The sequence below is a fragment of the Bufo bufo genome, chromosome 7 (genome assembly GCF_905171765.1).
Source record: "Bufo bufo chromosome 7, aBufBuf1.1, whole genome shotgun sequence".
Taxonomy (NCBI): Eukaryota; Metazoa; Chordata; class Amphibia; order Anura; family Bufonidae; genus Bufo; species Bufo bufo.
The window spans coordinates 214,530,772-214,602,860 of NC_053395.1; positions in this window are offsets into that span (position 1 = coordinate 214,530,772).

Sequence of the window (72,089 nt, forward strand, 5' to 3'; positions counted from 1 at the left end):
GCAGGATAATAGAAATCTTTTGGGGTTGGAATGTCACCTACAGAGTAAAATAGTGGACATAAAGTTCTGTGCTTATGCGGACGATGTGACGGTTCTGGTGTCGTCTAGTGAGGACTGTGTGCCCTACAACAGGAGATAGCAGCTTTCTCTCCAGTGTCGAATTCTGCTGTGAATATGGATAAGAGCGAGGCGTTGTGGCTGGGGGTGACCGTGGGGTCTTCTCAGTGCTCTTCAGAACAGTGCAGGACAAGATAAAGATTTTGGGGGTTCAGTTTTGAACTGTAGATGATGGGAAGGTGAACTGGGAGGAGAAGCTGGCGGTGTGTGAGCAGAAGGTGCAGTGCTGGAGGCACTGGGAGCTGACTTATCAGGAGAAGATCCGCCTGCTGAAAAGCTTCCTGTTCCCGCTATTCCTCTATGTCAGTGTGGTGTTCCCAGTGCCTGATAATTTACTTACCAGACTGACCAATATCTTCTTCCACTTCTTGTGGGGTAATAGGGTGAATATAGTCAGGAGGAACATTGTCTATCTCCGCCAGAAGGAGGGCGGCCTGTCCATGCCCTGCCCAGAGCTCTTCTTTAACCTAATGTTTCTGATGAAGAATTTCTCATTTTGTAAGAGTTCGGAGTTGAAGCTGTGGAGTCATCTGTTTAAGAACCAGATCCAGCAGTTTGTCTCTGTGTGGTCGGTAGGTGACCCCATTAAGAGGATCTCGGGGCGCATTAAGAATAACGTTTCCTGGTACGCGGTACAAGTAATTAGCAAGATCATTAAAGCGAACCTGTCACCATGATTTTGCGCATAGAGCTGGGGACATGGGCTGCTAGATGGCCGCTAGCACATCTGCAGTACCCAGGTCCCATAGCTCTCCGCGCTTTTATTGTGTTAAAAAACAGTTTTGAGTGATATGCAAATTACCTGATATGACTCCTGTAGCCGGAGATGAGTCAAGCGTCAAGGAGCCCAGCACCGCCCCGCGTCCTCCGAATCTCCTCCTTGCCGGCTGACGTCACAGAGCTGGAGCGCCGAAATCTCGCGATGCGCGAGCTAGCGCATGCGTAGTTCGTTCCCTGTGCTGATGCCAGCACAGGGAATGAACATGATGCCGACACTGCGCATGCGCTAGCTCGCGCATCGCGAGATTTCGGCGCTCCAGCTCTGTGACGTCAGCCGGCAAGGAGGAGAATCGGAGGACGCGGAGTGGTGCTGGGCTCCTTGACGCTTGACTCATCTCCGGCTACAGGACTCATATCAGGTAATTTGCATATCACTCAAAACTGTTTTTTAACACAATAAAAGCGCGGAGAGCTATGGGACCTGGGTACTGCAGATGTGCTAGTGGCCATCTAGCAGTCCATGTCCCCAGCTCTATGCGCAAAATCATGGTGACAGGTTCGCTTTAAATGGAAAATCTTATATGGTGAGGTAAAGCAGCTCAGTAGAAAAGAGATGTATAAGAACCTGCTGATATCTCAGTTCAGTGCCCATATTCAGCTGAGGAACGCCCCGAAGCTGGATGTAAAACAAGCAGTGAAAATCCTGGAGGACCCCAAAGTCCCCGCTCACATGAAGGATGTGTCATGGCTGGTATTTCATGGTAAAATGTATGTCAGGGACAATCTAAAGTGTAGAAATGTACTAGACAGATCCTACCCTAGAGAGCAATGCCGTAAGGTACTGGAGACCATGGAGCATCTTCTGCTGGACTGTCCGTTCAGTGTCCAAGTATAGGAGACCGTGTCACTGTCCCTTTAGTTACCACATCTAGTGGGACAGCCGTATAATCAGATCTCAGACAATACAGCAGAAGTTCCTTGTATGTAGCGAATGTGGTGACCATGTACCATCTGTGGTGTGCATGGTGCTGCCTGGTCATCAACAGAGAGCTCCTGACCTGTGATAAAATCTTATATAATATCCTGGAAAGTCTGAAGATGATATTTAAGAAAGACATGAAAAATAACCGCAATAACGTCTACTGGAGGAACATCCATGTGCTAGCATTTGTATAATGCGTTGTGATGTTTATTATCAAAGTGATGTCACTTTATATTATTTATTCTTTTCTATGATTTTATTGTAAATGTATTGTAATATTGTGTTGCCTGTTTTAAATAAAAAGATCATTATAGTAGTTATATTCTTGTAACAATAACATTTGTAAAGCGCTTTTCTCCCATAGGACTCAAAGCGCATAGATATGTCTCAGATCAATACAGGGTTGCAGGCTGGAGTCTGGACTGTGTTACAGAGGAAATAGTCAGGTGTTCATAAATGCCAGACTAAACAGGTGGCTTTTCAGTTTGGACTTAAATGCTTCCAGGGATGGAGATGTTCTAATTGGGTCTGGCAGAGAGTTCCAAAGTGTTAGGGGCGGCATGACAGAAGGCTCTGTCTCCAAAGGTTTTGAGGTGGACTCTGGGGGTGATCAAGTTATTAGATCCTTTTGATCTAAGATTGTGGGGGGTGTGATGCAGTTGCAACAAGTCCTTCAGGTATCCAGGGCCTTGATTGTGCAAGGATTTGAATGTCAATAAGCCAATCTTAAACAGAATTCTCCATTTTATCGGTAGCCAGTGTAGTGAGCGAAGGGTTGGTGTTATGTGGCAATGGCGGGGTTGCTTGTTAACAGCCTTGCAGCGGCATTCTGTACTAATTGCAGGCGATGCAGGTCTTTGTTTGGAAGGTCTGTATAGAGAACATTGCAGTAGTCCAACCATGATGTGATGAAGGCATGAATAAGGTTTGGGAGATCTGCTGGAGGTATGAGGTGTTTAATTTTTGTAATGTTCCTTAGGTGAAAGAAGGAAAGTTTCACAACAGCTGAGATTTGATTCCTGAAGCTTAATTCCCCATCAATCAAGACGCCCAAACTGCGCACAAAGCCTGATTTGTTCAGGTCTGAGCTCCCTATCCTTAGTGGTGCTGGCTGAGACTGGAGCTGCTTTGCTGTCGAGCGATGACCTCCGATAACAAGAACCTCAGTTTTGTGAGCATTTAGTTCTAGCCAGTTATTATTCATCCACTCCTCAAGCTCAGCTAAGCACCCATTTATTTGTGGGGTAGGGTCTGTGACGCCAGATTTGAAAGATAAATATAGCTGGGTGTCATCTGCATAGCAGTGATAGGTCAGACCATGTTTTTGTACGATTTTTCCAAGTGGCAGCATGTATATGGTGAACAGTAAAGGGGATAGTATCGCACCCTGTGGTACACCGTATTTTAGTGGTTGAAGAGAAAGGGCCCCAAGGATACCCTTTGAGTTCTGCCAGCCAGGATGGTTACACATGGAGCGGAAGTGGGGGACTAGAATATCTTGAAAAATTTTGTAATAGGTGATGGAGAAGCCGTCGGGTCCAGGGCTCTTCCCCGAGGGGATAGAGACAAGTACCTTCAGAGCTTCAGAGTCCGTGATTGGGGCTACCAGTTGAGCGGCTTGAGCCGGGGTGACATTAGGGAGTTGGAGGGAGGAGAGAAATTTTAATGTGGCTTCCAAGAGGGTGTTAGTGGACTGACCTGAGGGAGGCTATAAAGCTCAGTATAGAAGGCGCTGAAAGCCTTCGCTATATTGGGGGTAGACTTAAGATGGGCACCTCTAGCATCCTTAATAGCAGGGATAAAGGAATCCAAGTATTGTTTTTTGACTAGTGCCGCCATAAGTTTATTTCCTTTGTCACCATGTGTGTAGGATTTAAATTTAGAGCGAAGGAGAAGTTTGGCCGAGGTCACGTTAAGCAGATTCTTAAGTTTCGCTCTCACATCAATAAGTTCAGCTGCGCAACTAAGCGTTTGCGATTGTTTGTGAACAAGTTCAAGTGATGCAATATCGGACAAGAGGGTGGCAATAGCTTGGGAGCGTTGTTTTTTAATGTGAGAACCTAGGGCGATAAGCTCTCCACTGATTACCGCTTTATAAGTTTCCCAAACGATAGAGGGTGACGGTGGGGCATGTCCGGCATTGTTCCGCTGGAAGAACTCAGTCAGGGAGGAAGCTAGCTTCTGAGAGTTGGTCTGATAATAGTATTGTTGAGGCGCCAATTCCATTCTCTTTTCGGAAGGGTAGTTAAGGAAATGTGTAAGAAAATCGGGGCGTTGTCCGACAAAGTAATATTACCTATCTTAGCGTGCAGGAGCAGCTGAGCATGGTCTGAGGAAAGGAAAAAGTGATCCAATCTATGGTAGGAGGACTTGGCATGGGAACAGAATGTATAGTCCCTACCTGATGGGTTTAGAGTGCGCCACGTGTCGAAGACACCTAACTTTCTCAAGGCAAGTTTCAGGCGCCTCAAACGTTTATGCGTGATGGCTGATTTCCCAGAGGAGGAGTCAAGACTAGGATCTAGGGACACATTGAAATCGCCTCCTAAAATGACGATACCATCTTTAAAAGAGGATAAGGACGATAGGGTCTGAGTGAGCCATAGGACCTGGCCTCTGTTAGGTGCGTACACATTAGCTAGTGTAACCGGTGTGTCTGCAATGGTGCCCTTCACAAACAAGTACCGACCCTCAGGGTCTGAGGAAGAAGCAGAAACTACAAAGGGGAGTTGCTTATGAACGGCTATGCTGACACCCCTGCTAGCAGAGCTATGTGTACTGTGAAACCATTGTGAGAATTTTTTAGGTGGGAGGTTAGGTATCTTACCCGACCGGAAGTGGGTCTCTTGGAAGAATGCGATGGAAACTTTGTCTTTCTGCAATAGAGATAGCACCTGGGATCTCTTGCATGGCTCATTCAGACCTCTAACGTTGAAGGAAGATATTATGACGGAAGCCATCTTGAGACAGTAGAGAGGGTTTGTGCTAACAGTCGCCCTGTAGACCAGTCGAGTGTGGAAGAGGGAGGGGAAGACACACAAGAGGGAAGGAAAACAAAGAAATAAAGAGTTAAATGTAGCAACCAAAACAATTTAGTAGATGGTGGCTCTACAGAGCGCCAGATGTTGAGGTGATCCTTTCTCATAACGGCGGTCGGCCGGGATCCATCAGGCGGGGGGTCTCATAGAGCCCTTGAGGGCCATAAGGAGGCCATCCGGGGACAAGGGTGGTAAACCAGAATAAACGCTGGATAAACCCCAGCTTCTGAGGGGGGTGAGGTGGGGGAAAAACGAACCACAGAACTGTAACAGTAACAAGGTCCCAAGGAGAGCGCAAAACATAGAGTCTCGCTCGCGTTGTGTTGAGGGACATAAACGGGATATCATCAGTGGCCACAGGCGAGGTGACCATGAGGTGAAGTGCTCTTGGAGAGGGCCTCAAGGCTTAGAGGAAATCCTGACAGTACCGTACGCTCTCAACGGTGTGGAGGAAGTCCAGACTTAGCAGAAGGCTGACGGTTCTGACCGGGTCTGTCCCCTCTACCCAAGGAGACGAGGTTCCACTGATCCACATTTGGAGGCGAGGGTATAGGATCCCCCTGGTCGGCAGGCATCCAGGACGGGATATCCATGGGTGAAATTCCTGGGTGTTCCCAGGCAGCATGCAAGTCCTGAGGAGTGCGTATGGTAATCTGTCTCCCATTTTTCATGATAGCCAGGCCAAATGGGTAGAGCCATCTGAACTGGGTGGCTGAGGCTTTAAGGGCTTCTACTAGTAGGCGGAGAATTCTGCGTTTCGCCAACGTGGAGGGTGCAAGGTCTTGAAAAAATAGAATCGGCGTACCTTCAAATTCAAGGCGATCTGCCTCTCTACCTGCTTTCAGCAGAGCAGCAGTGTCCACGTAGCTAAGAAGGCCGCAGACTACATCCCTCGGCGGGTCAGACCCTTTAGGCCTAGGTCTTAGAGCTCGTTGGATGCGTTCGATTATTATTTTCGCAGCTCTATCAGGACCCAGGAGATTCGCGAAAATTTCATTCACGATTTTTTCAAGCGCTTCCTATGCGAATGTTTCAGGCAATCCTCAGATCCGAATATTCCGTCTGCGACTGCGATCTTCTTGATCTTCGATGCGAAGAAGAGCATCATTGAGCAAGTCGTTATGCGATCTGAGTGCCGCACAGGTTTTCTCCTCGTGGCGAATAATCGCGTCTTGCGAATGTTCCAGTGCCGCCACTCGATTACCTATTCTACGGAGATCCTCCTTGATGTCAGTCAGGTCTTGCTTCAGGGAAGCCAGAGCGGAGTCCAGGACTTCTCGCAGAGCCAATTTCGAAAACCGCATACCTCGTTTGCGAGCCTTATAATCGGAGGTGTCAGACGCACTTCCCGCTTCCGAATATTCTTCTGCTTCAGAATGCTGAGGTGCCGTCAGAGCCATCTTGGGAGTCTCGGCAGCATGGCTCTTGAGCGGCTTCCTCAAGAATTGCTCCATGTCAGGCTGTTTGGGGTAGGTTCTGCAGGGTCCTTGGTGAGGTCTTTCCCCACTTTGCCCATTTGTGCAGATGAAAGGGTGCTTTAGATGGGGTTAATCGCCAGTTAGGTGGAGGAGCTCAGTGACAGGCAGCCATTCAGGCCAAGCTCCGCCCCCATAGTAGTTATATTCTTGTACATAGGAGCAGTATTATAGTAGTTATATTCTTGTACATAGGAAGCAGTATTAAAGTAGTTATATTCTTGTACATAGAAGCAGTATTAAAGTAGTTATATTCTTGTACATAGGAGCAGTATTATAGTAGTTATATTCTTGTACATAGGAGGCAGTATTATAGTAGTTCTATTCTTGTCCATAGGAGAGGATAGACGTGTGCTGTTGAGCTCCCTGCAGGGAGGGGGCATGGCTTCTGACCCAGGTGGAGGGGAGGGGAGCTGGGCTGATGATCCTGGGAAAGCCCAGAGCTTGGAGTGTGGCCTGCAGCATGGAGATCTTGGAAGCGATGATCTGGAAGTGGTGGCTGGTGAGTCAACTGAAACTTGTAGTGCTTCTGGATTTAGTACAACTGTGACAAAGACAAGTTTATTTAAACTGGAAAGGCGCATTTCTAAGTTAAGAGATGAGATAAAGACAGAGGCTGATCCCAAGAAAAAGCTGATGAAGTATGAATGCCTGGATGACTGCACACGTGAACTGGATATATTAAAAGATAAACTAGATAAAGGTAAAAACACAATACCTAAAGTGGAAAGCTGGGCAATGGAGAAAAAGAGGGGGGCCAGAGCCCAGAATGTGAAGATGAAAGAAATCATAGAAATAAAAAAGAAAGATTACAGCAATGTGCATAATATGGTGAAGCAAGGACACCCTCAGAGATGTGTGGGTGCAGCGCCTGGAGGGTCACTGCTTTCAGGGTCACTATGTATGGGGTCTGAGCAGTCAGTCTCTGAAAATGCTGGGAATACTATGGAGCAAAGTGAGCCATCCAATAAGGAGTTAATTGCAGTGGACTCAGCTTGTAACTCTGGTGAAGTGAATGAGAGCAGCAATCCTGTGTGTGAGCAGGAGACTGCTTCATGTATGGACATTGTGGATGGGACCCCGCTAAGTGCTGTGGAGGAGACCCCGCTCAGTGCTGTGGAGGAGACCCCGCTCAGTGCTGTGGGGGAGACCCTGCTCAGTGCTGTGGGGGAGACCCTGCTCAGTGCTGTGGGGGAGACCCTGCTCAGTGCTGTGGAGGAGACCCTGCTCAGTGCTGTGGAGGAGACCCCGCTAGGTGCTGTGGAGGAGACCCCGCTCAGTGCTGTGATTGAGACCCCACTCAGTGCTGTGGATGAGACCCCGCTCGATCAGCTTTCAGAGGAGACGACTACACAGACTGGAGCAGACATGGAGGTCAGTATACAGGACCCTCAGTCGTCCACAGTGTCAGGTGCACAGCAGTCTGGAGCAGACACAGGTGGATCTGCAGGACAATCTGGAGTCAGTAAGACTGTAGAGGAGAGGCCCAGCACTGATCCTCCTGCTGACCGTCCACAATTCAGGAGACTGTTCTCCAATGTTACAAGGCCGGCTAACCCTCCACCTCAGAGAAGGAACGCTGTACGGATTAAGTATACGGGTCCAGAAGATAGCCTCCCCTCCAGACTGTACATAGGGAAAGTTCTTCTGAAGGACTTTATGAAATTTAAGGCCTCTGAGGTGTACGCCCTGATCCATATCCCCTCCAGCAGGATCTATGACATCAGCTTTAAGCTTCAGTATGATCTGGACTTATTCTGGAACATATACAATGACACGAAGGAGCAGTCAATCTGGGAGCATCTACAGGTGATCCAGCTGTCCAAGCCTCAGGTAGTGAAGGCCACCATCTTGTTCCAGTCTGAGGTGGTGGCGCTGGCAGATCTGGAGCATTGGCTGAGCAGACAGTGTCTGGTGAAGAGTCATCCGGAAAAAATCTATGATGAGGAAGACATCTGGAATGGCGGATACACCGTGATGGTACAACTAGCGCAGAACAATAGTGTGACCAGACATCTGCCGCACTCCTTCTACCTGGGCTCAGAGAGAGGGATATGCTACTACCCCGGTCAGCCGCGACTGTGTCACAGATGTGGGGGCAGGCATCTCGCCATCAACTGCTCCCGTATAAAGTGCTCATTTTGTGGACAGTTTGGTCATTCAAAGGACGACTGTACAGGTCCGGTCATCTGTAACCTGTGTTTAGGATCTGGTCATACGTTCCGGGAATGTCCGCATGCAGATCATAATAAAGGCAGTGTTGAGATCTTCTCAGAGGCCATGGAGGAAGGTCAGGAGGATGTCACTGCAAGAGCAGATACAGAAACTGGTAATCGTCCTGCTGAAGTAATGCAAAGTACTAGTGACCCTGCTGTAGAGAGTGTTGACCCTGCTGATGCACTACAAGTACCGGCAGAGTTGGAGACTGAAATCCAAACTACTCCATTACAAGTACCAACATCTGCTGAACCACAAGTACCAGCTATTGAAAAGACTTTGAAATCCAGAAATCCTGCTGTGGAAGCTAAAGTACCATCTGTAGCACTACAAGTACCAGCCACTGAAGAGAATTCTCATCTGCAGAGTAAAGTGACCAGTAAACCAGTTGCCAAACCACCTAAAGAACTGCCCTCTACGTCTACAAAGCCTGATGGTCCAGCTGCAGGGCTCAGGAAGCTCAGGAGGTCCTCTGTGGATGAAGACGGGTTTCAGACTGTAAAAAGAAAGAACAGCGCTACAGCAAAGAAAACCCCGGATCCGCCAGTGCTGGCCATAACCTCCGGGCAGTATGGTGCGCTAGGGGAAGAAGAGTCAGAAGAAAAGATTGAAATGGACTATGTTTCTTCACATAACCCTGATGATGACCCTCTGGAAGATGAACCTGACCCTTCAGTGTCCACCAAAAGATGGGGTTCTAAAGGTCACAGTATTGGGAAGAGGAAAAAGAATAAGAAAACCTAAGTGTCCTGGATGAGGCTGAGAATCAGCTCTATAAATGTGAATAGTGTGAAGACTAAAAACAGGCGGCAGGCGATCTACCAGCGTCTGTCTCAGGAGAGATCTGATATCTTCTTCTTACAGGAGACTTATTTGAAGAGCAATGCTCAGGTGTTTGCAGCCAAGAGAGACTGGAGACATGGAGCATCTTTCTGGTCCTTCGGGCTGGAGAGAAATGACGGTGTGGCGATTCTCTTCAATAAGATAGAAGTTGAGGTGGAGAGAGTCCTGGAGATCTGTTCGGGCCGCTGCCTGATGCTGGATTTTATACTGCACACTGTGTACTATAGAGTCATTAATGTCTATGCTCCTCAGACTAGAAAGGAGAGGAGGGAATTATTCCAGCAGATGAAGCCATATTGTTTTACATCCAGGGTGTTTATAATGTGTGGGGATTTTAATAGTGTCTCCTGTAATGTGGACCGTTCCAGTAGTCATAAGCAACTGAGATATGATGAGAACTTCCTTAACAATATTGTCCAGCAGGCTCATTTAGTGGATCCTTATGGTTTGCGTGGCTCCAATAGAGCCTACACTTACCATAAGGCCGGTAACGCCAGTAGAATAGACCGGGTGTATATAAAACGAGAAGTGAGGAGCTCTGACTACAGGACGAGTCCCATAGAGTTCTCTGACCATTGTATGGTGAGTGTCACGTTGGATCTGGCCGGGGCCGTGGTCTGTGGTAGGGGCTACTGGAAGGTGAACAGCTCGGTGCTGCAAGATCCAGGGTTCAGAGAGGCCTTTACCACCTTCTATAATGACCGGAGGACCACCCAGTGTATGTGTGATGACGCAGCGGAGTGGTGGGAGTGTATGAAGGGTGATATCAAGCAGTTTCTGATACGTGCTGCGAGGAGGCATAGTAATGTGGAGTATATGAGGTATTCTGCACTGAGGCTGAAGTTAAGCAGGTTATATGGTAAGATCAATAGTGGTGAGAAGATAGATGGTAAGTACGTCAGCCAGATAAAGCAGGAGATGCGAGAGCTGCAGTATGACCGCCTCAAGTCTCTCAAAGCAGAGGGGCAGTTCGATAATTGGGGGGTTCACAACCCAGACCCCTATATTGCCTGTAAGAACAGGGTTAATAAGAAGCTTATGACCAGCCTGTTAGATGAGGAGGGGACAGAGCAGTCAGATCAAAGTAAACTCCACAAGATTATTGGAGATTATTACAAAAATCTGTTTAATGACCGTCAGATAAGTGGTGACAGTATCAGAACTTACCTGAAAGGTGTCAAACTCCCTAAACTAGATCATGCACAAGCAGATGGCTTGGCCGAGCCCATAACTGAGGAGGAGGTGAAGAGGAGCATTGACTCCTTAAAAACCAAGAAGAGCCCGGGCCTGGATGGTCTGACCAGTGAATTCTATAAGGAGTTCAGAGATATATTAGCCCCAGACCTGGCGCAGGTCTATAATGATTGTCTCTCTGCCAGGGAACTTCTACAGTCACAGTATAAATCTGTTCTGGTTCTCCTGGCAAAGAAAGGAAATCTAAAAGACTTAAAAAATTGGCGTCCATTGTCTTTATTAAACACTGATTATAAAGTCTTGGCCAAGATCTTGTATCACAGGCTGAGTACGGTGGCAGATGACCTGATCATCTCCAACCAGACGTGTGGTGTGAAAGGCCGGACTATAGAGGACTCATTGCTGCTGGTGAGGGAAGCGGTGACCTACATCAGGCAGCACAGTGGAGGAGCATATGTGGTGGGGTTAGACCAGAGCAAGGCCTTTGACAGAGTCCATCATGACTACCTGTACCAGGTGTTGTTGGAGTACGGCCTTCCTGCACGCTTTGTACAATGGCTGCAGGTTCTCTATAAGGAGGCGGTAAGCCAGCCTCTGATTAATGGTCACTTGGCAGAGCCCTTTAGGATCATGTCTGGTGTAAGGCAGGGCTGCCCTCTAAGCCCATTATTGTACGTCTTCAGTCTGGATCCTTTTTTAAGAAAGTTGCAGGATAATAGAAATCTTTTGGGGTTGGAATGTCACCTACAGAGTAAAAGAGTGAACATAAAGTTCTGTGCTTATGCGGACGATGTGACGGTTCTGGTCTCGTCTAGTGAGGACTGTGTGGCCCTACAACAGGAGATAGCAGCTTTCTCTCTAGTGTCGAATTCTGCTGTGAATATGGATAAGAGCGAGGCGTTGTGGCTGGGGGGTGACCGTGGGGTCTTCTCAGTGCCCTTTAGAACAGTGCAGGGCAAGATAAAGATTTTGGGGGTTCATTTTGGAACTGTAGATGATGGGAAGGTGAACTGGGAGGAGAAGCTGGCGGTGTGTGAGCAGAAGGTGCAGTGCTGGAGGCACTGGAAGCTGATTTATCAGGAGAAGATCCGCCTGCTGAAAAGCTTCCTGCTCCCGCTATTCCTCTATGTCAGTGTGGTGTTCCCAGTGCCCGATAAGTTACTTACCAGACTGACCAATATCTTCTTCCACTTCTTGTGGGGTAATAGGGTGAATATAGTCAGGAGGAACATTGTCTATCTCCCCCAGAAGGAGGGCGGCCTGTCCATGCCCTGCCCAGAGCTGTTCTTTAACCTAATGTTTCTGATGAAGAATTTCTCATTTTGTAAGAGTTTAGAGGTGAAGCCGTGGAGTCGTCTGTTTAAGAACCAGATCCAGCAGTTTGTGTCTGTGTGGTCGGTAGGTGACCCCATTAAGAGGATCTCGGGGCGCATTAAGAATAACGTTTCTTGGTATGCGGTACAAGCAATTAGCAAGATCATTAAATGGAAAATCTTATATGGTGAGGTAAGGCAGTTCAGTAGGAAAGAGATGTATAAGAACCTGCTGATATCTCAGTTTAGTGCCCATATCCAGCTGAGGAACGCCCCGAACCTGGATGTAAAACAGGCTGTGAAAGTCCTGGAGGACCCCAGAGTCCCCGCTCACATGAAGGATGTGTCATGGCTGGCATTTCATGGAAAAATGTATGTCAGGGAAAATCTAAAGTGTAGAAATGTGCCAGACAGATCCTGCCCTAGAGAGCAATGCCATCAGGTACTGGAGACCATGGAGCATCTTCTGCTGGACTGTCCGTTCAGTGTCCAGGTATGGGAGGCCGTGTCACTGTCCCTTCAGTTACCACATCTAGTGGGACAGCTGTATAAACAGCTCTTGTATGGAGACTTCCCCCCAGATCTCAGACAATACAGCAGAAGTTCCCTGTATGTAGTGAATGTGGTGACCATGTACCATCTGTGGTGTGCGCGGTGCTGCCTGGTCATCAACAGAGAGCTCCTGACCTGTGATAAAATCTTATATAATATCCTGGAAAGTCTGAAGACGATATATAAGAAAGACATGAAAAATAACCGCAATAACGTCTACTGGAGGAACATCCATGTGTCAGCAATTGTATAATGTGTTGTGATGTCACTTTATATTTATTCTTTTCTATGATTTTATTGTATGTGTATTGTAATATTTTGTTGCCTGTTTTAAAATAAAAAGATCATTATAGTAGTTATATTCTTGTACATAGGAGTAGTATTATAGTAGTTATATTCTTGTACATAGGAGCAGTATTATAGTTGTTATATTCTTGTATATAGGAGCAGTATTATAGTAGTTATATTCTTGTACATAGGAGCAGTATTATAGTAGTTATATTCTTGTACATAGGAGCAGTATTATAGTAGTTATATTCTTGTACATAGGAGGCAGTATTATAGTAGTTAGGAGGCAGTAGTATAGTAGTTATATTCTTGTACATAGGAGCAGTATTATAGTAGTTATATTCTTGTACATAGGAGCAGTATTATAGTAGGTATATTCTTGTACATAGGAGGCAGTATTATAGTAGTTATATTCTTGCACATAGGAGCAGTATTATAGTAGTTATATCCTTGTACATAGGAGGCAGTATTATAGTAATTATATTCCTGTACATAGGATCAGTATTATAGTAGTTATATTCTTGTACATAGGAGGCAGTATTATAGTAATTATATTCCTGTACATAGGAGCAGTATTATAGTAGTTATATTCTAGTACATAGGAGCAGTATTATAGTAGTTATATTCTTGTACATAGGAGGCAGTATTATAGTAGTTATATTCTTGTACATAGGAGGCAGTATTATAGTAATTATATTCCTGTACATAGGAGCAGTATTATAGTAGTTATATTCTTGTACATAGGAGGCAGTATTATAGTAGTTATATTCTTGTACATAGGGGCAGTATTATAGTAGTTATATTCTTGTACATAGGAGCTGTATTATAGTAGTTATATTCTTGTACATAGGAGGCAGTATTATAGTAGTTATATGTCATGGTCTTACCTGCTTGCTGCTCTCCTTCGTTTGACATGTGCTGGCGGCCATCTTGGTTTCTGGGTTTCTTGTAGCCTTCCACCCTGCGGCTCCTCCTTCCCCTGGGAGGAGCTGGATGCCTAGCTCATATATATAGGAGGTCTGTGGCTTCAGTTCCTTGCTTGGTCCTCTTGTGTTCACATGCTTCTAAGACTGCTGCTGCTTCTGGTTCCTGATCCTGGCTTCGTCTGACTACCCTGCTGGTTCCTGATCCTGGCTTCGTCTGACTACCCTGCTGGTTCCTGATCCTGGCTTCGTCTGACTACCCTGCTGGTTCCTGATCCTGGCTTCGTCTGACTACCCTTCTGGTTCCTGACCTCTGGCTTCGCAAAGACTCTGCTCGGTTTCACCATCCGTTTGGACTTTTGCTTTACAGCTTTATTTTCAATAAAGCCTTCCTATTTTCACTTATCTCTTGTTGTACGTCTGGTTCATGGTTCCGTGACATTAGGACCAAGCCATGAATTCTGACGGTACAGGGCCATCCTCGCTACCCACGCTGGTTGCCAGACTTGATCAGCAGGATCACCTGTTGGGTCGGTTCGCTGTGGCGTTGCAAACCCTGCTTGAACGCACGGCTCATTTCGCTCCCGTTGCCGATGGGTCGGTTGTCGCTCCTGGGCTCGCTCCTACTGCCGCTCCGGTTGTTGCGCCAGAGTCTACCCCGACACCTGTTGTTGCGCCTGCGGTGTTTCGGGGTATGACCGGTTCTGCCCCTCTTCCACAGCGCTTTGGGGGAGAGCCAACTCAGTGCCGAGGTTTCCTTAACCAGGTGGGCATTTATTTCGAGTTGCTGCCACATGCCTTTCCCACTGAGAGATCAAAGGTGGGCTTCTTGATCTCGCTGCTCTCGGACAAGGCCTTGGCCTGGGCCAGTCCTTTATGGGAGAACAACAATCCGGTGGTTGCCGAGTTTTCCGGTTTTGTTGCTTCTCTTCGGAAGGTATTCGATGTGCCGGCTCGTGCTGCCTCTGCTGCGAAGCTCCTTATGTCCATCAGACAGGGTTCACGATCCATAGCTGAATACGCCATTGAGTTTCGTACCCTGGCAGCAGAGGTGGGCTGGAATAATGAGGCTCTGGTCGCTGCTTTCTCTCATGGTCTCTCGGATGCCTTGAAGGATGAGGTTGCAGCTAAGGACCTACCAGTTGAGCTCGAGTCTCTTATTTCTTTCCTGATTTTGATTGACACCAGACTCAGGGAGAGACCTTCCTTTAAGGAGAACCTGCGGAGGTCTTCTAACAGATTGGTGCCTACGTTTGCTGTCCCACCCGTGCCATCCTCTCCTCCCACGCCTCCTGGGGATGACTTGTCTGGGGGTGAACCCATGCAGCTGGGGTTTGCTCGCCTGTCCGAGGGGGAGAGGGCACTCCAGAGACGCGAGGGACGATGCATGTACTGTGGTCTCGGTGGGCATTTTCGGTTGGCATGTCCGAACCGTCCGGGAAACGCTCGTACCCTGAGATCCTGTCGGGGGCAGATCTTGGGTGGAGTCTCCTCGTCCCCGGTTTCCCGTGTTGACAAACCACTGATCACTGTTGTCCTCTCCTGGGTCGGGGGCTCGGTGACGACCCAGGCGTTGGTGGACTCTGGTGCTGGTGGTTTGTTCATTGATAGTGTGTTCGCTGCCGACAATTCCATTCCTCTGCAGGCTCGAGGTTCCCCACTGGCTCTTGAGGCGATAGACGGCAGACCCCTTCTGCCGCCACACGTGACTCATGAGACCCTTCCAGTGGGGATAGCCATTGGTGAAGTTCACAGAGAGTCGGTCTGCCTCCAGGTTATTTCGTCTCCACACTACTCGGTGGTCTTGGGGTACCCCTGGCTCCAGAAGCATAATCCGACTTTCGATTGGAGATCGGTCGAGATCCTCTCGTGGTCACCGCAGTGTGGGGCTAGTTGCATCCATGGGTCTGTCAAGTTGCTGTGTACTTCCTCGGACTCTCTGTTGCCTCCTGAATACGAGGAGTATCGGGATGTATTCGATAAGGTGCGCGCGGTTGCCCTACCTCCGCACCGCCCATACGATTGTGCCATAGAGTTACAATCTGGTGCCGTTCCTCCTCGTGGCAAAGTCTATCCACTGTCGGTAGCGGAGAATGAGGCCATGGAGGAGTACATGAGGGAGGCGCTTTCACGCGGACACATTCGCAAATCTTCGTCCCCGGCAGGGGCTGGATTTTTCTTTGTGAAAAAGAAGGGCGGTGAGTTGAGGCCTTGCATCGATTACAGGGGTCTCAATCGCATCACGATCAAGAACGCTTACCCGATACCCTTGATTTCCGAGCTGTTCGATCGCCTTAAAGGGGCCACGGTCTTTACCAAACTCGACCTGAGGGCGGCATATAACCTGGTAAGGATCAAGGCGGGCGATGAGTGGAAGACCGCGTTTAACACCAGGACCGGTCATTACGAATCCTTGGTGATGCCCTTTGGGTTGTGCAATGCGCCCGCAGTCTTTCAGGAATTCATCAACGATGTTTTCCGTGACCTGTTGCAGCAGTGTGTGGTAGTCTATTTGGATGACATCTTGGTATATTCTGAATCCATGGAGGCCCACATTCTGGATGTCAGACGAGTGTTGCAACGGTTACGAGAGAACAAGCTGTTCGGTAAGCTTGAGAAATGCGAATTTCACCGATCCCAGGTAACCTTCTTAGGTTACATCATTTCCGCTGAGGGGTTCTCCATGGATCCTGAGAAAGTTTCGGCTGTCTTACAGTGGCCCCAACCCAGTGGTCTTCGTTCCCTGCAGCGCTTTTTGGGCTTCGCCAATTATTATCGGAAGTTCATCAGGGACTTTTCCATGCTGGCCAAGCCTCTCACGGATCTGACCAGGAAGGGCAGTAATTCCCAGGTCTGGCCGCTCGAGGCCATCCGAGCTTTTGAGGCCCTAAAGTCCGCCTTTGTGTCGGCTCCGATTCTGTCGCATCCCAACCCTGGGTTGCCCTTTGTCCTCGAGGTGGACGCGTCTGAGACGGGAGTAGGCGCCCTTCTGTCTCAGCGTAGAACACCAGAGGGTCCTCTGCTTCCTTGTGGGTTTTACTCCCGGAAACTGTCTTCCGCGGAGTGCAACTATCAGATTGGTGACAGGGAGTTATTGGCCATCGTGCAGGCCCTTAAAGAATGGAGGCACTTGCTCGAGGGTTCGGTGGTTCCGGTTCTCATCCTGACGGACCACAAGAATCTCACCTACCTTTCTGAGGCCAAGAGATTGACACCACGTCAGGCCAGATGGGCTCTGTTCTTGTCACGTTTTAATTACGTGGTCTCCTACCTACCCGGTTCCAAGAACATCAGGGCGGATGCCTTATCACGGCAGTACTCCGAGCTGTCCAGGGAGGAGTCGATTCCGACTTCGGTCATACCTCCGAATCAGATCCTGGCCGCCATTCGCACCAGCCTGACCTCTCCCCTGGGTGAGCAGATTTTGGCGGCTCAATCTGGTGCTCCCTCTGGGAGACCCAACGGCAGATGTTTTGTGCCTGAGGAGTTGCGCACTCGGTTGTTGCGAACCTACCATAACTCCAAGACCGCGGGGCATCCTGGAAAGAATCAGCTGTCCTGGGCAGTTTCACGTCTGTTCTGGTGGCCTTCCCTACGTTCCGACATCGCCGCATATGTAGCGGCATGCTCCGTTTGTGCCCAGAGTAAGTCCCCTCGGCACCTTCCGTTGGGCCTTCTGCAACCCATAGCCACCGGGGAGCGCCCATGGTCACACCTGGGGATGGATTTCATTGTGGACCTCCCTGCATCCCGAGGCCATACGGTCATTCTCATGATTGTGGATCGGTTTTCCAAAATGTGCCACTGTGTTCCTCTCAAGAAGTTACCCTCTGCACAAGAGTTGGCCACAATTTTTGCCAGGGAGGTCTTCCGGTTGCACGGTTTGCCTAAGGAGATTGTGTCGGATCGGGGGAGTCAGTTTGTGTCCAGGTTCTGGCGCGCCTTTTGCTCCCAGTTGGGGATTCATCTCTCCTTCTCCTCGGCCTACCACCCTCAGTCCAATGGGGCCGCAGAACGATCCAATCAGGCCTTGGAGCAATTCCTTCGTTGCTATGTCTCCGATCACCAAGACAATTGGGTTGACCTCCTGCCTTGGGCTGAGTTTGCCAGGAACACGGCGGTGAACTCTTCCTCTGGGACGTCTCCCTTCATGGCCAATTATGGGTTCCAACCTGCCGTGTTACCGGAGGTATTCTCTCCCCAGGATATTCCGGCTGTGGAGGATCACCTTTCCGTCCTACGTGCTTCTTGGGTACAGATCCAGAAGTCCCTTGAGGTCTCTGCGCAGCGCCAGAGACTCCAGGCTGATCGCAGACGAGCGCCTGCTCCTTCCTACCAGGTCGGAGACCGTGTATGGTTGTCCACCCGCAACCTCAACCTTCGAGTGCCCACTCCCAAGCTGGCGCCTCGCTTTGTTGGTCCCTTCCGAGTGCTTCGCAGGGTAAACCCGGTAGCCTATGCCCTTGCGCTTCCTCCTGGCATGCGGATCTCCAACGTGTTTCATGTCTCCCTGTTGAAGCCACTGGTGTGTAATCGTTTCACTTCCTCGGTTCCTCGGCCTCGTCCGGTCCAAGTGGGCAATCGCGAGGAATATGAGGTGAGCAATATCCTGGACTCACGCCTGGTCCACGGTCGGTTGCAGTTTTTGGTCCATTGGCGTGGTTATGGTCCAGAGGAGCGTTCCTGGGTTCCCTCCGCAGATGTCCATGCTCCTGCCTTGCTCCGAGCCTTCCACGCACGCTTCCCTCAGAAACCGTTTTGTGCTCCGCGGAGGAGGGGCCCTTGAGGGGGAGGTACTGTCATGGTCTTACCTGCTTGCTGCTCTCCTTCGTTTGACATGTGCTGGCGGCCATCTTGGTTTCTGGGTTTCTTGTAGCCTTCCACCCTGCGGCTCCTCCTTCCCCTGGGAGGAGCTGGATGCCTAGCTCATATATATAGGAGGTCTGTGGCTTCAGTTCCTTGCTTGGTCCTCTTGTGTTCACATGCTTCTAAGACTGCTGCTGCTTCTGGTTCCTGATCCTGGCTTCGTCTGACTACCCTGCTGGTTCCTGATCCTAGCTTCGTCTGACTACCCTGCTGGTTCCTGATCCTGGCTTCGTCTGACTACCCTGCTGGTTCCTGATCCTGGCTTCGTCTGACTACCCTTCTGGTTCCTGACCTCTGGCTTCGCAAAGACTCTGCTCGGTTTCACCATCCGTTTGGACTTTTGCTTTACAGCTTTATTTTCAATGAAGCCTTCCTATTTTCACTTATCTCTTGTTGTACGTCTGGTTCATGGTTCCGTGACATTATATTCTAGTACATAGGAGCAGTATTATAGTAGTTATATTCTTGTACCTAGGAGGCAGTATTATAGTAGTTATATTCTTGTACATAGGAGGCAGTATTATAGTAGTTATATTCTTGTACATAGGAGGCAGTATTATAGTAGTTATATTCTTGTATGTGGGAACAGTATTATAATTGTAGATATAATCTTGTTTATAGTAACAGTATGATATAAGCTATGTTATTGTACATATAAGGCTGTATTATAGTAGCTAATGTAATAATATATCAGGATATTAATTTAATTGTATTGATTTAGTGGCTTTTGTTATGGTTATAAAATAGGACGCAGGTTGCAGGAAAAGTCATCAGAATGGCATTGCCCTTGTGAGGTTTTGAATATAATCAACATAAATGTATTTTTTTCATTTTTTAATAATTGAGTCCTGACATTAACGGTTGCTGTCGGGCATATTGTCGCATAGACGATTCATTCTTTCCCCTTTTAAATGACCTTCGTGTTCCATAAGAGCAATGTAATCAACACCAAAGACCAAATATAGTGTAAATCCACTGAAGCATACAAACGGCTGTGTAGCAGTAATGCTAGCCTTTAGCCCCTTCCCTCCGGCAAACATCTTTTAAATTTCATAGTCGCCATGCCGTGGCGAAAAATTTTAAACTGTCCAAAGGAAATGTCACCATGTTTTATCCTCTGTTCTGTGGACTGAATAGTAAAACCCATTACCATAAAATCTTTTATCATATATTTGACTTGTCTAGAAGCCAAGGAATCTTTAAAAAAAAATGAATCACCGGTTTTGCTCATGGGAGGTACATAGACCGCCGCCGTTGTAATAAATGTGCAGTGCCTGAGGATGGCTGTCAGCTTACAGCTGTTTCGGAGCAATATCAAACAGACCAGTGTAATGAAATTCTGACACCTGTATAGCCAAAAACTTGCCAATGGAATGAGTTTAAAAATGTATTTTTGGTAGGTAAAATTGTGACCCATCCCCACACGTCACCTGGTGATTTATGTCAGCTAGCTCTATACTAATTCAGCTTTTTTTGCGTTGACGCCTTGAAATAGAGGCTGGTTTTATAGAATACATGGCCCTTGGCAACAAACAAACCATCATCAGAGCCCACATATTACCACTATATAGTGCTCAAATATATATGCAGTATCCCAATTTTTTTTCCTTAAAGAGCCTACATAATACCGCCATGTAGTCACCACATAACACTAAAAGCAGTTCCCATATAGGTATTATATGTGTCCCTATAAGCATTTTGAGTTCCTTGAGTAGTAAAACAGGGATATAAATAAATAAATGATGTGCTACATTACATTGTTTTTCCCAGAAAACTTTGTATCCATCTGCTCAGCTCCTCCTGCTCTATAATCTGCTGCCTAGAGATAAGACTGCTAGTTCAGGGACAGGATTTCATTTAAAGGGGTTATCCTATGGTTGATAGTGTTGATCGCAAATATTCTAATCACAAATTTTTATCGCGAATATTGGCACTTTGAGAATTCACGAATATCTAGAATATAGGGTTATATCTTTGTAATCGTGAATATTCAAGATTCTTTTTCATCTGAACCCATTATCCCTCCCTGCTTCTTGCTTGTGGGCCAATGAGAAGGCTGCAATGTCTTTGACTTTAGGAGTAGTGTTGATCGCTGATTTTTCGCTGATTTTTTGCTGATTTTTCGCTGATTTTTATTGAGAAAATAATGACGAGATCACGAATTCGCAAATTTTCGAATTCGCGAATATATGACGAATATATATGGCCAAATATTCTCAAAATATCGCGAATTCAAATATTGCCCCTGCCGCTCAGTACTGATCGTTGATGTAAAAAATGAAAATCAGACCTCCATATAGTACATGACAATGTCTTTGTAAAGCCTCATTCAGACGTCAGTGTTCTCCACGGACAGCACACGTCCCCATTCATTTTAATGTGTGTATTCACATATCCGTGTTTTAGCACGGTCCGTGGGTCCATTTTTTATTAGCACGGATGCATGCTCTATTTTGTCTGTGTTCACGGATCCATCACGTTTATTATAGTCTTTGGGTCCGTGAAAGCCACGGATGCCACACTGATGCTATCCGTGTTTCATCGGTGTTTCACAGATCATTAGGAAGAGATTCTTTAACAATTATTTTTCAGATGGTCAATGAAACAAGAATGACACACGGACAGAAAAAAACGGACACACAGACCCAACATGGATCCATCACTGACCACCTTTTCACGGATTTAAGCATGGACACGGATGTGTGAATGAGGCTTAAGAAAGCTAGAACTAGCCCTGTACCTCACATGGATCCAGAAATCTCCCCATTCATTGCTCTAATTGTTCTGGTAGATTTACTTCAGGCTGGTAGATCATGGGGTGTGTCCTTTCTGTTGTAGCACTGTTACAGCTTCTAACAAAAGATATGGCTGGTGGCAGTTGAAGATTTAAATGGAGCGCGTGCGACCACCTCAGTGACGTGGACAAGAAACAAACAGCAGGTGGTGCTATGGAGATACATTTTATTGATTAACTCAGTGACTATGCTAAATTTTTACTTGCTTGCAATTATAAAAGTATTGAGATCCAGGAGCTGTTTTGAAAAATGTTGAATATTTTTCGTTGAGTAAATCCTTTAATTGTGAACTTGCAATTTTTGTAAAGATGTTAACGTTTTGGCTTCAGTCCCGATTTTGGATTCATGAGTCGAGCTTCCCCCATATAATATTCTGTTCGCCTGAAGACGGCCACCTCCGATATGTACCATGTACCCAAGCGTAAACCCGGCGATGCAGGTGCTTACGACATAAAATATTTCATTTCAAGCTCTTTTATGTAACGTTCACTTTTATTCCTTCTAATAAAATATTCCTTGCCGGGCCGCGGCTGAGCGCAGACGTTCCAACACCGACACATATTATTTACAATATTGGAAAGATCTATAAATTAACACAAAAGGCTCTGATAAAGAGAGATCTAAATGAAGCGCAGAAGTGATGTTGGCGCCTCCTGCCTCCGCATATATCTATATATGTATGGCAGCGGCTTCGAAAATGCCAGTGTTCTTTGCCTTTGTAAATGACAATCAATTATCCTACTTAGATCCTCTTGTTCCCTTTCAATAGCGACAAATATGGCAGAAGGTAATCACCGCACTTTTTTTTCTCCTATGTCACAGATAATGCTATATTTTTTCCTAAATAATCTCAATGCCTGTTGTTACCCGGAGAAATAATTGTGGTATAATAGGCAAATTATATCATCTTTCATTCTTTTCATCGCTTGGCGGCACAATTGGTCGGATTGTACAGGGCAGCACTTATACACTCATATTTCATTTGGCTCACACACAATTCAGAAGTCAGACACTTTCAGAGTTTTTCTTCTTTGGACCCTTTTGTATTTAAATCTTGGCTCCGGGAGCACATCCTCTATTAATACTTAAAAGGAGGGAAATCGTGAAACGTTTAATGCGGGGAAATCAGCTGTTTGATCATAATTGCAGCCGGCTTTGTCATTACGGGGCTGGCTTCTTTGTAAAATGTGTATTAGTGAGGACCTAAAATAATGGAAGGTTCTCTCGCTCATCATCTGATCTCTTCCCTTTATAAAATTCTTAAAATAAAACGGTCTTTGGCACAGATGTATCTTGAAGTGCAAACTTTTTACTGATCCTTTGTGGTAAGTAATATAGTCAGCTACCAGTAGCTGGTGGTCAGTGGTATAGTCAGTTACTAGTAGCTGGTGGTCAGTAGTATAGTCAGTTACCAGTAGTTGGTGGTCAGTAGTATAGTCAGTTACTAGTAGCTGGTGGTCAGTAGTATAGTCAGTTACTAGTAGCTGGTGGTCAGTAGTATAGTCAGTTACTAGTAGTTGGTGGTCAGTAGTTTAGTCAGTTACCAGTAGTTGGTGGTCAGTAGTATAGTCAGTTACCAGTAGTTGGTGGTCAGTTGTATAGTCAGTTACTGTCACGCCGGTGACAGGTTTGAGAAGGTCTGAAAGAATATCTGCACATTAGTGATCTGACAGCCTCAGGAATTTAAAATGGCAGACTTGGTTCAGTGCAGGAATTGTTGTGCATTTATTTCATGTTCCACTCTTTGGAGATTCGGATGCTGTCAGATCTGTAGACAGTTCTCCTTACTGCAGCAGGAAATTGCATTTTTGAAATCTGAAATATTTAAATTATCTGTTAAACAAACTCCAGCTAGGACTGCTGTAATGCCACTGCCACAGAGGACCCCCAGAAATGGCAGATGGGTTAATGTAGGTTCTGGAAGACTTAGAGTGGTGGATAGAAGACATGTCCCACAGTCGGTGGTTCTCCATAATTCATTTGCAGCACTCTCAGAATGTAAGGACAACATGGATATGGACTCAAGCACAGAGGGTGAGAAACCATCGACTCCTATGTCTAATGTATGCAACAAAAAAGATAAAGTGAAGTCTCAAAGGAAGCAGCTGTTGCTGGGTTATTCAATCATAAGAAGTGTGGAGCTTAAAGAAAATGGTTTTGTGAGATGTCTCCCTGGGGCTACTGCTAGAAGAGATAGAAGACGTATTATTAATATTGTTAAGCAAGCAAAGCAGGAAGGGGACGTGGATGTTCTTGTCCATCTAGGGACAAATGACCTGGCTTGCAATGAAGTGTCAGAGGTGAAAAAATCTTTTATCACACTTGGTAATGACGTACAGGATTTTGCATCCACCATTTCATTTTCTGAAGTTCTGCCTGTGCATAATGTTCAGAATGATAGGCAGAGGCGCATAAAGGAGTTCAACATATGGCTTGGTAAATGGTGTCAAGAGCAAGGATTTGGCTTTGTTTCTCATGATAGCTCTACTTGGAATAGAAAGGAACTGTACAAAAAAGATGGTTTGCATCTTTCTCTCAAAGGAACAAATGTACTTAGTGAACAACTCCAAGAATTTGCGGAAGAGTATTTAAACTAGGAAGGGGGGCAAAAGAGTGAAAATAAAAGAGTCCAATTGCCCCCCGAAACAATGCCAGAACAGGTCAGAAGCACAGAGGTTAAGAAATGATAAGCTCAGAGTCCTGTCTACAAATGCTCGCAGTTTAGGTAAAAAAATCAATGAACTTGGGTCAATAATGGCATCTGAGAATGTAGATTTAGTGGCTGTTACGGAGACATGGTTTAATGAAAGAAATGACTGGGACATAACCATACCAGGGTACTCTTTATACAGAAGAGACAGAGAAGGCAAGAAAGGAGGAGGAGTGGCCCTGTATGTGAAAGATAGCATTAAATCTAACCTAATACAAGTTGGTGAGGCCAACATAGAGTCAGTTTGGGTTACGTTGCAGTTTGCTAACCATGCAGTAACTCGTGTAGGTGTGATATATAGACCACCTGGTCAAGTTAAAGAACTAGATGATCTACTAGTTGAAGAAATAGCTAAAATGACAATGAAAGGAGAAGTTATCATTATGGGAGATTTCAATCTTCCAGATATAAACTGGAAAACCAAAATAGCAAGTTCTACCAGGAGTACAGATATTCTAAATTCCCTACTGGGGTTATCTCTACAACAAGTGGTTGAGGAGCCAACCCGGAGGGAGGCCATTTTGGATTTGGTATTCACAAATGGGGATTCGGTATATGATGTCATTGTAGGCGAAACCTTGGGATCTAGTGATCACCAGTCAGTGTGGTTTAATATAAGAACTGTGAAAGAGTCCCACCACACAAAAACAAAAGTTTTAGATTTTAGAAAAACAGACTTTTCAAAAATGAAATTAGTCATAAATGAGTCCTTATCAGACTGGAACGGATTACATGGAGTCCAGGAGAAATGGGACTACTTAAAAGGTGCATTATTGAAGGCAACAGAAAATTGCATTAGACTTGTCAGTAAAAGCAAAAAAAAGGAGGAGACCAATGTGGTACTCAGCAGAAGTGGCCCAAATCATTAAAAATAAAAAGCTAGCATTTTGTAATTATAAAAAAACCCAGAGCAATGAATGTAAGGAAATCTACAAGATTAGGCAGAGAGAGGCCAAGCAAGTTATAAAAACTTCTAAAGCGCAGGCAGAAGAAAAACTAGCTCAGTCTATGAAAAAAGGGGATAAGACATTCTTCAGATATATAAATGAAAAAAGGAAATTAAAACAAGGAATAACTAAATTAAAAACAAAGGACGGAAGGTATGTAGAAGAGAATAAAGGGCTAGCCGACTGCCTTAATGAATACTTCTGTTCAGTTTTTACAAAAGAAAAAGGAGAAGGACCTCCACTAGAAAGGATGACTAATAAATCATTTGATGCATGTATCTTTACAGAGGAAGATGTTCTAAGTTTGCTGTCTAAGGTGAAGACAAATAAGTCACAGGGGCCTGATGAGATACACCCAAAATTATTAAAAGAGCTTAGTGGTGAGCTGGCAAAACCGCTAACAGATTTATTTAACCAATCATTAGTAACAGGAGTCGTCCCGGAAGATTGGAAATTGGCAAATGTTGTGCCCATTCACAAGAAAGGTAGTAGGGAGGAATCGAGCAACTATAGACCAGTGAGTCTGACATCAATAGTAGGCAAATTAATGGAAACCCTATTAAAGGATAGGATTGTGGAACATCTAAAATCCCATGGATTGCAAGATGAAAAACAACATGGGTTTACTTCAGGGAGATCATGTCAAACAAATCATATAGATTTTTTTGACTGGGTGACTAAAATAATAGACGGTGGAGGTGCAGTAGACATCGCATATCTAGATTTTAGTAAGGCTTTTGACACTGTCCCACATAGAAGACTTATCAATAAACTGCAGTCATTGAGCATGGACTCCCATATTGTTGAGTGGATTAGGCAGTGGCTGAGTGACAGACAACAGAGGGTTTTAGTCAATGGAGAACATTCAAAACAAGGTCATGTTACCAGTGGGGTTCCACAGGGATCTGTACTGGGACCAATTTTGTTTAATATCTTCATAAGTGATATTGCAAAATGCCTCGATGGGAAGGTGTGTCTTTTTGCTGATGACACAAAGATATGTAACAGGGTTGATGTTCCTGGAGGGAAACGCCAAATGGAAAAGGATTTAGGAAAACTAGAAGAATGGTCAGAACTCTGGCAACTGAAATTTAATGTGGATAAGTGCAAGATAATGCACCTGGGGTGTAAAAACCCAAGGGCAGAATATAGAATATTTGACACAGTCCTGACCTCAGTATCTGAGGAAAGGGATTTAGGAGTAATTATTTCAGAAGACTTAAAGGTGGGAAGACAATGTAATAGGGCAGCACGAAATGCCAGCAGAATGCTTGGATGTATAGGGAGAGGTATAAGCAGTAGAAAGAGTGAAGTGCTTATGCCGCTGTACAGAACACTGGTGAGACCTCACTTGGAGTATTGTGCGCAGTACTGGAGGCCATATCTCCAGAAGGATATAGATACTCTAGAGAGAGTTCAGAGAAGAGCTACTAAACTAGTACATGGATTGCAGGATAAAACTTACCAGGAAAGGTTAAAGGACCTTAATATGTATAGCTTGGAAGAAAGAAGAGACAGAGGGGAGATGAGAGAAACTTTTAAATACATAAAGGGAATCAACTCGGTAAAGGAGGAGAGCATATTTAAAAGAAGAAAAACTACCACAAGAGGACACAGTTTTAAATTAGAGGGGCAAAGGTTTAAAAGTAATATAAGGAAGTATTACTTTACTGAGAGAGTAGTGGATGCATGGAATAGCCTTCCTGCAGAGGTGGTAGCTGCAAATACAGTGAAGGGGTTTAAGCGTGCATGGGATAGGCATATGGCTATCCTTCATATAATATAGGGCCAGGGGCTATCCATAGTATTCAGATATATTGGGCAGACTAGATGGGCCAAATGGTTCTTATCTGCCGACACATTCTATGCTTCTATGTTTCTATGTTTCAGTTTCACTTTGTCTGTGTGTTGCTGGTATGTCCACACCCCCTGTTCAGGTGAGGATCATGTGACCTTCACCTCCCCCTATTTAGTCTGACTTTATCCATCACTCCTTGCTCTGGATGGCTTAATTTGGTTTTTGGAAGAGCTGGAGTGTGGTTCGTGGTGAAGTCCTGTTCGTCCATCATCCATCAGCCTCAGAAGTTAAGTGTTCAGCTTGTTGTGTTTTGTATTCTCCCCCACCTTTGTTGTTTACTAGGCCTCAGCGTGACGCTGGTTCCTTCACCAGGGAAGGAGTGGGTTGTCTCTGCCCTGTCATTACTATTAGGGCATCTGAGGGCCACCAGGGTTTTCTAGGTTCCTGTGTATGGGCATCTCTACCATCGAGAGGTGCCCATTCGGATAGGAGTTAGGGCCAGGAGCAGGGTTTTATAGGTGGTGACCCTTTTCCTTCCCTAGCGGTGAGGCCTAGTGTCTTTTTCCGTCCTTCTTGTTGTCTTTTGGTGTTCTCCCCTACAACATCCGTGACAGTTACCAGTAGTTGGTGGCCAGTAGTATAGTCAGTTACCAGTAGCTGGTGGTCAGTGGTATAGTCAGTTACCAGTAGTTGGTGGTCAGTAGTATAGTCAGCTACCAGTACCAGGTGGTCAATGATACAGTCAACTACTAGTACCTAGAGGTCAATGGTAAAGTCATCGACAGTACGTGTACCTGGTGATCAGTGGCACAGTCGGCTACCAATAACTGGTGGCCAGTGGTATAGTTAGTTAACAGTATCTTGTGATCAGGGGTATAGTCTACTAGTACCTGGATATCAGTGGTATAGTTAGTTACTAGTGTCTGATTGTTAATGGTATAGCCAGCTACCAGTTCCTGGTTGCCATTCCTATAGTTAGTTACCAGAACTTTGTGGTCAGTGGTATAGTCAGCTACCAGTAGCTAGTGGTCAGTGGTATAGTCAGTTACCAGTAGCTGGTGGTCAATGGTATAGTCAGCAAATAGTATATAGTGGTGCTTAGACTGTATGTATAAATGGTAAAGTAGTTATAATTTTTATTAGATTCAGGATAGGTCATCAATATCTGAGTGATGGGGGTCTGACTCCCAGGACCCTCCACAGATCAGCTAACTTAAAGGGAACCTGTCACTGGGATTTTGTGTATAGAGCTGTGGACATGGGTTGCTAGATGGCCGCTAGCACATCCGCAATACCCAGCCATCTATCAACCCATGTCCTCAGCTCTATACACAAAATCCCGGTGACAGGTTCCCTTTAAGGGACCACAGAGCTCAGATGCGTGCTGCAAACTCTTCATAAAATAACAAGCACAGAGCCATGCACTCTCCAGAGCCCCTGCCAACAGATCATCAGGGGGGTCCCAGGACCTGTTATAACAATAGGTCATCAATATTTAACACCTGAAAACCCCTATAATTAGCCAGCTCCTAAGCTCCCCCTAGTGGTGGCTGCAGAGAGAAAGGATGGCCATCCAGGGGATTTGGATCTCTGTATCAGAAAACCAAAGATATATAAAGAAATGAATCAAATTCATTAAAAGAGCTGTATCGATTGAAACAATGGTATTTTAGGTGGAGTGTTTACTTCAGTGCCATAAAGCACACAGTCTCCAATGCTGATTCAGCAGCCACCGGCAGATGAGCTGGAAGATGATAGGTTCACCTGGATGTTTTATTTGTGTCCATTAGTATGCACGGCGGGGGTTTGCTGAGTTCTATCTACGTCTGTACAATATTCATGATAGCAATTTTGTATCACTGCAGTTTCAAGGTTATGGAGTGATTGAGAGCCCCGTTGTCTACTTCAAGGCGTAACGTATAAAAAGGAGATGTCATCTATTATGAGGCCACCTAATGTCTATCATAAACTGCAGATTTAAAAGTGGACACGTCCCAGAGACACGCTCGTCCTATCTGCCATCAGAACGATGCTAAACCTTGCACAAGCTGTAACAATATGACTCATCAGATTTGGTGCAAACACTGCAAAGGAATTACTGCAAGCCACATATTTACTGATTAAGGATCAGCATTGTTGCAATATACTGTACAGTGTATGTGTAGATCTGTGCTTTCCATCCTATGTATATGCTATGAAAAAAGCAAGGGTGGTGCGCTCACCTGAGGCCAATCAAGGATGCTCGGACAACGCCGGGAACCTGGGCGTGAAAGGTACGTATCCAAGTAAAGAAGAAAGGAGGTCCAGCTTCCCAATAACGTGGAATCTTTTAATGAATCAGTGCGATAAAAACCATAAACAATCCAGGTCTACGCCGTTTCGGATCTTACAGTATAGATCCTTATTCAGGACAAGGTTGTCATGAGTAAGGATCTATACTGTAAGATCCGAAACGCGTAGACCTGGATTGTTTATGGTTTTTATCGCACTGATTCATTAAAAGATTCCACGTTATTCGGAAGCTGGACCTCCTTTCTTCTTTATTTGGATATGTATGTTTTGCTGCATTGATACATTTGTGCAATTTGTATCAAATGTCACACAGCAGACCAGTGACATAGCAAAGAGATGAAATACATTTCTCATCATGTTTAGTTTTCTACTTCTAAACTCTTGTGCAAACTGGTCCAGCTGGAAAATGTCTCCCTTCGGGCGTCCAGTCTTATCCAGTCCATACAGGTCAAATTACTGTTTTCACGCACCAATCGGACCCGTCCCCTCTCCTGACAGGTCAGTTTTAGTAACTACTTGCATTCCCCATGTAATAATTCTGCAGCATCTGCTCTTATGTCCCTACGATGTGTTATTATTCTATTATTGCTTTTGGAAGTTATGAATGAATTACTAGCAGTTTGCAGTGAAGGTCCACAAGGGTGTTACCAGTTGGGGGGGGGGGGTGTCCCTGCACAGTCTGACATGCACAGCACAGATTGGATGGTGTCAGACTGTGCACGGACAACCCCTTGACTGGTAAGACCTAGTAGAACTTTTGCTGGCAATTCATTCATACCCTTCTAGTAGAAATAATAGGGGAAGGGCACAACATAGAGTTATAAGAATAGATGCTCCAGGAATTTGGGGATGCAAGTATTTACTAAAACAGACATCTCAGGAGAGGAGAGAGCCGCCGCTTCTTAACTTGGGAAAGACTTCCAATTCACAACAAAATGATCTCATAAGAAATCTCAGGCACTTTTCTGTGGCTATGGGGCCACAGAATATAGCTGAGCACTGGCTCGGCTATTTTCATCGGCCCCATAGAAATGAATGGGAGCAGTGGGCGCGCAATCGTGGTGCACTCCCATTTACTTGTATGGGGAGTGCGCTTGGCGGTGGCCGGACCCTGGGGAAGCCGGGGTCCTCCAGCCACCGTTCTCCCCGCTCCGTTAACGGTGTAGGTGCGGGTCTCAGAGGTGGGACCCACACCTATCAGACAATGGGGGCATATCCTAGCCCTATGCCCCCATTGTCTGTGATGGGAATACCCCTTTTAAGTTGCATGCCATATCATTAAATGGTATTCTGTATCACAAAACAAAGTCTGTGTGACACAAGTGTATTCCAAGTCACAAAGTATCGTTTTCTATGACATAATGGTATTTCATGTCACAAAATGTCATACCGTATTCTTTAACCAAATGGCAAAAATTGCAAGATATAAACCTGTGCGTTACTTCCCTATTACCATTAATACTCCACCTTTTCCCAACATTAATCTTCACCTCCCAGTCATTTGACATTACTCGAGTCAGCGTTGTGTAACGTGCCAGACAGCGAGAGCCATCGAACAACCAGCGTGTGACAGTGAGGCGACATACCGCTCTATGGGGGTCTTTACGTGACATGCACATTAGTAATCCGCAATATGTTACCTACTTTATATGGGGTCTGCTCAAATGTGTCGCCTTGAGATGCTGTATGCACCAATCCTATATGATTTATCAGAAATGATCACTGATCATAAACAATAAAAAATCAATTCTAAAAAGTAATAATTTAATATTGATCCTCTGTCCTTATGTGTAGGATCCTTATCCAACCACCTCAACCCTAATCAATCAGCTCATTCCATTTATGTATCAAATAATGCATTTTCTGACACATCATACTATTTTTTTTTTATTACTATATAACATTGACCCAAAATACCACTGTGTGGTATGGAATAACATTGTCACAAAAATACAATTTTGTTATATAAAACATGATTTTGTGACAGTGAATGCAATTTTATCATACATACACTGTATACTCATCTACAGTCAGGTCCATAAATATTGGGACATGGACACAATTCTAAAATTTTTGGCTCTATACACCACCACAATGGATTTGAAATGAAACAAACAAGATGTGCCTTACCTGCAGACTGTCAGCTGTAATTTGAGGGAATTTACATCCAGATCAGGTGAACGGTGCAGGAATTACAACAGTTTGCATATGTGCCTCCCACTTGTTAAGGGACCAAAAGTAATGGGACAATTGGCTTCTCAGCTGTTCCATGGCTGGGTGTGTGTTATTCCCTCATTATCCCAATTACAATGAGCAGATAAAAGGTCCAGAGTTCATTTCCAGTTTGCTATCTGCATTTGGAATCTGTTGCTGTCAACTCTCAAGATGAGATCCAAAGAGCTGTCACTATCAGTGAAACAAGCCATCATTAGGCTGAAAAAACACAACAAACCCATCAGAGAGATAGCAAAAACATTAGGCCTGGCCAAAACAACAGTTTGGAACATTCTTAAAAAGAAGGAACGCATCAGTGAGCTCAACAACACCGAAAGACCCGGAAGACCACGGAAAACAACTGTGGTGGATGACCAAAGAATTCTTTCCCTGGTGAAGAAAACACCCTTCACGACAGTTGGCCAGATCAAGAACACTCTCCAGGAGGTAGGTGTATGTGTGTCAAAGTCAACAATCAAGAGAAGACTTCACCAGAGTGAATACAGAGGGTTCACCACAAGATGTAAACCATTGGTGAGCCTCAAAAACAGGAAGGCCAGATTAGAGTTTGCCAAACAACATCTAAAAAGCCTTCACAGTTCTGGAACAACATCCTATGGACAGATGAGACCAAGATCAACTTGTACCAGAGTGATGGGAAGAGAAGAGTATTGAGAAGGAAAGGAACTGCTCATGATCCTAAGCATACCACCTCATCAGTGAAGCATGGCGGCGGTAGTGTCATGGCGTGGGCATGTATGGCTGCCAATGGAACTGGTTCTCTTGTATTTCTTGATGATGTGACTGCTGACAAAAGCAGCAGGATGAATTCTGAAGTGTTTCGGGCAATATTATCTGCTCATATTCGGCTAAATGCTTCAGAACTCATTGGATGGCGCTTCACAGTGCAGATAGACAATGACCCAAAGCATACTGCAAAAGCAACCAAAGAGTTTTGTAAGGGAAAGAAGTGGAATGTTCTGCAATGGCCAAGTCAATCACCTGACCTGAATCCGATTGAGCATGCATTTCACTTGCTGAAGACAAAACTGAAGGGAAAATGCCCCAAGAACAAGCAGGAACTGAAGACACATGCATGCTGGGCCCACCTTAATTTTTGTTACTTTTGGTGTCAAAATGGCCTCCATTAAATCCAGGTGCAGGTACCAACATGCATGCCGAGCCCACTCCATACCTTTCCTGGTGCCAGTTGGCCCCCAACGAATGCAATGAGAGTCCACCCTATACTTCTCCTAATGCCAAAAGGCTTCCTATGAGTAGGTTAAGCTTTGGGGCTCATGCACACGAACGTATTTTCTTTCCGTGTCCGTTCAGTTTTTATTTTGCAGACCGTATGTGGAACTATTGACTTCAATGGGTCCGCAAAAAAAAACGAAAGTTGCTCCGTGTGCATTCCGTTTCCGTATGTCCATATTTCCGTTCCGCAAAAAAAAAGAACATGTCCTATTATTGTCCACATTGCGGACAAGGTTAGTACTGTTCTATGAAGGGCCAGCTGTTCCGTTCCACAAAATACGGAATGCACACCGATGTCATCCATATTTTTTGCGCATCCGTTTTTTGTGGACCGCAAAATACATACGTCGTGTGCATGAGGCCCTTATACTTACACTAATTAAAATCAGCCTATGGGGTAGACAGGCTGGTCAGGAGCGCACGACTGAAGAGTCAGCCACACCTCCGGTACAAACTACAAAGAAAAAAAGGGGGTCAGTCAGCACATTCCTATGCGCAGGTGCACGTTGCTATGGCCGAAAACACAAAGAAAAAAATATTCCTTGGATTTAAGGGAGGCCATTTTTGCACCAAAAATGACAAAAATTAAAATGGGCCCAGCATGCATGTGGAACACACTCCCTGAATTGTATGGTGGCCGTCATGGCACATAACAGGTAGAATTTAGTGTTAGGTTCCCGTCTTATAGAGATCGCCTTGACGTGTGGAGGCGGTCCGAAATAATTCTGTACAGATTGTATTTGCCAAGAATCTCAAATTTATTTAATAAGCATAGCATTAGCATTAGAATACTTTTTTGTACTTTATTTGGTTTGCAGAGTGCTGTTGCATTGTATTTTTTTCTTTGTGTTTTCAGCCACAGCAGCATGCTCCTGCGCATTGGGATGTGCTGACTGACCCCCTTCTTTTCTTTACAGATTAATTCATATACAGAGTCTGAAGAAGCTTCCACTGGAAAATCGGAAATGCATCTCCGCACCAAAATCTGCATGATTAATGTGGATTTGCAGATGCGGATTTCTCAGCATTGTTCTACTGAAAAGTTCTAGAGCAAATCTCTAATGCGGGGATGTACTCTTATGTTATGTCTTTTTTTTTTCTATAAATATTTCGGTGCATATTCTGCTCCAGGATCCGGTGGAATTTGTTCCCAATCTGCTTCACTTTATTTTAAATGGCAAATGTGTAATGAACTGAAATCAATTGGTCACCTTCTGGTTTCGATGGATGACGTGGGTCCTCCTGAGAGAAAGCTGCTCACTATTCCTAAGGCCTCTTGCAAATGCGGTCCGCAATACGGCCACGGAGCACATGCGTTCGTGTGAAAGAGCCCTAATAGAGGGGATTCTTGATTAGAGGAATCCCTTAAATGACCTCAAAATGCCGGCAGCAGGGTGCTTTACAAGATCCAGAGAACCCCTTTAATATATTTCTGGAAATATGGACTCTTTCTGCATAACAAAACATCATAATGCTGATGACCAGTCTCCCCCACCCCCACATGGCCGGCTGTAATAATCCGACAAAGGACTGAACCCGTTCCTGTAATCAGACCGAGAAACAGTAACAAATCTATATTCTCCCTGGTAATTGTTATAGAAAAAGGATTATGGATTACCATTGCGGTATAGTATGTGTCAGTCCGGCCACTGGAGCAAGGAGTGGGAAATCAATATCTCCAGCTATTACACATTGCTGCGCGCCGGGGCAGGCGGATAATATGATCGGCTGGAAGAGTAATACACCGACAACTCTGAACTCTGGGAAGAGGATTTATTCTTAGCTATTTGACACGACGAGCTTCATAGGATCATACAAAGGGGCAGCGGCTGCAGTCAAATCCGGTGCCTGGTGGCGCCCTGTGCCATGTGAAAGAATGCTACACTATGGCACCTAACAGATTTTGTATTGGGTCTTTGAATTTCAAACTACAGCTGCAGAGGGTTTGTTACAGTGAAGGAATTCACGTCCTCCAATATTGTAAAGGTGAACAGATTTCTGCAACTAAAAATCAGTTCTTTTCATGTGGATCGGGTTGGTTCTACAGCAAGCATCTGTCAGCAGAATCAACCCAGTTCAACCAGCCATAATGCCCATTAGTGCTGACCCTGTTGATTAAAACTAGAGAAGAGCGAAGTATTCAAAACTTTGATTCGGCTGCTTCGCCGAATAAAAAAAAAAAATTTAGTAAGTAATTCGTCATAAAGCGAAGTAGTGGATGCAATGACAGGAAGCGGCGATTGTGCTGCCCCCCCCCCCCCCCCCCCATCATTGTACTCCTAAGATGCCACATTCATTGCTGATCGCAGTATCTGACAGCAATAACAGTGTGTAAAAAAAATGACACCATACTCCCCTCATTCATTTGCTCGCAACGGGCCAGCCGCCATCTTGACTCAAGATCTAGCACGAAATCTCGTGCAGCCCATGATGACATCATCACGTCGGGCAGCGTGGTGACGTCATACATCACCGTGCACGGGATTTTGTGTGAGATCTTCAATCAAGATTGGCACCGGCCGGCCCATCACGAGCAAGTGGATTTTTTCTGTTTTTTAGACTTTTGCAGGGAAAATCAATTTGCTACCACAAAGCACGAGGAAATTTGGCTTTGCAGTAAATCGAATTTTCATCACCAACATCACTAGATCCGAAACGCGTAGACATGGACTGTTTTTCTGGTTTTTAATGCACTGAAATAATAAAGTTGCCACGATTGTTTGGAAGCTGGACTTTTCCTCTGCTTTATTTGAAGCCCCCTTCATGGATTTCGATTCGCTTAACACCATTAAAACCATACCTTTCTTTCCCCGTCCTTTGCAATATCCAAGACAAATGGGGTTTTAAAAATATGCAAATTAGGGCTTAAGTGCACCAAGGGTGGGTCCTAGCCGCTGTGTGCACCTTGGCTCCTTGGTATAAATATACAATACAGTCTTCCCCCTACAGCCCTGTGTCTGCTGCTTCACCTGACAATTTACAGTGTGTTGTAACTGCAAAGAAAAAAAGGGGGTCAGTCAGCACATCCCAATGCGCAGGAGCACGGTGCTGTGGCTGAAAACACAAAGTAAAAAATACAATGCAACAGCTCTCTGCAAACCAAATAAAGTACAAAAAAGTATTCCTATGCTTACCTTATTAAATAAAATTAAGATTCTTGGCAAATACATTTTGTACAGAATTGTATGGTAGCCATCATGGCACATAACAGGTAGAATTTAGTGTTAGTTTCCTGTCTTACAGAGATCGCCTTGACGTGTGGCAGACGGGCCCAAATAATTTTGTACAAAATGTATTTGCCAAGCATCTCTAATTTACATAATAAATATAGCATTAGCATTAGAAAACTTTTTTGTACTTTATTTGGTTTGCAGAGAGCGGTTGCGTTGTGTTTTCAGCCACAGCAACGTGCACCTGCGCATTGGGATGTGCTGACTGACCCCCCTTTTTTTATTTGCAGTTTGTACCGGAGTAGTGGCTGACACTTCAGTCGTGCACTCCTGACCAGCTCGTCTGCCCCATAGGCTGATTTTAATTAGTGTGAGTATAAAGCTGTAGCCTGCTCTCCCTGCACTCACTGGAAGCCATTTGGCACCAGGAGAGGTGTGGAGTGGGCTCGGCATGCATGTTGGCACCTGCATTCCCTGGATTTAATGGAGGTCATTTTGGCACCGAAGATGACAAAAATTAAGGTGGGCCCAGCATGCATGTGGAACCTACACTCCCTGAACTGTATGGTAGCCGTCACGGCACATAACAGGTAGAATTTAGTGTTAGGTTCCTGTCTTACAGAGATCACCTTGACGTGTGGCAGACGGGCCCAAATAATTTTGTACAAAATGTATTTGCCAAGCATCTCTAATTTACATAATAAGCATAGCATTATCATTAGAATACTTTTTTGTACTTTATTTGGTTTGCAAACGCTGTTGCATTGTATTTTTTACATAGTGTGTTGTAGTATTTTATGCACAGAGCTCCCCCAAGTGGTGACAAGTGGAGATATTGAAAATGCTGAGGAATTGATTTGCAGAGCATGTTAGAAAGTCGCAGAATGTTTTATTATGCAGAATGCCCTCCAGTCATGGATGAATGGGGCGATGGTGAGGAAATGTTATCTATTGCAGATCAACAATAACAAACATATTTAAGAGCATAGATATAGGGGTAAAGTGGTAGCAGTTGCAAATGGGCTCTGATGCCTAAGGGGACACAGAGGCCCCTCTCCCCAATAAGAAGAGGTGTGGGGGGGGGGGGGTGTTATAGATTTTACATCCAGCTACTCCTCTGATAATAATAATATAATAGAGAATTGCTATGCATGCAATGCCCTAGTACATTAGTGTAAGGTAGGTGATGAACTAGACTACAACCACATCAGCTTTGCTAAAACTACCTAAGTATAAGAGAAAAAAAGGGTCTGTTTTTTCCCCATAAACAGCGCCACCCTTGCCCATGGCAGTGTGTGGTATTGCAGTTTTCTCTTGAAATAAGCTAAAATGCAATACCACACTCAGCCATGGAATAGGGTGGCGCTGTAGTCCCTTACAACCCCTGAGATGTAGCCTTAATTGTACGAGCGTGACCTTTCCATCTATATAAATATTCTGTCATCACATTAATATTCTGATCCACGACCCCAATGGTCCTGATGTTTTTTTCATCAGTGGACGGTTACCTGATGGAAGGCACGTGACCGCGGCTGCGCGATTAGACTTTTAATCTGCCATCATAGTTTGTGCGTAATGGAAAAGGGATAACATTTTATCAATCTTCCTTTATATTATTGCTTTCAGAAGAACTTTAACATTAATTGAATGTAGTTGCAGGAGTTATCAGAGAATAAGCTTCTTTCCTCACTAAGCTGCGGCAATCCCGGGGTAATCGTGAATCTTATCTGGAAGCTCATCCTTTCTGATGTGCTTTTAAATGCCGTGGACTCACTCCCAGAAACCTGTAGATGATTTTTACTCCCATGAAAGACGCCATATGCATAACCAAGCTGCGGACAGCTGACGCATTTCATGTCCTGCAGAAGAGTGTAAAAGCGGGCACAGAGCACCCTAGTCTTATTTGGGTCATATACATACCTGCTGAATCCAGGTCACCGTCTAATGTGTATGGGGGTCTCCAGGCTCTCCCAAGAGTTGATCTTCAACATGCCCGATCTCCTTAGTGGAGATAAGTCACCTCCACAAGTGCATGGCAGAAGATTGTACCCCTTTTATTCCCAATACATGCATGCTTGGCTGAATGTCACAGGTATATAGGGAAGGTGGAGTCAGACACATATATCTAAGGTATATGGCTATATTTAAAGGGGATGTCCACAATTTTTTTTTAAATTCCTGGAACCAAGCGGCTCCCTGCCACTTGGTTCCAGCTCTGTTCATAGCACTTCTGGTCCCTGCATGTAAACGTCATGCACTGATGGGGGTCACATGCACCTCTGCAGCCAAGGACTGGCCTCAGCGGTGATCTGTCCCCAAGCAGCACATGACCCAGCAGTACACCCTTCTTCCTGGACTCTAGAACAACACCTCAGTAGACCTGCTTATATACTCATTTAGGGTCCATTCACACGTCCGTTATAACACTCTGTTTCTGTTCTGATTTAAATCGGAACGTTTTTTCGGATCCATTAATTTCAATTGCCTCTGCAAAAATGCGGACACCAATCATAGTGCTGTCCGAATCACGGAATCCGTTCCGTTTTCTTATTTTCGAGTATGCGGATCCTAAAAAAAAATTAATCTTGTCCTACTTTCCGTCCATTTTTCGGGTCCGTTGTCCATTCAAGTCAATGGATCCGCATAAATGCGGATGACATGCACAAAACCATCTGAATGTCATCCGATTTTGCTGATCCGTTGACTGGAAAATGGATGGAAAAAAAACAACAGAATAACGGAAACACGGAACGGATTCGGAAGCACTTTAGTAAAAAAACGGAAGGTTGTACTGAAAAACGGATCCGCAAAAAAAAGGAACGTTTATCTGGAAAGGTAAAAATACTGATGTGTGAATGGACCCTTACACTGGTAGACAACTCCCAGAACAGAAATTAAAAAAAGTATACAAGGTATCAAGTAAAACCTATAAGACTGAGTTCACATCAACGTTTAGCTTTCCATTCTTCTGGTCCGTCAGAAGAAGAGAGAGAGAGATCCTATAAAAAAATAGATCCTATGCATAACTGATGCAACAGGATTAGTTTTTTCAAAGGATCCTGTTTGTTTTTCTTTCCTCTTCTGATGGATCAGAATAACGGAAAGCAAAATGGTGATGTAAACTCAGCCTAACATGTTATAATACCAACAATCAGCATAAATCGAAACATAGTCATAACAATAGCAGTCAAAGCCAGAATATTATAACCCCAATGGGCCCAGAGCGCCACATGTATTTATCTAGTGTGCCTCCCTTTATAGAAGGTATATACTGAGGCTTCTTCCCCTCCACCCCCCTCTCCTGAGATGCAGCGACAGTATATGATGTAGCTCTCACTTCAACCTGCTCTAATTCAGGCTAGATCGCGGCTCTAGCTGCACTCTAGACTGAGCTAGAGCTCTCAGAAGTGCCGACCCCTCTACATCCACATGCAATCAAAAAACAATGCTGTTTACAGATCCAGTCCTGGTTCATGTGATCACCAATGAGGTGCAGGAGCTGCTGGGTCTGAAGAGAGACTCAGATGAGCTCTGTGGTGCAGAAATGGAGGCTCTATTTCTACTAATAAGTAGGGTTAATATGACAGGCCCACTTACAGGAGGGGATGGGGGAAATTAATCTAATTTAAAGTTAAAATTTCTCTCAAATGTCTATTATGGGGGGGGGGGGGAGCAAAGAACATTACCACTGACTCAAAGCTCAGTGGTAGTTCTGCCATCACAACCAAAATTCCTTCCCATCCAGTGCAGAGCAGGAGAGTGGCCCGGACCAGCAGAAGCATTGATCCAGACTGTATAACCGCTTAGATGTTGTGGTCAATAGCGACTGTGGCATTTAAGCAGTTTAGTGGGAGTGAACTCCCTCTGTCAGGCATCGGCACCCCCATGAATGAGATTGCAGAGTGCCAATGTCTTAATATGGCAGCTGGGTGCCTAATGAAGGCCCCCGACCTGCCTGCAGTGTATGCCCATCAGGCTGTGCCTCTCTTCTGCCTGTCAGTAGAGTACTGGCAGTATAATACACTGCACTTCAGAAGATTGCCCTGTTAAAGTCCCCTTGTGGGACTTGTTAATGGTTGAAAATAAAGTTAAAATTGTATACATTTTTTTTTAAATCTCCAAGTTAAAAAATGCACCTTTTTCCATGGAAAAAATGCTTTTCAGTGGAACAATTTGCAAAAATAAAATCCCCTCCACATGTATGGTATTGCCACATCTGTAACTAACAACCCACACCGCACAATTAGGCCTCATGCACACGACCGTATTTTTTTGCGGTCCGCAAAACGGGGTTCCGTTTTTCCGTGATCCGTGACTGTTTTTTCGTCCGTGGGTCTTCCTTGATTTTTGGAGGATCCACGGACATGAAAAAAAAAGTCGTTTTGGTGTCCGCCTGGCCGTGCAGAGCCAAACGGATCCGTCCTGAATTACAATGCAAGTCAATGGGGACTGATCCGTTTGACATTGACACAATATGGTGCAATTTCAAACGAATCCGTCCCCCATTGCCTTTCAATGTAAAGTCAGGAGTTAATATACCATAGGATCTGAGTTTTCTCCAATCCAATGGTATATTTTAACTTGAAGCGTCCCCATCACCATGGGAACGCCTCTATGTTAGAATATACTGTCGGATTTGAGTTAGATCGTGAAACTCAAATCCGACAGTATATTCCAACACAGAGGCGTTCCCATGGCGATGGGGACGCTTCAGGTTAGAATATACTAAAAGAACTGTGTACATGACTGCCCCCTGCTGCCTGGTAGGTGCTGCCAGGCAGCAGGGGGCAGCCCTCCCCTGTAGTTAACACATTGGTGGCCAGTGCGGCCGCCCCCCCCTCCCCTGTAGTTAACTCATTGGTGGCCAGTGGGCCCCCCTCCCTCCCCTGTAGTTAACTCGTTGGTGGCCAGTGGGCCCCCCCCTCCCTCCCCTGTAGTTAACTCGTTGGTGGCCAGTGGGCCCCCCCTCCCTCCCCTGTAGTTAACTCGTTGGTGGCCAGTGGGCCCTCTCCCCTCCCTCCCCCTCCTAATTAAAATCTCCCCCCCATCATTGGTGGCTGCGGAAAGTACCGATTGGAGTCCCAGTTTAATCGCTGGGGCTCCGATCGGTAACCATGGCAACCAGGACGCTACTGCAGTCCCGGTTGCCATGGTTACTTATCAATTTGTAGAACCATTATACTTACCTGTGAGCTCCGATGTCTGCGTCCGGCCGGGAGCTCCTCCTACTGGTAAGTGACGCATTGCTTATTGACCTGTCACTTACCAGTAGGAGGAGCTCCCAGCCGGACGCAGACATCGCAGCTCGCAGGTAAGTATAATGGTTCTACAAATTGCTAAGTAACCATGCCAATCAGGACTGCAGTAGCGTCCTGGTTGCCATGGTTACCGATCGGAGCCCCAGCGATTAAACTGGGACTCTGATCGGTACTCTCCGCTGCCACCAATGATAGGGGGGAGATTTTAATTAGGAGGGGGAGGGAGGGGAGAAGGCCCACTGGCCACCAACGAGTTAACTACAGGGGAGGGAGGGGGGGGCCCACTGGCCACCAACGAGTTAACTACAGGGGAGGGAGGGGGGCCGGCCGCACTGGCCACCAACGAGTTAACTACAGGGGAGGGAGGGGGGCCCACTGGCCACCAACGAGTTAACTACAGGGGAGGGAGGGGGGGGCCCACTGGCCACCAACGAGTTAACTACAGGGGAGGGAGGGGGGCCGGCCGCACTGGCCACCAATGAGTTAACAACAGGGGAGGGGGGGCCGGCCACACTGGCCACCAATGTGTTAACTACAGGGGGGGCTGCCCCCTGCTGCCTGGCAGCACCTGCCAGGCAGCAGGGGGCAGTCATGTACACAGTTCTTTTAGTATATTCTAACCTGAAGCGTCCCCATCACCATGGGAACGCCTCTGTGTTAGAATATACTGTCGGTTCTGAGTTTTCACGAAGTGAAAACTCAGCTCTGAAAAAGCTTTTATGCAGACGGATCTTCGGATCCGTCTGTATAAAAGTAACCTACGGCCACTGATCACGGACACGGATGCCAATCTTGTGTGCATCCGTTTTCTTTCACGGACCCATTGACTTGAATGGGTCCGTGAAACGTTGTCCATCAAAAAAATAGGACAGGTCATATTTTTTGGACGGACAGGATACACGGATCACGGTCTCCGCTGCAAAACGGTGCATTTTCCGATTTTTCCACGGACCCGCGAAAAAAAAAACGGAAAACGGCACAACGGCCACGGATGCACACAACGGTCGTGTGCATGAGGCCTTATCATGAAAATTCTCCATAAAAAACGCTGGTTATTTGCTGCAAAAAAAAAAACCCTAATAAAGTGCAACCAAAAAGTGTTATTTAGCCCAAAAATGTACCAATGAAAACTACAAGTTGTGCCACAAATATCAAGTCCCCATGATTTTATATGCTCTCTATTGCCAGTATCCTTGATTTAATTTATGTTCATGATTCTTGCAGATAGAAGATTCATCGGATTTTTTATGTATTTGTACCATATTACCAGTAACTTTTGTACATGATATATTTATTTATATACAGTATGTGATACATTTATTGTTGCGTGTGTATTACCGGGATGGTGTCTTTTTCTATCCTTTTACATATCAATTTTTCAATAAAATATTGCAAAATTTATAATGTAAAAACTCGTTTGCAGTATTGCTGTTTTTTCCTTCCGCCACCCAGAGAAAAGAGTTAATAAAAGTTAGGGCTCATCAACACGACTGTATGTGTTTTGTCGTCTGCAAAACACAGAACCCAGCCGTGTCCGTGCTGCCATTTTCTTTTTCACTTCGATAGAATTGTCTTATCCTTCTCTGCAAAACAGACAAGAATAGAAGATATCCTATCTCTTTTTTCCCCGGATTGGATGCAGACCAAACATAAGGTCATGGGCATGAGACCTTAAAGGGACATAAACCCATTTTCAACCAGGCGCCCCCTCCAACTTGATCATCGTGGCTTGTTTGTTTATATTATTACACTGCTAGGTGGAGGTTTCCGCCTAGCAGTGTTCCCGGTGACATCATCGGCACTGATGGGCGGGCTTTATCGCTGCCCTAGCCGTTTAACAGCTAGGTCAGCGCTAAAGCCTGCTAGGCGGTCAGCGCTAAACTGCTAGGTGGAAGCCTCTGCCTATCTTTCCCCATGGAGAGCCCAGTACGTCACAGGATCCCCATAAAAAGCCTTTGCCCTGTGCGATTCAGCGCGTTTCATGCTCCGATGCTCATATCAGTTGGGCTGCCTGGGTGGAAATGGGGGTATGTCCGAATTCAGCTCTGAACCCAGACAACCCCTTTAATCAGTAACATACCGTATGTGTATTCCAAAAACGGGGCGATTAAAGACTACAACTTGTGCCGCAAAAAAACAAGCCCTCTACGACTATACATCAATGGAAAATAAAATCTCCTAGAACGTGACAATTAAAACATGAATTGTAATAAATCTACGAATTTAGATATTGTAAAAAATATATTTCAGAAGATCACATTATTATCAGGTGCTGCAGACCATGGAGGAGCTAATGTATTGTACCTGGCCCGGGACCCTCCCCCACTGGAGTCCATGTCCTGTACCCCCCCCCCGTTCCCCCCATGTACATAGCATGTGGTCATCCCCTGGAAGCAAATTAATCATGATTGTAATAATTCCCATAACATTACATTATCCCGGGTTAATTAGAAACGTTATCTGATCGGTGCGGAGGATTTGGGCAGTGGATCACTCTCACCACGGACATTGTAATCTGTGCAGCGAGTGTGTGAGAAATTCCTGCCATCCATCTTAGTCACTTGATAAAACCCCCCGGGGGGCATCACCGGCCTGCGAAGCGTGATCCTGCCAGACGTTGTACCTGCTGCTCCCTCACCGCTGCATTGCTTTATGTCTTACTCAAGCCGTGTTATTTCTAGTAATAAGTGGGCAGGGGTCTTTCGGAGAATCTGTAAGGACATCAATCAGATCTTTAATATCCAGCCTTTAACGCCGTGCCGCATTTACATCCGCAGTATTGTGCGAATTCATTTCTTGATATGCTGTCCTGTGGCAGGACATGCGTGGACATAAAGAGGTAAATGATCGAATTCTACCTGCCTGCAGCCACCACTAGGGGGAGCTGAGCAGTTTCCTGCATAGTGTTGTATTATTGAGCTCAATGGATAAGGCTAGGTTCACATCTGCCACAAAGTTTCCATTTTGCCAGTGAAGGAACAGAAAAATGTAAAAAAATAAAATAATAATCTGGCATATGACGGGCACCAGCAATACCCAGCAATCCCCATTTCTTATAATAGGTTCCTTAGGGTTTCCGTAATTTTGTCAGATAAAATACCCACAGCATGTCCCGCTCTTTGTCACAGATGCGAACCTAGCCTTCAAGGGGCATTCCCATCTGGGACATTGATAGCATGTCACTACGCTATGCCATCAATGTCAGGTGACCTCCGTGACCGGCACCTATCTCCAGGACAGGACCTCCTGAAGTACAGGAGAACACACTGCGCATGCGCAGTTTGCTCTCCATTCATCTTTATGGGAGTTCCGAAAAAACCGGCTACTTTCCCATAGCAGTGAATGGAGAACTTACCGTGCATGCTCGGCCACCTCTGCATTCACCGCTATGGGACTCCCAGAAGTAGCTGAGCCAGCGCTTAGCTCCCATAGCGGTTAACGCGGGGTGATTGCGCATGTGCAGCTGCTCTCTGTTCACTCTGGGTCCCCATTTTGGAGATAGGAGCAGGTCCTAGAGGTGGGACCAGCACCGATCTGACATTGCATTGATGGCATATTCTGGTGATCAATGTCCCAGATGGGAATACCCTTTTAAAGGGGTCTTTCAGAACTTTTATATTGATGATCTGTCCTTAGGATAGGCCATCAATATGTGATCAGCTGTGGTCTGACTCCTGGCCCCCCCATCGATCAGCTGTTTTTCAGTAGCCCTGGTGTCGGAAATATTCTAGAATTGCTTTTTGCTGTACATTAAACTGTATGGTAACCGAGGAGGACACTAATTCATCATCTCCCTTCAAATACCTGTCATGCTGACTGCAGGAAATACAGCACGAAAGCTACACAATAACCAATTCTTCCATAATACACCTTTGTTTTAGCTGCGGAATCCACAGATGTTACATTCCTTCCCTACAAGAGAACACTAGGTAACCGCTGCCCTCTGTCTATAGAAACCTGGAACTGGGAAAAAGTCAGAATTTGGCAGAACATTTTGGCTTTGCTCTTGCACTGATCCCTTACAGACAAACCCTGCGCTGCTCAGCTCTGCTGCATCTGGTAACAGTGTATTTCTATTTTCTAGCACATTGAGTTTCAGGATCTGAGTCAAGGATCAAGCCAAGATGTTCTCCAGCAGGGAGCGAGAATTAGAGGCTCAGCGAGGCGCCGGATGTCTCTCTTTCTCTCCCTTTATCTCTCTTTTGGTACTGAGCTCTCGTCTCTTTATTAAGCTGAATTCACACTTGCGGCATAACAGCGCGCACTACTGCTGCAACATCTACCGTCGGTGCAAAGGATATTTTTGTAAAGGATATTTTTGCAAGGGGGTCAATGATCGTGGCCCAGACAATTCTAAGACCTTCAAGGAGCTTTATCATTGTGTAATTAAGAGTTCTGCAACTTTCTAATATAATTTCTGTTTCTCACAATTTCACATCTGTGAGGGAGACGACCAAATATAATAAAAAATAGCGCTGTTTTCCAAAACAACGGACACCTCAGCGGAAACCAACAGTCCCCATTATAGGTCAGTGAGGTCTGTTGAGTGACATCATCTATTTATTTATCCATCTCACATCTGTCCTGTATCTATCTTTATCTGACTTCCCATCTGTCTGTCTAGTATATCTATCTATCTATCTATCTATCTATCTATTTATCTATCTATCTATCTCATATCTATCTATCTCATATCTATCTATCTATCTATCTATCTATCTATCTATCTATTTATCTATCTATCTATCTCATATCTATCTATCTATCTATCTATCTATCTATTTATCTATCTATCTATCTCATATCTATCTATCTATCTATTATCTATCTATCTATCTATCTATCTATCTATCTATCTATCTATCTATCTATCTATCTATCTATCTATCTATCTCATATCTATCTATCTATCTATCTATCTCATATCTATCTATCTATCTATCTATCTATCTAATATCTTTCTATCTATCTATCTATCTATCTATCTATCTAATATCTTTCTATCTATCTATCTATCTATCTATCTATCTATCTATCTCATATCTATCTATCTATCTATCTATCTATCTAATATCTTTCTATCTATCTAATATCTATTATCTATCTATTATCTATCTATCTATCTCATATCTATCTATCTATCTATCTATCTATCTATCTATCTATCTATCTATCTATCTATGACGGAACTCAATGCCGGAAAAGAATAACGCAAGTGTGAAAGTACCCTAAGATATCTCAGGACCAGAAGATCCACCATAACAGGGTCCCCGATGAGTCGCAGGCTATACGTTTGTCTATATGAAGCCTCTTCCACCATTTCTTGCTGCTTCTTCTGTTTTTGTGCTGTTCTGTAGTAAATCTCCGGCCATCTGGCTGACTGAATGGATCCATTACTCAGGATTATTGCCAGATGTAGGACAGTTGTTATTTAATTTCTGGACATAAAATGCCCCCGGGGCCCATGTCTCTTCTCCAGAAGGAGCGGAGGACGAGCTCGGATGTTCTTACACAACAAGTCAAGGGCAGTGAGGGCCAAACAGGAATTTCCCCTAATGTCTTGGGCCAGGAAGACGTCTTCTACATGGAAGGTGGATGCCTGGGAGACGGCCATGATACAAATGTGGATGATGTTCATGCTTCTGTGATGTGCATTGTACATATAGATGAGGGGCGGACATGAAAGATCGTATAGGGCCCCCCACAGGCTGCACTACAGCTGTGAACATTCAGATCAATAAACTGTGTGGAAGGAGGGCCCCATCGTGAAATCCTGATGCCCCCCAGCCCCTCTCACAGTGGCATTACCCCAGCAGCCATCAAATCAAAGCAATTCCCAACATCCATCATGCCCCTATCTCAGGAGCGCCCCCTGCTGGTGGTTGCTCTATAATTGCTGCTTTGCTATTACAGTTCATATGTGAAATAGGATTACTTTGGCCCAAAACAGACCCCAAAATAACGTGATGTTGGATTGCTGATCTTCATGGCTCATCTTGGTGTTTATACCTGCAATCACTACCCTTATCCAAAAATCCATGGATATATGAAAAGACTATCTCTACAATAAATGGTGTGAAGCGCTTCACAGGTAATTTAATCCTCCTCCCAGAATCATCTATGCCAGGCATGCTCAACCTGCGGCCCTCCAGCTGTTGTAAAACTACAACTCCCACAATGCCCTGCTGTAGGCTGATAGCTGTAGGCTGGGAGTTGTAGTTTTGCAACAACTGGAGGGCCGCAGGTTGAGCATGCCTGATCTATGCGATCAAGATACCCCACGAGTCCGAAACCGGCACATTGGAACACGTGGGAGGTGGGACGCCAAGTCTCAATAATGCCAAACACCAGCGGAGCAAACCACGTAGGACGCCAGGTACCAGGTCTGGGGACTGCGGGGAATAATAGTCGGGAGCAGAGGGTACATCGGCTGAGTCAGCTGAAAAAAAGACGTAGCAAAAGTCAGTGTATCGATCGCCGCGTGGGTTAATTACTGACGGCGAGTATATACTTTTGTCCATTGAGAGACGGTACTGTTACTAATAAGGTCAAGTGAACTATTGCTATTAATAAGGCTGAGCCCTGCAAAATTCAACGGATACAATATAAACATTTGATGTATCCAATATGTTGAATCAGTCAACAGTTCTATGAGTATCATCGAGAGTGAATTACTTTTAAAGGGGACATTATCTCCATAAGGAAGACCGTTGGCTGATTATTTTAAGCTGGTCTAAATGTGTTATTTTAAGATGTTTCAAATGTGTTACTTGTATGGGTATTGTCTGTGATACAATATTATCACATATAATTGAAGACACTTTACTGTGACAAATTGTTACAGCTATATGGATGAAAAAAATTAACATACGGTCAATTGACCAAAAATTCCTATTAGGGGTCCTATTGTTTATATTAAAACTACAAACTTTCTTATTGAATAATTAAAATACTACTCGGAGAAAACAATACTATTGAGTGGTTCGAAACGATCAGGAGACAGTGAAGGGCTTGGGTATGTTCACTGTCTATCTGAAGTGGTCTCTGTCACTAGGCTATACCCTCTGGTGGCCGGGTGGAGTACAGGGAGTGCAGAATTATTAGGCAAGTTGTATTTTTGAGGATTAATTTTATTATTGAACAACAACCATGTTCTCAATGAACCCAAAAAACTCATTAATATCAAAGCTGAATATTTTTGGAAGTAGTTTTTAGTTTGTTTTTAGTTTTAGCTATTTTAGGGGGATATCTGTGTGTGCAGGTGACTATTACTGTGCATAATTATTAGGCAACTTACAAAAAACAAATATATACCCATTTCAATTATTTATTTTTACCAGTGAAACTAATATAACATCTCAACATTCACAAATATACATTTCTGACATTCAAAAACAAAACAAAAACAAATCAGTGACCAATATAGCCACCTTTCTTTGCAAGGACACTCAAAAGCCTGCCATCCATGGATTCTGTCAGTGTTTTGATCTGTTCACCATCAACATTGCGTGCAGCAGCAACCACAGCCTCCCAGACACTGTTCAGAGAGGTGTACTGTTTTCCCTCCTTGTAAATCTCACATTTGATGATGGACCACAGGTTCTCAATGGGGTTCAGATCAGGTGAACAAGGAGGCCATGTCATTAGATTTTCTTCTTTTATACCCTTTCTTGCCAGCCACGCTGTGGAGTACTTGGACACGTGTGATGGAGCATTGTCCTGCATGAAAATCATGTTTTTCTTGAAGGATGCAGACTTCTTCCTGTACCACTGCTTGAAGAAGGTGTCTTCCAGAAACTGGCAGTAGGACTGGGAGTTGAGCTTGACTCCATCCTCAACCCGAAAAGGCCCCACAAGCTCATCTTTGATGATACCAGCCCAAACCAGTACTCCACCTCCACCTTGCTGGCGTCTGAGTCGGACTGGAGCTCTCTGCCCTTTACCAATCCAGCCACGGGCCCATCCATCTGGCCCATCAAGACTCACTCTCATTTCATCAGTCCATAAAACCTTAGAAAAATCAGTCTTGAGATATTTCTTGGCCCAGTCTTGACGTTTCAGCTTGTGTGTCTTGTTCAGTGGTGGTCGTCTTTCAGCCTTTCTTACCTTGGCCATGTCTCTGAGTATTGCACACCTTGTGCTTTTGGGCACTCCAGTGATGTTGCAGCTCTGAAATATGGCCAAACTGGTGGCAAGTGGCATCTTGGCAGCTGCACGCTTGACTTTTTTCAGTTCATGGGCAGTTATTTTGCGCCTTGGTTTTTCCACACGCTTCTTGCGACCCTGTTGACTATTTTGAATGAAACGCTTGATTGTTCGATGATCACGCTTCAGAAGCTTTGCAATTTTAAGAGTGCTGCATCCCTCTGCAAGATATCTCACTATTTTTGACTTTTCTGAGCCTGTCAAGTCCTTCTTTTGACCCATTTTGCCAAAGGAAAGGAAGTTGCCTAATAATTATGCACACCTGATATAGGGTGTTGATGTCATTAGACCACACCCCTTCTCATTACAGAGATGCACATCACCTAATATGCTTAATTGGTAGTAGGCTTTCGAGCCTATACAGCTTGGAGTAAGACAACATGCATAAAGAGGATGATGTGGTCAAAATACTCATTTGCCTAGTAATTCTGCACTCCCTGTAGTGATAGTTATTGGTTTTTAGGCAGGATAGAGCAATAGGGTTTTAAACCACTCAATAGTATTGTTTTCACTGAGTAGTATTTTAATTATTCAATAAGAAAGTTTGTAGTAATAATATAAACAATAGGAATTTTTGGTCAATTGACCGTATGTTAAATTTTTGTTCGGAATCCTGAGGGCCCTATAGGGACAAAATTCGGTCTGTTTAGCTATACGGATGGTAACAATTAATCCCAGTCCACCATACTCACAGATTTACCGTACATACGGCTGTCCATACAATATCACCACTGTACTACATGCAATATCCATCATCTTGTTTTATCTTTTATCTATTTTAAGCCTTTATTTATGGTCCATTCTTTGCTATTTGTTATATGTTATATTTTATTTATTAAATATGTTTTTAGGTCATATTTGTTCTGAGTGGTCTCAGATGCAGAGTGCCTGCCTCCAATCTACATTATACTTTATGTCTATATTTTGAGGGGGTGAGTCAAATTTGCAAGAGCACCATATCCATGACAGCAGGTGGGTGAGCCCCTATATTTGTCTCTTTTTTTATTGTCTCATCTTGTCTACTAACTGAAGACTTTCGGACAACCCTTTGCACTGATTGGCTGATTTCCCGTAATCGGATGATCCCTATTGGGGCTACATTTAGAATAAAAAGGTTGTGCTCCTTATCCAGGAATAAAGATATCATGGCTGCTTTCTTCAAGGTACAGCACCCCACCTGGGTCTGGTATTGCAGATGAGCAACATAATAGTGAATTGGCCTGGCTTGCAGTACCATACATCACCTGTGAAGAGCTGTGGCACTGTATGTGAATGAACACCAAGATCATTTTCTAATCCTGGGGAAATCCTTTAAAGGGGTTTTCCAGGACTTAGATACTGATGGCCTATCCTGAGGATAGGTTATCAATATCACCGTGGTCGGGGTCCAGCACCCAGCAGCCCCCACTAATCAACGGTTTTAGGCGTCAGAAACGATACACTGAAGGGATTCGAAATACAACTGCCTTAAAAGGGATTTTCTAGGATTTAGATATTGATGGCCTATCCTCTGGATAGGTCATCAATAGGAATGAGCGAACTTACTGTTTGCAAGTTTGGGTTTGGCGTTCGGGTTCTGGGTGAATTCCATTATGGATTCTGTTATCACGGAATATAACGGAATTCTATGACGGAATGCACCATGGAAGCCTTTAAGACGCATTCCGTTTTGCATTCCGTCATAATAGAAGTCTATGGGCAGCATAATGGATCTGGCCAGCATGACGGAATTCACCCAGAACCAGAACGGCGAACCCGAACTTGCAAACAACAAGTTCGCTCATCCCTAGACATCAATATCAGACTGGTGGGGGTCCAACATCCAGAACCCTGGCTGGCAGCCCGGTTCCATCTACTGGGTATTGGCTGAGCCGGGGTACTGCAGCTCTGCTCCCATTCAAGTGAATGGAGGCTGAGCTGCACCGGCACCGTAAATGACATATTGAACGCAGCCTTGCATCCACTGTATAGTTTCTGGCGGCTGCCCAAAACAGCTGATCAATCAAATTCCAGGTGTCGGACCCCCACCGATCCTATACTGATGACCTATACCTATACTGAGGATTTGTATGAGACTGAAAAGGGTCTCTTTTTCCCAAACACTGCAGAATAGGGTCACTTTTTAAAAAGTTTTTATATTTTTTTTATTTTATTGGTTTTGTGTTTTATTTTATCTCCAGTCATATTGAGAGTTTGGTTGCCCCTAGAAACGACGACAGTTTAACTTTGCTGCCCATTGTCAGATGTAACTTAGCGCTGTGTAACTGTGTCATCTGAGCTCCCACAATGCACTGCTCTCTGCAAACCAGCAGAATTCAGAATGTGAACGGAGTAGAAACCGTCAACAGCAAAGCGATGCGAGATAAGTAAGGCACAGTGAATACTCAGCACAGGATGTAGATTGCAACTGTGGCATTGAAGACTTGGGGGTCTGAAGGAGGGGGGATGCCATTACATCCTGAGTCTCTCCTATCTAGCATCCATTTAGAGTAGAACTTCCGCAAAAAATGTTTATTCTCTGACCTGCTAGAAAGGTACATGATGTAATCTGTAACGAATGTAATCTTCTCATCAGTGACTGTATTTGTGAGTTATCCCCTCCCTTCTGATCCTCAGCTGTGTCATGTGACCAGCAATCAGACTCTCCAAATAACACAGCATCTTATGTGCGGACAGGAAGTCTATTTCTCCATGTCTTCCTACGGGAGCCTCAATGTCGGTCTCATAGAAATGAATAGAGAAGTAGCTGAATTCCTGTCCTGTGTCAGTTGGAGATCAGAGAGTTGGTCACATGACACGGCTGAGGATCAGAAGGGAGGTTATAAGTCAGAAATACAGTCACCAGACCTCCCTGTTTTGGAGGGACAGTCCCTTTTTTGACCCAAGTCCCTCTGTCCCTCTGTCCCTCTTTGCTCCTCAAATGTCCCTCTTTTTCATTTCAGGTATAGATTTGCAATATTACATTTACAATACTGATCCTGAAAGTGTTTGGCTCCTATCTATATATTAGAGCTCACATTGTATATTCATTTATTATTTGATGCAATTTGGATTTATTATCCGCCGCTGAAGTGTATAAATATGCTGGAAAGATTGAGGTTTCACACAATCAACCATACGTGTCCCTCTTTGACCATCCAAAAAGTTGGGAGGTATGAGTCACTGATGAGAAGATTACATTCACTACAGATTACATCATGCACCTTTCTAACAGGTCGGAGAATAAAAAAAATTTGCGGGAGTTTTAAAAAAAGTACTTGTATCATCGTTCACCTTAGCGAATGTGCTTTATATACATCCTGGGGTATAACTAGAAATAACTGGGCTCCACAGCAAATTTTGGAATGTGCCCCACCCCCAGCAACTTGTTCACATCCACCGACTCCTGTGTACCCCCAACTCCTGCGGGTAATCACAATTGCGCTCTTAGACGAGATCCAGCAGCCGCTCTATCCGTTTCCTACATATATATACAGTATGTCATGTCCCTGTATAATAATGTTGAGGGGGGCGGTGATCGGGGTTGCCAACCTGAATTTTTTCTTTTTTCTGAATAACTTATCCCAAAATCAGAGACAACATTTTTTACAGACAAGTTGGAAAACCATACTGAATGGTAAAGATTCTAAGTGATGCCTGTCTATAGCTCAATATGCTGATAAGAACTCATTACCAGCATTTACCGTGAGCTTTAGGTCTCTTTCACACGACCGTTTATTTTTTCCATTTATGGGCCGCTTTTTGCGTTCCATATACGGTCCGTATACGGAACCATTCATTTCAATGGTTCCACAAAAAAAATGGAATGCATTCCGTAACCATATTTCCGTTCTGATGAAAGATAGAACATGTCCTATTATTGCCCGCAAATCACGTTCCGTGGCTCCATTCAAGTCAATGGGTCCGCAAAAAAAAGAACACATAGGAAATGCATCCGTATGTCTTCCGTATCAGTTCCGTTTTTGAGGAACCATCTATTGAAAATTTTATGCCCAGCCCAATTTTTTCTATGTATTTACTGTATACTGTATATGCCATACAAAAAAACAGAACGGAAAAACGGAACAGAAACGGAAACACAACGGAAACAAAAAACGGAACAACGGATCTGTGAAAAACTGACCGCAAAACACTGAAAAAGCCATACGGTCGTGTGAAAGAGGCCTTAGGGTCCATTTACACGTCAGTATTTTTACCTTTCCAGATAAACGTTCCTTTTTTTTGCGGATCCGTTTTTCAGTACAACCTTCCGTTTTTTTTACTAAAGTGCTTCCGAATCCGTTCCATGTTTCCGTTATTCCGTTTTTTTTTCCATCCATTTTCCTGTCAACGGATCCGCAAAATCGGATGACATTCGGATGTTTTTTTGCATGTCATCCGCATTTATGCGGATCCATTGACTTGAATGGACAACGGACCTGAAAAACGGACAGAAAGTAGGACAAGCTTAATTTTTTTTCAGGATCCGCATGCTCAAAAATAGGAAAACGGAACGGATTCGGACAGCACTATGATTGGTGTCCGCATTTTTGCAGAGGCAATTGAAATTAATGGATCGGAAAAAACGCTCCGATTTAAATCGGAACGGAAACGGAGTGTTATAACGGACGTGTGAATGGACCCTTAAGGAAATTAATGGAGCCTCAAAAAATTCACGGACACATCTATTTATTTTTACGGACACCGGAAAAAAGTCGCCTATTTTTCCGGACTGTCCAGAAATTTCTGGATGGTTGGCAAACCTGCCGCTGATAGTAAAATCTTTTGTTCCCGGGCGGGCCCCTTCTGAGTTCGGGCCCCAAAGCAGCCACTTCCCCTGCTTCCCTTATAGCTACGCCCTTGTATACAGCATTCAAAAGCATACAGGACATCTGATTATCATGCAGGGGTGTAAAGGGAACAGTCTCCGATTCTCTGAATCTTCTGCCTGTTATATGTCAGATTAAAATAAATGTCCTTGTAATTGAACATGAGAAGTGAATTAAGATGTAGCACTGTGCGTGTGGGAATGCAGGAGACAGATACGGCTCGGGGCTTCGGTGTGGCTGTGCTGTCCTCTAGTGATCTGTGATCGCTGCATATGTGGAGTATTATAGAAGGCGCCTCCGCTCTGATTATAAGGTGAAGGAGCTGCAGTCACGCTCCATACTTCACAACAGGTCAGGCAGAAAGTGAACATTTCTTCACCTTATAGGGAAGAAAAAAACACACAGTTGCAGAATAGACTGAAGACATTTTGTACCCTTAATACAAGGATACAGTCTGAGGAATATACCGCACTGTACTCTGGGTCTACATGAGTAAAACTTAAAGGCAAGTAGCGATTTTATTGCTCCAAAAGAATAAAGAAAGAAGTTTTGCTAATAGTCATGATTAAAAAATCTCCTGTCGTTTTGGGATAAAGCTCTTATACGGATCTAGGTGTCTCCATGGTTACAGACTACTGTGTAGTCAGAGTTTGCAGTCATTTTGCAAAATTCCATTTTGCCTAAAAATTATATTTTGCCACAAAATAGCTATCTATGTTATAACAATAAAAAATTGTCAATTATGTAAAAAATTGTAAACAATTGTAAATAGAGGCTTAAAAAGTGACAGCTGCTCCAAATTCTGTTTATATAATGGGGCAAACACAGGGTTTTTAAAAGGAGGGTTTCACATGTGTAGGTGCCCGAGGCAGAGACAGCAAAGTTCACCTCCGACTCTGATTATTCCCTCTTTGCCAACTTTCTATGTGTATTACATCACAAATTTTTACATATAATATTGTAGGGGTCCCCTCCTGGTGGTCTAGAGTGGCGTAGTGGTTAGTACCATGGGTGTAGCTATAGTGTCACGGTCATATTGTTGTTTGACTGTGACGCGGTTGCCGTGCAGACTGGTTGCTGGTGGCAACGTGTTGTTGGTTTGCACGTGCATTTCCCCTTTTAAGGTGTGTCTCCCTGCGGTTTGTGAGCGAGGGGTTAAACCTCTAGCTAGTGGGGATTTAGGTGTGTCCTGGGTGTGGCCACTAGCTTGGCTTTATCTGTGGCTTCCTGGCTGGAGGCAGTGGTACTCCAGCCTTGTTTGGTGTTGGAGCTCTGTTCCTTTCCTGGGTGAACTTGCCCAGTCCTTGAGGGCCACCTTGTTGGACATACTGTCACGGTGGGGAGTGGGGGAAACCCCCCACCGTACAATGTAAATGGATAAGGGATAGCTGCTAGGCCAAGAAGCCAGGAAAAGGGAAGCAGGCGACCTACTATAGAGTCCCTAATCCTCTCCCTCACTCCTCACCGTATGAGTGGATCCCGATGGTAGGATGGCTCATACCCTGGAAACCTGGGACTCAGAGTCGCCCTGATAATCCCTCAGATAGGAGCAGGGGGGAGACGTCATGTTCATCCAAGACACGGAAGAACAAGAGTCTCTAAAAACCTAATAGCAGGGAAAAGGAGAGACCATACACAGCAAGAGGATTGGCAGGTAAGAACACAAGACAACACACTTACCTGCCGAAGTCTCCATGACTGGAACCCGTGCATACGTACAGGAGCCCTAACACCAACCAGGACGCTGTACCAACAACTCACACAGGTATCCAGCACACCAGACTCCGCCAGAAGTGCATGGCAGCCCCAGGCAGCGCTGCATACAGGCTAGTGGTTCACCCCTCCAGGAAACCAACCCCCTTCCGGAGGACACAACACACAGGGAAAACGTCTTACATGCATGCAGGGACAAACACCAACAACAGCCCAGACATGTAACAACAATCAAGACGTACAACACACCCTGAACATAAACCCACACCAAACATACAACAAGTGAGGTAGGGTATATAGGGAGAATACAAAAAGAAAGACAAGTTATGTCCAACAAGGTGGCCCTCAAGGACTGAGCAAGTTCACCCAGGAAAGCAGCACAGCTCCATCACCAAACAAGGCTGGAGTACCACTGCCCCCAGCCAGGAACCCACAGATAAAGTCAAGCTAGTGGCCACACCAAGGACACACTTAAATCCCCACCAGCTAGAAGAGTAACCCCTCGCTCACCAAACAGCAGGGAGACACACCTTAAAGGGGAAATGCAAACGGACAACACGTTTCCACCAGCAACCAGTCTGCACGGCAACCGCGTCACGGTCAAACAACAATATGACTGTGACATATAGGGGGTGCAGAGGTAGAATTCGCTATAGGGCCCAGGAGCCTGAGGGGGCAGAAAGTCCCTTGTGCCACATAAGAAGACACCGGTATTATATAAAGTGCATGCAGGGAGGACTCTGTTATAGATTTTGCACTGGGGCCCAGAATCTTCAAGTTACACCACTGGCTGGAGCGATGGATTTAGGTCAAGAATTTGGCATGGGGGGGTGGGTCAATTTTTGCCTCAAGCTGCAGGAGGGCTATTTGCTCCCCTGTCCCTGGCCACAAAACAACCTATCAGGGGTAACTGCAACTAACTAGAACTGGTCCCCACCCTTCCTGCAGCAAGTGGGGAAAACGCCCACCACACCACAACACTTGAATATAACAGTTACATAATAAGAAATATGAATACATATTTTGCAGGACCTAGAAATTAATACATAGGATGACACTAGGTTAACCATAGGAGACAGTAGCAAGGTGCAGAAGTGGTAATGCACCTCTGGGGCATTAAGAAGGGGGTTAATATTAATATTCCTTATCCATGGTAAGGGTGTAGTCAGACCACCTACTGTTATGAAGTGCTTGGAGAGAGGGGACACAGCTCTGGGTGGTCCTATACCTGGACTAGTCCCTCTCTGTGGGATGCAAACAAAGGAATGGGTACAGTAATTCATCCAAAGGTCATGTAAAAAAACACCACAGAGAATCTAACGTATACTTGGACCTTTTTTCCTGTATGACACAACCCAGCGCCATTAAAGGAGGGGGGCACCTTTTGATATTTGTTATGTGGTTTCCTCTTTCTTACAGTATGTACACCACATATCCTCAGTGGTCTACGATAGGCGTGGGTGACTCTAATATTCTTGAGGTCTATGTTGACTCAGTGTCACGCTTCAGTGTGGGATAGAAACACCACACTGAACATAGAAGGGGAGGAGGGAACAGGGAATCAGGCCTGAGAACTAGGGAATTAAAATAAACACCTCCTAGTGAAAACCCTAACCAAAATCCTGACTGACTACCAGTAGAACAGACCCCAAAGGTAGGTGAGTTCTTACGCAGGAATACCTAGAGTCCTATCAAGCCCTATAGGACCCTGGTACTAATGGCAGGGACGAGACTACCTGTTCCTCCAAAAGAAAGGACGAACAGGAGTCTCCATCAGGCCTAATACAAACAATGGGGAAATGCAACACACAGAACCTAAACAGAATACAAAAGGGAAAGGAAAGACTTAACTTCAAAGGAGCAATGGAAGCAACAGGAACTCAGCCGAGATTCAACCACAATCTATCGAAAGGTCCAAACAGAAGCTATAAACCGCATAGCATTGTGGGAGAAGCAACTATAAATAGAGAAGGTTAAATGACCCTAATAGCCACACCTGGGGAAAGAAGGTGAGGAAGGCACCAGAAACAACACAGATGTTATTTGATCCAAACGAAAAACATGGCAGATCAAACCGCGTGTTGCCAGTCTCACAGATCTCTGGCCACCTGTCGCGGGAACGTCCATTACACTCAGTGGTGATTTTTTTTTAAAACAATGTCATAAAATATAATTTATCATGCTACACATTATATAATAACATTTTAATAATAATAAAAATTATAATAATTCCATATTATGTAATCTAAAAAAGGCCCCGAATTTGTGGATTTCTTATACTGAGTTTTAAATCGCCTCCACAAAGCCATAGAGCAACATGATAAAATTCTGCCTGTCTACAGCCACCACTAGAGGGAGCTCACTGTATACAGATTTATACAGCTCCTGCGGCCACCATTAGAGGGAGCTCACTGCATACAGATTTATACAGCTCCTGCGGCCACCACTAGAGGGAGCTCACTGCATACAGATTTATACAGCTCCTGCAGCCACCACTAGGGGGAGCTCACTGCATACAGATTTATACAGCTCCTGCGGCCACAACTAGAAGGAGGGTCACTGCATAGAGATTTATACAGCTCCTGCGCCCACCACTAAAGGGAGCTCACTGCATATACAGATTTATACTGCTCCTATGACCCCAACTAGAGGAAGTTCACTGCATACAGATTTATACAGCTCCTGCAGCCACCACTAGGGGGAGCTCACCATACATAGATGTATACAGCTCCTGCGGCCACCACTAGAGGGAGCTCACTGCATACTGATTAACATAGCTCCCATTTAGCCAAATAATAAATCAGGGAGCTCCCCCTAGTTGTAGCTGAATTAATTGTGTTTTCTCTTCTGCTGCTCAAAGGGGGTTTCTGGATACTTGCAATTCCCTTCTAAGTTTCCCCATGGACCCTAATACTGAGCATATATATCTGGGAACTGATTATGCTTAAATATGTGAAGGACAACCATACGGTGGGTTGTCCTTCCAAAGCTCGGACACAAAATCTGCAATGTAATGTTTGCATAGTGAGCTATGGCTATGTTTACACAAAGTGAAATCAGTTTTTTTCCGATCTTTTAACTGTATGTTCAGTTGTTAGGATGGAGCACAGCTGGTTTTGCTACCATTATGTCTTCAGTGCTGTTTTGCAATTGCCTGTGTATGCAAATGTGATTAGCACTTACTGTGTGAAATTATCCACCAGGGCTTATAGGCTTGTCAGCCAATCAGATCCGCCATTTTCCCCGGGATGTGAAATGTGTCAGATCTGGTGCAATATGTAAATTTTCCATACTGCTACATAATTCAGTACCAGAAATTCAGACTGAAAAAAATAAAAAAATGGGAAAGCTGGGTGACAACAATCGGCATAACTAGTCTGGAGACAGGGTGCATTGATATGGGCCTATAGCCAGCAAAGTTGATGAGATTTTAAGAAATCTCTCATCCACACACTCGCAGTGGAAATTTGAAATCCACAGCGTGTCAAATTATGCTTCGGATTTCACCCTTTGCAATGCATAGTGTAAAGTCCACAACAAGTCCACATGCAACCTGTGCAGACTCATTGCAGAATTGGTTGTGAATGCACAGCAAAATCTACAAAATAAATTCTGCCCCGTGTGACCACGCACTTATACCGGTGTTGTGTACTATTTGTATGCACTACATGCGGTACCATTATGTATCCTGTCTGATTTTATAACTTTAGGTTGAATGCGCAATTAAGAGTGCGGCCACAGGGGGCAGATTTCCCACAGTAGGAACTCCATGGCCACAGGTCTGCATCATTCACGCTGCAGGTCAATTTACGTTGAGAATTTGCTTCACAGCGTGTGGACGGAATTTCTTAAAATCTCTTCTGCTGAAAAAAGCTGCAGATCTGGCACACAGAAAAAATAAAAAATCTGTGATGACAATTCCCCAGCCTGTCTGCCCCATGTGGAGGTAAATGTATAACTTCAAAGTCCATTAAGAAAAACAGATTTGCAAATGAAATCTAAAATTTCGAGGCTTTGTACGGTTTTAGCACCATTTTCCCTTCTTTCGATCTGGTTAAGGACTAACCCCTATTATCTCATGTTATATAGGATATCTTCCAGGAGTACCCCTTTAACAGTCATAAAGCTCACTGAATGATATAGAAATGTGCACCTCCATACAAAACGATGCCATACAAAAGTCTTTCGATACTTCGGACGCCATAGCTCCTCATTCCGGCCGGCAGAAGCTTGGAAGCCTCCGTCGGTTTGCCTCAAGCTCCAGCCCTGGTACGATTTACCCTCCTGGCTTTCCCTTCTATTTTTTTCTCACCCAGTCACACCACCTTGCGATTTTAAAGGCCGGCGATTTTATAAGTAAAGCAGCCTGTCATTCGGCACAATGTCCAGGCAGAGAGTGCCGGTCCCCCACAGATCCTGACCTGGGGGAGGCCTCTGACAATCCTGGGCCTCTATCTCCCAGGGAAACTTCTGATCCCAGAATTGATCCCCAGGCCCTGGCTCTCCAGCGCTCAGTAACTGACGCTATTATTGCAGCTATGGGCTCTGTTTCCTCCACACTCACCAGGTCAATCTCTGAAGCCCTTATGGCCCACACGCCTTCGGCTGGGGTTCAGATTCCCCAAACTAGGTCTGAGACCCGGCCACCAGCACCTGATCCACCTGCCTCCAGAAAAACCTAGAGCGGTGTGTCTTTTGCCACCCAAGATGGCGCGCCTATGTCGCGCAAAAGAGCCTGTACGCGCCAGGCAGAAAAAGCGCACCCCTGGAAATGTGCCAGAGCACAACTAGATACAGAGTCCGATTCAGAATTCGGCTCAGATGAGGAGGCTTTGACTGACGCTTTAGGTGATACGGACAAAGACCTGAGGGATATACCAGTGATACCGATACCCTTCTACCACGTCGGCCACCGACTTCCTAGCGGAGGTCGCCACTGGTTCTTCGGCCACTCTAATTGACCCAATAGGAAAACCCCTATTTGACCCAGATGCCCTCACCACCCCAGATCCGCGGAGTGGCTCCCTGTAGATCACGTGGCCAGATACTTGGAAGCCTGGGTGCGGTGCCCCCTTAGTAAAGAGGCCCGCAACAAACTACGGGCGGAATGCCCAAGACCTATTATACCCAATAAGGTCTGTGAAACCCCAATGGTGGACCCTAAAATGGTGCAATTCCTTGCCAAATCTGGCTGGAACCCCCACAAGGTTCTAGAATCAGCCTAAGGGTCCATTCACACGTCCGTAATTTGGGTCCGCATTTGTTCCGCAATTTGCGGACCCATTCACTTTCAATGGGGCTGGAACGGATGCAAATCCACATTTCCTGGATCTGCATCCGTTTTTTCGGGATCCGTTTTTTCGGGATCCGCAATTTAGTTCCTGGAAAAAATAGAACATGTCCTATTCTTGTCCGCAATTGCGGACCAGAAAAGGCATTTTCTATTATAGTGCCTGTGATGTGCGGATCCGCAAATTGCGGATCGCACATTGCAGGTGTCCGTGTTTTGCGGATCCGCAATTTGCGGATCCGCAAAACACTTACGGACGTGTGAATGGACCCTTAAAAGCATGTCAGGACAAGCTCCTGGACATTTTTGGCCCCTTGACCAGAATCTTTGAACTGGCGGATGCCGCTAGAGAGGAAAATGTCCAAGTTGACACAGAGGAACTCCAGGGCTGGGTACAAAGAGCCATTTGCATGGAAGGTAATGTCAACGCCTCGCTCTCTATAGAGAGGCGCAAGGCCATTCTTTTTAGGATAGAGACTAAATTGGCCAACCTCGCCCTTACAGAGGGAGGTAAGGACGCCCAAGGTTTACTCTTTGGGGACTCTTTCATTAAAGATTTGGATCTACTGTCACGTCTGGGGTTTCTCCTCAACCGGGAAAAATCTGTGCTGGTACCCTCATGTACCATGGTCTTCCTGGGTTTCACCGTGGATTCGTCCTCGGCAACTCTTCGTCTCCCTCGAGAGAGAAAATCCTCTCCATCCTCAAGGAGTTACGCCGCGCTTTAACAGTACCACAGATCTCACTGCGCCACCTGGCCCGGCTTATTGGCCTCCTGGCCTCCTCTATTCAAGCAGTCTTCCCAGCTCCGCTGCATTACCGAGCCCTACAGCGCTTGAAGATCACTCACCTACACGCGGGAGCTTCGTACGCAGACCTCATCTCTTTGAATGCAGAGACCAGGGATGAGATGTTGTGGTGGAGCCACAATCTTTCGGCCTGGAACGGCAAGGCAATCTTCGGCCCCCTTCCAGACTTTACAGTGGAATCGGACGCCAACCTGAGAGGTTGGGGCGCTCACTGCGACGGCGTGACCACCGGAGGACGTTGGTCGGAGGACGAGACCAGACTACACATCAACGTTCTGGAACTTCTTGCGGGATCCTTCGCGATTCGCAGTTTTGCAAACGGACTAGCCAAGGCATGCATCAGGTTGCCCATGGACAATGTCTCGGCAGTCCGGTGCGTCAACTCTATGGGCGGCACCCACTCCGCTATGTTGTCTCAGCTGGCGAAAGATTTCTGGTCATTTTATCTGTCCAGAGACATCTTGGTATTGGCGAAATACCTTCCGGGACTCCACAACACTTATGCGGATTGGAACTTTCGCTACCTCAGGGACGGCAGCGATTGGAAGTTGGACGAACAGGTGTTAGCTTCTATTTCATCTCACTGGGGTCCTTTCTCTACCGACCTCTTTGCTTCCCGCCTCAACACCCAACTGCCTCACTTCTTCAGCTGGCGCCCGGACCCGGACGCGGCGGCGGTCGACGCCTTTCTACAGGATTGTTCGGGTTCACAGATGTACGCCTTTCCACCGTTTGCCATAATCCCGCGGGTCCTTAACCAAGTGCGCCAACAATTGGCCAACCTGGTCATGGTGGTCCCCTTCTGTGGGACCCAATCGTGGTTTCCCCAATTGCTAGAGCTGGCAGTGGACACGCCATTCATCCTGCCATACTTCAGAGGTCTCCTGCTGGGACCGTTAGGACTGGAACACCCCCTCATTCTGGACGGCTCTCTACCGCTCCTAGCTTGCAAGATCTCGAGGATCCTTGGACAATCCAGGGAATTTCGGAGACGACTCTACGCCTTTTGGAGGACTCATGGGCTCCCGGCACCAGAAGATCTTATAGAGCAGCCTGGAGAGCTTGATCTAGCTGGTGCTTGGCATGGGACTTGGATCCCTTTATGGCTCCTGTAGTGGAGATTCTATAGTTCCTGTTGTCTTTGTTCGAAGCGGGCAAGGCATACCCCACGATTAATCTGTTCAGGTCGGCTATCTCTTCAGCTCACCAGGGTTTTGATGGTTGTCCGGCTGGCCGACACCCCCTGGTATGCCGTCTTCTTCGGGGGTCCCGCCTTGCTCGGCCTCCAAGGCCTCGGTTCTCCACTACCTGGGACGTGTCTTGTGTTCTGTCCCTTTTTCGCCACCTGGCCGTCTAACTCGGACCTCTCCTTGCGTCAGTTATCTGCAAAACTTGTTACTCTTCTATGCCTCATTTCTTGCAAGAGAGTATCTGATGTCAGAGCTCTGGATTACGACGCCCGATCTTTCACGCCAGAGGGCGTCACTTTCAACATCACTCGCCGTACCAAGACGCATATAAGGATGGTGCATTATCCCGGGTTCCCTTCAGCCCCGACGCTCTGTCCGGTGGCTTGCCTCAAAGAGTACGAGGCTCGTACTTTGACTCATCGCTCCCCAGCTTCTCCCCAACTTTCTCTTTCTTTCCGTCGTCCATTCATGCCCGTCACCAGCACCACGCTAGCTCGTTGGGTTAAGTGGGTCCTCTCCTTGGCAGGAGTGGACCCTGCAGTATTCACGGCTCACTCCACTAGAGGAGTTTTGCTCCCGCTCCATTGTGGTAGCAGGAGCAAAACTGGAAGATGTCATGAGGTTGGCGGACTGGTCCAGAGTATCCACCTTCAGGGAATTCTACTTTCGTCCGCCTCAACACGCCTTCTCGTCTGTGATGGAACAGCTTAGAACACGCAATAGGAGCCTCCGTGTCTTGAAATAAAATTGCATGATTTTCCTATTTTATGACGTAAAGTCATGATTTTATGAAAGACACGGAGGCGAGTATTGCCCCGCCCTTACCCACCCGTTATATTCTTTGTCTCAGAGTTATTTTCATGTTATGTTCTTTGTGTCAGAGATATTTACCCGTTAGACTCTTTGTTTCAGAGAAATTGTTTGTCCCTTGTGTTGATTAATTCAATTAATTAATTATCTTCATCCATAGGGACGTGCGCCCGAGTCGGGTGTAATTCCAAATTTTCCGTCTCTTATTTTTTAGGGTGATTCGTCATGGCAGTCAGGATCCTAATAGTTGAGTACAGTTGCTGAGTTGGATGGCTACAGTTGCCGAGTTCGCCAATTTGAGGCGGTGTTTTCCAGTTCCATGAAGTTGAAAAGTTCGGCGGATAATGAAGAATGCCTGGAGTTCCTAGCATTGTGATGCTGGCATCGCGCCAAAGAAAGAGGAAGAGCCTAAGGACATTGGGGTTATTATACTGGATTAGGGTGGGGAGGGGCCTGTTACTATGGTTACCTTTTTTTCCTTATGTTTTGTTCTTTGCTGCTATTGGTGGACAGTAAAGAAAGGGTAAGCAATACTCGCCTCCGTGTCTTTCATAAAATCATGACTTTACGTCATAAAATAGGAAAATCATGCAATTATCATACGCATCTGACGATCACAAGGCAAAGACAGATTAACCAGAGTTTTTTTGCATTTTCATTTTTCTTCCCTATCTCCCTTGAGCCATAAATTTTTTATTTTTCCGTTCACATAGCTGTATGAGGGCTTATTTTTTTGCGGGACAAGTTGTACATTATAATGCCACCATTTAATAAGGCATACAATGTAGAGAGAAGCAGGGAAAAAAATTCCAAATGGGGTGGAATTTAAAAAAAAAACGCAATTCCTCCACCGTTTTACAGGTTTCGTTACCACGGCGTTCCATTTGCAGCAAAACTGACTATTACAACGATACTCCATATGTTTAGGTTTTTATGTCTAAGTAGTGTAAAAATAGATTTCAACTTTGAGAAAAAATTTCTTTTTTTACATCACCATATTCTGACCCCCATATTGGAAAAATATTTTTAGATTTTAATAGTATGGGCGTTTTGGTCGCGGTGATACCCACGATGTTTATATTTTTTGTTATTTATGTAATTATTTTTTATTATACGAAAAGGGGGTGATTTAAACTTTTAGATTTTTTTTATTTTTTTGTATATCTTTTTAGTTTTTACTTTTTTGTTATGATTTTGAAGCTCGTATTTGAGCGTAAAAATCCAATTTTTATTTTTTCATTCTGAACAATCATGGATTTTTTTAATCCAGTTATTGCTCAGGATTGCTCATTTCTTATGTTGACCTGGTGGCCAAAATAAGAATTACTGCTTTAATACCCTGAGCCTCTTCAAAGAGGCTGAATGTATTAAAATCAATTACAGCCATCCACACTGGCCGCAGAGGATGCAGGTAAGAAGCCCAGAGGGCGAGCTTCCGTGTTCTTTAGATGCCGTGATCTCACTTGATCACGTCATCTAAAGGCTTTATTTACAGCAATCGGCATTAGTGCCTGTTGCAGTAATTAGCCGTGGGTCTCTGTTGTTTAAAGCAGTGGAGACCCGCCGGCCATAATGCCCACTGTACGTGCGAGAGCGTGCCATGTTTGCCCATCGCTCCAGCTCCGTACATGTAGCAAAGGGATTAAATTATTATTATTTGTTTACAAACAGTGTATCCATTTTTAGCTATTTCATTTCTACTTTATAATCTGGAATTTTAGTATAATTTAGATTTTTTTTTTTTTAAGAATTGCCTAAATTGTGAAACACCAGAAATAGAAGCTGAATAAAGCGGTGGTCGAGCATGTGCAATGCAGCTCTATTCATCACTTGAGTGTCCCTTTAACAACTTGGAGAAAGAGGATGACTTTTTTTTTTCTTGGACGAGGTGGGGGGTTGTATGGAATGGGATTGCTCTTTAGATGGTAGTCAATTATGACAAATGTTTCCAAGAGAAACGAGGAAAAAGATATTTACAGTATTTAATTGCCTGTCTATAAGACGCAGCACATTAGCTGCACACATAGAATACCCTGCTTGGGGAGATTTGCATATTTATGAAAACACTTTACCTCCTGTTTGCTTCATATAGGTAATGTCACTCAGCACAGCGGTCGCCTCCTTTCATTTAAAGGATGAGCTTCCTCTTGTTTTCTGTTTTCGACTACATTTACATATTTAACATGTTCAGAAAATATTTACGTTAATTAAGTTATTTAAATTTATTAATAAGAGGATATTAGGGGACAAATAATGGTGCGGTGTGCTCTGGACATTGAGAAACGCTTAAACGAGTGTCCTTGTCCATAGTCACCCGTTATAATCAAGATTACATTAGAATTAAAATAAAAAATAAACCACGCCCTCATGATAATCAGTGCTAGACTGCTCCCCTATACAATGGCCACTACACCTTCTCCCCTCGGCAGTGCTTCTTCTCTCCAGGAATGTACTGTCACGGTCATATTGGTGTTTGACTGTGACGCGGTTGCCGTGCAGACTGTTTGCCAGGGGCAACGTGTAGTTTGTGGTTTGCATGTGCACTTCCCCTTTAAGGTATGCCTCCCTGCTGTTTGGTGATCAAGGGGTTAATCTTCTGCCTAGTGGGGATTAAGGTGCTTCCTGGGTGTGGCCGCAAGCTTGATATAAACCTGTGGCTTGCTGGCTGGGTGCAGTTGTACTACACAGCCTTGCTTTGCTCCTTGCCTGGGGGATTCTGCCCAGTCCTTGAGGGCCACCTTATGGAGCATAAATTGTCTTTCCTTATGTATGCTTCTGGTTCCCTACCTCATTTGTTTTTTGTTAAGTGTGGGTTTATGTTCAGGGTGTGTTGTACGTCTTCATGGTTGTTACATGTCTGGGCTGTTGCTGGTGTTTGTCCCTACATGTATGTTTGACGTTTGCCCTGTATGTTGAAGCCTGTTTGCAGCGCTGCTTGGGGCTGCCATGCACTACGAGCATGGGGGGCTCTGGCAGATTTGGTATGCTGGATTCCTGTGTGGGTTGTTTGTACTGTGACCTGGTGTGTGTTCGGGCTCCTGTACTGATGAACGGGTTCCAGTTGTGGAGGCTTTGGCAGGTAAGTGAGTTGTCTTGTTGTTCTTACCTGCCGATCCTCTTGCTGTGTACGGTCTCTCCCTTTCCCTGCTTCTAGGCCTTTAGAGACTCCTGTTCCTCCGTGTTGTGGATGAACAGGTCGTCTCTCCCCTGCACCTTTGTGAACGATTTCCAGGGCGACTTAGGATATTAGGTATCCAGGGTATGAGCCGTCCCACCATCAGGGTCCGCTCATATGGTTAGGAGTTAGGGAGAGGATTAGGGACGCAATAGGAGGTGACCAGGGCGACTTAGGATATTAGGTATCCAGGGTATGAGCCGTCCCACCATCAGGGTCCGCTCATATGGTTAGGAGTTAGGGAGAGGATTAGGGACGCAATAGGAGGTGACCTGCTTCCCTTTTCCTTGCTTTCTGGCATAGTAACAGTTCCCACAATACGGTGGGGAGTTTCCCCCACTCTCCATCGTGAAAGGTACATATCAAGAACCAAACAAGGCAAAATGTATCAAAAAAGAAACAAATCTGACATTATACGTTAGCTGCTGTTATTTGACTCCGTCCCACCCTGTGCTGTAAATATACACCGCCTTCAGCTGGGACGTAATGCCCAGCTATTTGCATTTACAGAGCTGGGCTCATGCAGGCATGGAATTAGTGACCTGTCCACCCGCGAGAAGCAGCAGCTGTGATTAACTGGCTATAGCCTCATCAACGGGAGGGTGATCCTTCAGTTGCACTTATCATCAGTCCTGGCATTAATGCTCACCAAGGATTATGGTCTAATAGTGACCGCCGTGGTGGTCTCTTGGTTGATTTCTTCAGCTGTCAGAGGGAAGGGCCTGTGAAGTAACTCACTTTGGAGAGAACTTCACAAGGAAGCTGCACCTCCTGGGCACTTGCAGGAGCAGAATCTGTCAGAATAAAAGTTCATATTCATACTACTCCCGGTAATAAAAGCTCCAAAAAATCTATGCTAGTACTACTCTCCTCAACCCCTACCTAGGTCAAACATGCTGACAAAGGCCCTTTAAATTAAATTTAATAAAATAAACGGGTGGCCGCTAATCAGGGGCGTAGCTAAAGGATAATGGGCCCTGGTGCAAGAGTTCAGCTTGGGCCCCCCTTCCTTCAGTGCTTTATGGCCAGGGGCAGGGGAGCACATTGCCTTCGTGCTGCCTAAGGCAAACATTGAAACGGCACCCCCCTGTACAAATTCTTGACATTACCCCTTTCCCTCCAGCCAGAGGTGTAACTTGAACAGCATGCACTTTCTATAATACTGGTGTCTTCTTATGTTGCACAAGGGTCTTTGGGCCCCCTCAGGCTCCTGGGCCCAGTAGCGACTGATACCTCTGCACCCCCTATAGCTACGCCCCTGCCGCTAATATAAATGTATCTCACTCACCAGATAGCAGTGTTATATTACTTAATGTTATTAGCCTAGCATTGCACCCTGTGGCAAATCTGTTTTGATACTGTAGGTTATATCCTGCATTGGAACCTTCTAATGTAGAAAGTAGAAAGCACAAGGAGAATGGATAGTGTCACATGATCTGCTCATGTCAGGATACATCTTACTGCCCTAAGGCATGATGGGTTAGCAGACACATGACAACAAGAAAGTAGGGGGATAAGAGAAAACTGCAAATTAAGTAAATTTGCTTATAAAAAAAAAAACAATCCAAGAAGGAATGCGAACTAGAGTAATTGATGAAAATTAACTTTAGAGTGAAATGTAGTTTATGACACAAATGTAAAACAAAAATGAACATATTTTGTATGCCATTAGAGGGGTTTTCTAGTGGAAGAATTTTATTTAAGAAATAAAAAAGAATCATTACTCACCACTTTGTTCACCAGCTGCTGCTTTTCCAATGCTACTTTGGTCACTGCTGCTCTCCACTGAATTCAACCTCAACACACAGGAAATTCCTTTGGCTGAGTGGTCATCTAAAGCCATTCCTTCTGTGTCATGACCAGGAGCAGGAAGTGGAGAGCAGCGGGGAATGGAGCAGCATCAGAACAGCAGCAGAGGTGGATCGGTGAGGTGAGTAATGACTCTTTTTTTATATTTTTAACTCATTGTGCACTTTATTTTTTTTAAATAAAATCATTCCCCTTTCACTGAATCAACTCATACCAGAGGTCATTTATATGGTTTGGTGAGCAAAACAATGGTGAAAATTATTTATTTTTGCGTCCTATTAATAAAAGGCTAAAAGAGAATATAAATCAGTGCAGTGCAAAATGTCAACTCAAACATAAAGCAATGACACCAACAAAAAAGTTTTGGCATATGGTGTTGGGATGCAAAAACATTGCTGTATTTTTAAAGGGTTAAAAAAAGAAACTTATAAATAAACATGCCATATACTATGAATAATGCTGTCCAGAGTACCCCTACGTCCTCTCACCCCCGTAGCAGAAACAGAAAACTATCTCCCAAAACAATGGTCTGGAGGAGCAGCTTTTAGAAAACTGACTATGTTTTCCATAAATTACTGAAGTATGAAAAATGAGCTGTCTAGTGCGAGACAGTCTAAGCATATTTGTATCATCATTACGCCTTTCATGTGTGCGGCGTCCTCGCTGCATGCAGATAGCCAGCTTTATAGGCTTATCTTCCAGCCGCAGCCTCTGGAGTTGCAGCAGGTTGCTTTTTTTTTGTAAGGAGAGCTAGTCCTGTAAAGAAAACCAGCATCTGGCAGAGCAGCCTCGCCGCTCTCCTTTCTCAATCCCTCGTTAAACACGGCTTTGATTCCGCTAATTTGTTCACTTTAAGCGACGTTCTGATGAAAATCCTTCAGAAATAAAAAAATAAAAATAAAAATCCCAGGGATCTTTGATCTTTGTTCCCTACTGTTAGTATTAAGCAGCGATATGACAGGATTGTCAGCGGCGGTTACATCTCCGATTCGCATTGATCCGGTCGGTAGTGAATTACAATATGCTACTTGCTTTCCTTGCCCGTTAACAGAGATTTGCCTAAATAAGTGCAATGTTCAAAACTTTCCAATATATCAAAGCGCCAGGAAACCGGATCAGATTATGTAGATCCTATAGGAATGAATGATATTGTGGAGAGACCTCTGGGTGGATTATGGAGCTGCGGAAGCCATCTGCGCTTGTCAGGCTGCGACATAAGTGAACGTGGCTCCTCTCCTACTGATTAAAGAGGTAGAGTTCTTGCTTTTGTCTTAAAGAGCATCTGTCAGCAGGATCAACCCCATTTAGGCAGGCTTACTGCTTCTGCACTGATAGGTTCACGAAGTCTGCACTGTCCATCAGGCGGATGGGGGACTGCCTTTAAGTACAAAGTGGAGGAGTTCTAGTGCTCTGAAAGTATAGGGAAAATACATTGGTACAAAATAATGCCATTAACTCCTTCAACCACCGTGACGTACCTGTATGCCACAGTGGTTGGGGGAATGTACGGAGCAGGCTGCTGCGGCGAGCTTGATCCATACGCGGCTGATGCCGGCCGTATCATACAGCAGGCACCCGGCCGCAATGACGGGGAATGGCGATCCCGCCCAAATCCCTTCATTTGACCCCTACAATTGGCTACCATGGCACAAGGCACAGCGCAGCAGGGACAGTGTAAAAATCTTATTCACCCTAAGGCCCCTCTCCCATGGGCGAGAATTACACGCGGGGGCAATGCGTGACGTGAACGCATTGCACCCGCACTGAATCCGGACCCATTGACTTCAATGGGGCTGTGCAGGTGAGCGGTGATTTTCACGCATCACTTATGCATTGCGTAAAAATCGTAGCATGTTCAATATTCTGCGTTTTTCACTCAACGCAGGCCCCATAAAAATGAATAGGGCTGTATGAAAATCGCAAGCAAGTGCGGTTGGAATGCGATTTTCACGCATGGTTGCTAGGAGATGATGTTAGTAATTTGATTAAAGTCAATTTACTGTATTATTTCCCCTTATAACATGGTTATAAAGTAAAATAATAGCATTCTTAATACAGAATGCTTAGTAAAATGTTGCTTGAGGGGTTAAAAAATAAAAAAATTAACTCACCTTATCCACTTGATCGCGCAGCCGGCATCGTCTTCTTTCTTCTTCTTTGAGGACCTGCAAAAGGACCTTTGATGACGAAATCGAAGGATAGAAGGATCTTCTATCTTCATTCAGCAGGACCTGCGCTGACGTCACCGCGCTCACGTGGTGAGTGAGATTACGTCATCAAAGGTCCTTTTGCAGGTCCTCAAAGAAGAAGAAAGAAGACGATGCCGGCTGCGCGATCAAGTGGATGAGGTGAGTTCATTTTTTTTTATTTTTTAACCCCTCAAGCAACATTTTACTAAGTATTCTGTATTAAAAATGCTATTATTTTCCCTTATCACCATGTTATAAGGGAAAATAATAACATCTACAGAACACCGAACCCAAACCCGAACTTGAGTGAAGAAGTTCGGGTCTGGGTACCACATTCAGTTTTTTATCATGTGCGTGCAAAACGCATTGCACCCGCGCAATCGAAACTGAACAACACAACGCAATCGCAGTCAAAACTGACTGGAATTGTGTGCGCACTCGTGCGGGTTTCCTGCAATGCACCCGGGACACATCCGGAGCAAATCCGGGACGCCCGTCTGAAAGAGGCCTAATAGATCTCTATTAAGATGGATAGGACAAGGGATCAAAAAATCCCAGGTTTTATCAAGGTTTCACACAGATGGTACCAATAAAAACTACAGTTCGTCCAGCAAAAAACAAGCCCTCATACAGCTCTGTGGACGGAAATATAAAAAAGTTAGAACTGTCAGAAAATGGCGAAGCAAAGAAAATTTAGATGTTTTTCAAGGCTTTTATTTTTTTAAAATAGTAAAACAAAAAAACACCTATGCAAGTTTGGTATCGCTGTATTCGTATTGAGCCGCAGAATAGGCATGTCATGTCATTTTTAGCACACAGTGAGTGCCGTGTTGTCAAAACCACAAAAACCTTGGCAGAATTGTGTTTCAATTTAAATAACCCCACAAAGATTTTTCTTTCCTGTGGTCTAATAACTGACATGGTAAATTAAATGGTGTCCTTAAAGATACAATTTATCCTGCAAATAATAAGCCCTCATATGGCTATAAGAAGATAAAATTAAAAAAGTTATGGCTATTGGAATGTAAGGAGAAAAAAATGAAAATGCCAAACCAAAAATCGCCCTTTATGGGTACTTAAGGGTTTAAAAAACTTCACACATTGGCACTTATGTTTTTCAAG